The following is a 72089-nucleotide window of genomic DNA, read 5'->3' as shown; positions in this document are numbered from 1 at the left end:
GGCAGACCAAAAATGTGAAGATATTGCCTCTCTGTGCCAGCTATTGTGTTTTAAAGCAAGGGGACAAAGATTTACAATCACCACCCCAATCTGTGAAAGCTTGTCTTCCTACAGTGTCAGGATCAGATGAAATGAAACACTTCCATAACTGGTGTTTCTTCATAGACCATGAGAAACATCTGAAACCAAGTACTTGTCACTGCAATGTTTGCCATACCCTACCTTTGACTCATCCAAGACAGATCTGTATCTCCCACCACAGTAGTCACAACTATCAGCAGAGACATTTTTTAGGTTCCTTTCATTGTGTTATTTGTCAGACACAACCATTAAGGGATCATTAGCAGATAAGTGCTACTCAAAAACATGTTCTGACACACTAGAAGGGCTTACTTCAACTTTTGTCTATAAACTCGTATTTTTATGTTTACCTGAGTAACTGTGCTGTACAGATCTTACTCAGTTCCCTTGAAACTTAAAGCTAAGTTTTTCTTATAAGTTAAAGGGAGGAAAATCAGCCCAGAGATGCCTTATAAAAACCTGAGCAGAGAACTGAGAAAAGGACTGGCAAAGACCGCACATATGAGCAATCTGCAAATTCCCTTCTGTAAGTATTTTGGTATCAGGAAAAAAAAGTCCACTTCTTGTTCACACACTCACCATGTGACTCTTAAGAATGATAGCAGGTCATTTTTACCCACTCTCTATTAGACTTGATATTGGATTTGAACAACCTCTTGTTCCTCAAAGTGAAGCATATGAATTTGCATGGGATTTCAGGACAAGGTGAGCTGAGCTGTGTCACACTGACAATAAAAGCAAGCTGTACTGTGCCAGGATTAGCTCTCGTTATTTCTCTGATCAAACAACTATATAGTTGTGTGAATCTGGGGCTGGCAGAAAGTAGAATACATGGGCACAGGGTAAGGGCAGGGAGGAACCACCTCCACTGGCCTGTGTCTGGGATCCAGGCTGCAGAGGGTACTTAGAACCTTCCCAGCTGGAGCAGCTCACATGTATCTCCTTAGCAATGGAGCAGAGCCTTGGTGCGCATGAACCCTTAGTCTCTGTTGCTGCCTCTATAAACATCAAATCCCCCATCATGCAACTGCTAAGACTTATCCTCACTGATCACAGGGGTTGGTCAGGTTTTTATCAGTAAAGTTGCACTGGCATCTGAAGATTTAGTTAGTCATGCCTGCAACTGCCTAAGTCCTAGGTGGATCCACAAATGAGGTGATCCTCTGCCTACATGGGCAGAATGGCATGAACTAAGAAGCATTTTCAGAATATACTACTTGTACTGTTAAGTGTCCTCTACTTTGTGTGTAACAAATTAGATATTCACTGCCCAAAGAGAAGCACCAGGTCAGGGCGCTGCTTCCACAAATCATGGAGTTACGGCTACCACTGCCTCTACACTTATTCAGTAATTCCCATTCACAGCTTCAGCCTCACAATACACACATGTACTTGTTCTGTGCTTTGTAGGAACACGTGCTTACACATCTGTAGCTCCTGTTGCCTGGAGCTAAGTCCAGAGAGCAGATGATCTCCGTCTGTATCATTGTACACTCTGGTCTCATCCATCTTTCCCGACCTGAACTGTGCCTGTTCGAGTCGGGTATCTCAGGGTAGGCACGAGGCTGGCAGGGACTCTATGAGCCACAGAGCAGAAAAGCAGCACTGTCAACACAGGATGTAACCTATTCCCACTGAGAACCACTGCATCAGTCCTAAGCGTGGAGTTCAACATACCATTCTTCTGAAGGGGTAGGTTTGGTTATGCAGCGATCTGAAGGTGAGCTATTCTGGCCACTGTGCTATGTAAGAAACATTGTGGGAACTCTGCTGTCCCAGGCAATTGTATTCTCCTGTCAGAGGGGCTCCCTGCAGCCTCAGCTGGAAGGGAGCTTTGCATTGCTTGTCTCCATGTGAAGAGGCTGATATAATTAACGAGTCACTTATTGTTCCAATTGAGCAACCTCACTGGTGCATGCCTGATTTATGCCACTATATCTGTCGTGCCTCACACATAAAAACTATGAGTTTAAGCACTGTAGTAAGCTCTGTTAAAAATTAGGCCATAGTACCTGACATGACATTTCTGTCATTATTTTTTATATTTAGTCCTCACATGTTTTTTTGGTTTTTTGTTTTTTTGGTTTTTTTTTACTGTAATAGACTTAGGATCGATTGATTTCACAATATTTACTCTCATAGAGTGCAGTGTTTTCTCTGCTTGTAGTCAAAGAAAGAACTGCCATTACAATGCTCAGGCAGCATGTTGTGTGCCCACTAGGAATTTTGCCCGCTCTCAGAGAAGACCTGAAACAGAAACAACCCACATCATCTCTGGCTTTGATGTGGCATCACAGTGAACACAGCTTGCGACCCTCAGTTGTTCAGAAGATACTTTTGGATCACTTCTGGCCCGCTGCTGTCATAACCTGCAATCACTGCGCATCCTGCAGCCTGAGTCATTACAGCTGATTCTGTGTGAGGAACTTCCACTTTCTAAGGGGTTTGCCACTGTCAGAGCCTCAGCCCGACCCTGAGGTTTTGCAATGCTCAGTGGCTCATAATATTCCAGGCAAAAGACATCTGACCCTTTGCCCTTGGTTCAGTAGGTTTAGCCATTCCTCTATATACAGGTTCAGTAACATAAGCACTTTATTACAAGAATAGTAAAAATGTAAGGAATTATTCTTGGTAATAGCACAGAACATGTATTTATACAACTTGTATAGAAAGGTGCAGCTTCAGTTATCAATAATCATATTTGCAATTTATTTCTTTAAAATGCATTGAAAAACTGGAATTAATTTGCTTTTTGTTGTTCCCCGATGTGTTAAGATGGCGTTAAAGGAAGACTGAGAAGGAAGCAAATAACATCCCAAAACTGTGCATTATGAACCTAGAAAATGGCATTTGGGTTGTAACTTGAAATGAACTAACTTGGAATATCCTTAAAACATCCAAACATTCTTAACTCTGCCCTGCAGAGATGAAAACCCAGAGCCATCCCATCTGTCTTGAGAAGGTGCTGGCATCAGCATGCCAAGCATAGATAGGGAAGAAAATAGTGATAAAGAAATTATAATCCTGAAGAAACAACTGATTTTTTTCTCTGTCTTTTTCAGGCACAAGTGCCTACCTGCAGCCAGGAGGCACTTCTGTGGGAATGAGTTCTGCACAGCCCAGTTCTCTGGATGGGAATGACTGGTGTATGTTTCTTTCCCTGAAAGTGAGACAGAAAGAAGCCATTGTGGGTACCTTTTTCCCAGTGGCCCAGTGAAGGGAGGCTTTGTGTTAGTTCCTTCCACTGCTTAAGGTGATTTAAAGTAATTTTTCTTTTTCTTCACTAGAAAATGCCTTCAACACAGGGCAACTCAGTGAGAGGCTCAGGAGTGAAGGAGAAGAAATAAATTCTGGTGCCCCTGAGGCCAGACCATTACAGCCACAGCATTAAGGGGCAGCATCACGCCTGAGGGATTTGGATAATTTGTTGTCAACATGTGTCAGATGCTCAGCACTCCCCTAAAATCAGTCACTAAAGATTGCTTTGCTGGGGTGTACTTAACCTGTGATTACCTGCAGCTTCTTGTAGATCTGCTTCTGCTCATGCAGCTGCTGGTTTCCACCTTCCCCAGTGTGGATACAACTATTTAGGCAGAAACATAGCTCAGCTGAAAAAATAACCATTTTCTGTGATGTGTTATTTTCAGCCCAGATCAGTTCCCTGTTCATCATCTGGACTCCCAAGCGTGGTATCCTCACTTGGCAGTGAGGAGTGGGATTCACAGGAAAAGGAAAGGACAAGAGTAGCATCATTTAGTGTCCTGCATTTTCCCGTGAAAGCATGGAGACTAAGGGATGGATTCATTTGGCCAAAGCAGTGACTTAAATTCAATTTATAGCAGAGGGAAGGACACAAGCAGCTGTACCGTATGACCCATTTAATCCTAAAACAGTCAGGACACACTGTATGCTACAGGTGCACATTATCCATAAAGAGAATTGTAAGTGGCAAGTGCACGTGCAGAGATGTAAAAGCAGATGAGACTGGTCGCACTCCTATAGCCTCTCAGGACCTGAAGGCAGTACTGGATATGCTCTCGGGACCACAGGTATGTAAGGCTCGCTTAATTGATCTGAGGTGCCAGTGAATTTCAATGATGCCCTCATTTTTTTTTTTTTTTTTTTGCTTGGCAGAGTAGATTAAAAGGATTTTCACGCACCACCACACGCTGGGGGGCAACTGGATGGGAAGCAACTCTATAGAGAAAGTCCTGGAAGTGTGGACAAGAGGTTGACCATGAGCAAGCAATGTGCCCCTGTGGCAGGGAAGCCAATGGATCCTGGGCTTGTATTAGGCTTAGTGTTGCCAACAGGTCAAGGGAGATGATCCTTCCCCTCTTCTCAGCACTGGTGAGGCCCATCTGGAGCACTGTGGCCAGTGCTGGGCTCCCCAGTACAAGGGATACAAGGACATACTGGAGCAAGTCCAGAGAAAGGTCAAGATGATTAAGGGACTGGAGCACCTGTCATATAAGGAGAGGCTGAGAGAGCTGGGGATGTTCAGGATGGAGAGGAGGTGGCTCAGTGAGAGCTCTTCAGTGTGTATAAACACTTGATGAAGGATGAGCATAAAGAAGAGGAGCCAGACTCTTCTCAGTGGTGCCCAGCACAGGGACAAGAGGCAATGGGGACAACCTGAAATAAAGGAAACTCTATTTCAACATAAGAAAAAAATATTTTAAAACCAAACACTAGGTTTCTGTGACAGGCTATGAAGTCTCCATGCTTGGAGATACTAAAATCCTGACTGGGTACAGCCCTGAGCAACCTGCTGTAGCCAGCCCTGCTCTGAGCAGGAGGTTCCACTAGATGATCTCCAGGGGTGTCTGCCAGCCTCAGATATTCTTTGATTCTGTGATTTTTTTAAAGACCTCATTTTAAAATATTTTTTCTTTTGCATTGTCACTGCTGGAAGCATTAAGCTTTTCTGACTCTTTCAATGATACATGAGTAAAAGTCAACATAGTTCACTCTAAGAGTTAACTCAACTTTGAATTTTCTAGGCTCAGAATAGGTGATTTGGGGTATGTGTTTCATTTCTACCCTTATCTTCCTGATGAGCAGCTTTATCTCCATTTTAATATGTGTGTTTGTCTAGAAATATCTTTGGGCTTTAAAAGTTAGCAAAGAGTTCATAAATAAACACTCAACTTGCTATTTTTAATGTTTTGCTGTTATGGAGCCTGGTGGTAAAGCCACTCGAATTTTTTCAACTTTTAAGGACAGATTCAGAACAGACCAAAGCAGCAAAACCATGTTTGCATTGCCAGAGCAGCACAAAACCAGCCAAGCCTTACTCGTCTTTAGCTCCCAAATGTCTCATTTCCTTAACACACTCTGTTATAAAGACCAGTATTTTGTGAGGGGAGAATGGTTCTAGTTCCTCTTGTTTGTATGTCCCTGATTCATTACAGAACATACAAGCACTACAGGTCAGTGATAACAGTCAGACAAGACAAAACTCCCAGCTGCCAGCCACAATGTCATATAAAGTAATCAGTGAAACAGTCATTATTTAGGGTGAGTACAATGTAATGTTTTTCTAAACCTAGTTGACAATGACTTTAATCTCCAAGTTAAGTTTGGATGATCTGTGTTTCTGCACTACTAGGCTCATCCAAGACACATTCAAGACAAGGAAAGGATGTGATGAAGCTCTTAAAGGCTCTCAGATTGACAAAAAAAATGGATGAACTGACTCACATGGCAGTTCTTAGGAAGCTCAAGAAGAATGAGCTGGCAGAGCATGTGCACTGTTTTCCAAACATTAAGTCCTTCAAGTATTAATGCTAGGATGTGACGGTCTGAATGGATAGACAGCTAGATGGGTAAAAAACTGACTGGGTGGTCAGGCTCAGAGGGCAGTGGTTAATGGGCCATAGTCCATTTAGATGCTGGTAAGAAGTAGCGTGCTGCAGGGGTCTATCCTGAGACCTGACCGTTTTTACTGATCACCTGGGGGAGGTGGTAGAATTTGGTCTCATCAAGTTTGTATACGACACCAAACTGAGGGGTGGGAATCAGCCAATATGCTGGAGGGCTTTGCAGCCATTCAGAGACACCTACAGAGGCTGGAGAAATGAGCCCAAAGGACAAATGCAGCAAAGGCAAATGCAAAGTCCTATACCTGGGGAGGAGGACAATTCAGGTTGGAGGGGACCTCAGTGGGGGTCTAGTGCAGACTCCTTCTGAGGAAGGGCTTTGAGGGGATATGGACAGATAACGTGGTCTGGGGGCATGGACTGGGCTGGAAGGCTCTTCAGATTGACACAATACCTGTTCGAGAAACCACTCACCTTTTATTAGATTCCAGTTCTGAAGTGCAAACTGTGGTTAAATTTTAATCTACAGGATTATTGCACAAAAACTAGTTGGCATGTTTTATTGCATTTAATAGCTTGCTATAGGACCAGCTCCCAGTTTTGGCATAAAACAGGAGTATTCAAAATACTGTAGAACAGTAGGGGTTTAGTGGTGATTTATTTTGTTCTGTTTTAAAGAGGGTGCATAGCAGCCACTCCAAATAATCTGTAGACAGATAATCTGGGGTGTGCATTCTTCTTCACCAACTCCTGGTAGCAAGTGGGGAAGCACCTCAGAAGGGCATTTCGGGGGCTGCAGAAGCAGGCAGCTGCCTGGCATGGGCCGTGGCCTGGTGCAGCATGGGGCTGGGAGCTCAGGGAGCTCAGGGTGGTGGCAGGCTGCCTGCGGTGACATGGGTGCTGCCAGCCCAAACCCAGGCTGGCCTTTCAGCAGGGTTCAGCCAAGATCACAGGCTGGCAGCAGAGCTGGCAGAAGCGGCAGCCCTGAGGTCCCCAGGAGAGAAACAAGGACAGAGAAAGGACGTGGGGAGGAAGCAGGGGATCGGCGGAAGGGGAGCTGGAGGATGGCCAAAAGGAGAACTCAAGGGTGTCTGTGCTTCCAGAGCTCCACAAGAGACTGTCAGCACAGAATGACCAGAGGGGCCACATGCTTGTCTGTGCCCCATTGAGCTGGTGGGGACCGAGGAACACCGCCGGGCTCTCCAGCAGCCACAGGGAGCCCTGCAGGCAGCTCCCCGCCACCGGGCAGGTATCACTGCCCTGAGTCCTGCAGTACCACTGGGATCCAGGTCTGCCTATGCTCGCCATTAACTCAAACAGTGCAAACTGTCTTGTGCTGTAACTTTTACCCCCAGAGGGATTCACTGTAAGTTGATGGACTTGAACTGACCTCAGAGTTTCTGTCTCAGATGAATGTGGCTTTATCCACACCCTCATTTCTCGAAAATCATCGACTTGGTAGCTCATGAATGGCTGTGCTGTGCTGTCCTACCGGTTGCATGGTTGCTGGTGAAGGATCACTTAGTTATTCCCCTCTGAGTGCTGGTAGGTGGCACTCAGCATTGCTGCTCGTGCTGCAAACCCCAAGCAGGTAGCAAAATGTATGTTTGGATAAAACCTAAATCACTCTGTTCAGTAGAGCGTAAGTCAAGAGCAACATCCATGTTGACTCCGAGGACAATAAAACAGACTGAAAAGTCCTCAAAATATAAACATTTCCAGTGACAGCTGTCAATAATTTACAAATTATTCTCCATCCACATTGACAACTAGCACATGAATAATAAAATATACACTTAAGACAAAACATTTTGTACAATTACTCTTTCCTCAGATGGTCATATTGTGTTACTCAGAAATGTAGTCTATTCTGTTGCTTAACTCGGCTCTGCTGTGCTAACAGAAACGACCACTTTTGTCACCAGTTGGCTAAACTAATGCAGAGCTTGGAAAATACATTTCCTGAGCTAATGGCAGGAACAAATAGCCACAAAAGAGTGAACTATTTACACGTTTCTCCTTTGGGATACAAAGTTCAAAATAATTACCACAAACACAAAAGATGCTGTACTAGAGTTTTAATTAAAAACAAAAACAAAATAAAATACACACAATAATTTTGAGTTTGGAAAACAGAAACAAGTCCCATTCTTTTTTGCCACACAGGCTAATAGCTGGTTCTAATGTGATGCATTTGTATCACTGAAACAATTTATCATAACCTTTTTTAAGTGAAGAACTTAAACTCTGAGAGAAAATATCCACAGGCCATTTTGTGTGGTATTCCAAGTATTGGCTAGCTGTTTGAAGTAAGGGAAATAGTTAAATTAAATACTTCATATTTAGATAAACAAAATTATAATATTCTGCATAAATCATAAGTTTGCAGCTATATTAAAAATATTACTTAAGCTTGGGGTGTGGGCAGAACACATCCTGCCAAGCTGCATGGAGTTACACCTGCAAAGAGTTTTAAAATCAGTGTAGTTTTGCAATCATGTTAGGGTGAAGGATGACCAGCAAACCCTGGGGTTCACGCTGAATAACCCTGTTTTCAGATAGGACATGCAGTGGACTCTTTTGAGATCAGATACCCCAGGGAGAACAGGTCTGCCCAGCCAAATGCACCTCAAGGCACTGTCTGCACCAAGTGTTTTCACTAATGTGTATCACATTGGCATCCACCATGTATGACCAGCTGAAGACATGCTTTGCTCTTCTCATTCCTTATAACACTCTGACAAATGGAAATAAGACATTTCAGGCTATAAAAGTCTTAGGTTTCTCCTGATACACACACAGGCACACCCTGTCACTGAAACTGAAACTGAAACAAACCCCATTAAATGGAAGGATGTATGAGAAAGTGCCATCCAAGAAGAGCTGCGAAGAGTAGGTAGCTATTTTACTGACAAAAAGCCAAGTAAGTTTAAAATATACATTGAGTTATTATAGAGCTTTACATATGGGTGAGGCAAAATCCTCCAAATGATCCCTTGGGAAGCCACCTCCTCTCTCCCAGCACAAGCCCAGCTGTTGTCAGGCAAGGCAGCATGTGAGGTTTCTTTACATTATACGAAAAAGGAAAAGTGCAGCCTGGACAGGGAAAAAAAAAATTAAGAATCAAAACCCCAAGCCACCAAAACCCAAGGAAAGGAAGGAGTAACCATGATACTGAGCATGCAAGATAAAGCAGAGGAGAGGGTCACCACCCCTCCCTTCCTTCCTTTCTTTCTGCCTGTTCCATCGAGCTGTCTTGCCCCAGGACTATCTGGTCTGCCCTTCACAGCAGGTCTGCTCATTTTTTTCTTCCTAACGCACACACAAATTTAGTCTGAGAAGCACTGGCAATAATCACTAGATACTTAATCAACTGTCCATGGCTGATTTCTCAATTCCAGGATAGGTTTTGTTCTACAATTAAAAGTTAGTTGCTGCTAGACATCTGATTTGTTATTTGTATTAAAGTTAACCTATGCTAGACATTTGTTCTACTATTAGTCTCCTATTAAGTTACTAGCAGGCCTCATGATCAGGTCTTTTGGTCTATCTAGCAACAAGTGGACCAGGACTAGTGGCCAAGACTAAAGCTCTCCTTCCTGCCTGCTCCTCGAAAAGTTCTTAAAAATAGCTAGTCTAGCTTTTTCCTCTGTTCTACTAGCTTTCCAACTAGTAAATCCTTTCCCACTGTGCAGGTGGAGTTGGTGCCGGGGAGCGGAGAGGAGCTGGTAGGGTGCTGTAGTTTGGGCTTTTGGCTGGAGGCAGAGAGGGCAATATCTGTGATGTACATAACAGTTCTGACCCTGTAGCGAGTTTCAAGGAAATCTGTCCACCATGGCAGATCAGGCCTACATCATTTCACGTGGACACTGAGACAAACCCATTTTCAGCCAGGTTCTAATATATCCAGCCTGAGGAATACAGCTGCTACCCCTGCAAGGCAAATCTGTGATATGTATCCTATTTATGGTGATATTTCCAGCTGAGGTCATGAACTGCAAATGCTATTTTGATAACTGGACTAGTTTTTTGCCTTCATCTTGGATTGAAATTCCTGGAAGTGATGACACAGATGTTTGTGAAGCTCTAAAACACTTCTGGTTAAATCTCTGGGCAAGGGAATGGCCTGACCAAGAAAGCACCTGGGTTGGCTGGTAGCTAAGCAGCAGGTCTGGTGCAACCTGGCAGGGGGTTTATCTGTGGCCTCACCCTGATATGGAGGACAGAGTATACAGAAAGGAGGTTTGGGTATTTTAGAAAGGGGCAAGGACCTGAGAGACTCTGTGATTTGAAGGAAATGCCTTGTGTGTGGCATGGGGTCTCTGGGAGAGGAGTGGGGAAGCACAGAGGCATGGGATGGTGCATTTTATTGTTTTCTCTGGATATATGATTTGTTTGGGTTTCATAAAGAAAAGAATCTTTAGTTTATTAGAAATGTTAACATCGTTTGTGTGGCTATGAGAGATTGTGTGTCTTAATTGACAACTAGATTTTCTGCTTGGATGGAGGACTGGAGCTGTAGGAAAGGGTCAGTTCCAACTGCCTCGAAGTTTTACCAAAAAGAGGACAAAACAATTGACTCAAACCAATTACCTCCTGCATAAATTCCACTGATGTAAAGAACTGGGCCTTTTCTCTTGGTAGAGACACTGGAGCTGTGGCAGTTAAAAAATATAAAAAATATCTTGACTAGAGATGTGAAAGGAACTAATTGTATCTTAAGACAATGAACATGCAAAAAACTGCAGGAAATGAAGAGTTAATATATAACAGACTTCAATAGTTACTGGGCTCATTATATTGAAGCAAGATTAAAGTCTCCATGGCATTGGCATTCTGGATAAATGGGAGCAAATCAATTTGACTAAAAGCATGACAAGATTTTTTTCTTTCCTAATCTGAGCTGTACTGTCTACCTAATAGTTAAGCAACTAAGATATCAATCTTCTTAAGAAGCTTCAGTGAAACAAGAAGGATATTCACTGAATTTACTGAGAAGACTTGATTGCATTTCCTCTTACAGACATTTCACCTTGTTAATATTTAAACAACCTCCATATAAAAGATACAGAATATAGAATGAATTTTTTCAGTATAATTGTGATGACGGGGCAAAATCCATCAGGAACTGGTAAATCGGGAGAAAGGAAAAGTAATTACAGTGTATAGAGCATCTTCCTTTATTCCCGTCCAATTGACTCAAAGATTTACAGCATGCCAGAAGCAAAGAAAATGCAGTAATTCTGTCATAGCACTGATGTTTCTTTTGGGATCATTGAAAAGTACATAATAGGACATTTGTCAGCTAAGATCAAGTTTTTCAGCAGGAGTTATTGATTTTAATTATCATATGGTAGAGCTTTTAGCATATAACATAATTTACATTTCAGATTTTGATCGTATCCCAGGCTAACTTTCTTTGCAAAGTACTTTTCTACTGCAGCAAGTCCTCCCGGGGCAGGAAGCAGCCTCAGGCTCCCTCCCTCTCCTGCTTCCAGGAGGTTTGGCTGGTGCCTCCAAACAATCCTTTTTAGCATCATGGTTATTACCAAGCTCTTTCAGCACAGTATAATTCAGCACATTAGTGATTACAATTCAACACAAATGTGTCCTCAAGGCAACTACCTTTAATGTCTCTGTTAAAAACAGGTTTTAACCATATTTTCTCAGTGCTGGTATATGATCTGTATTGTTTAAATACTTGGAGAAAAACTCATGCTCTGGCTGGCTAAGTTCAGCTGGAAAGTTGCCTTCCTCAAAGCTTCCTCACACCCTTATTTTCTGTCAAATGCCCTATTATTTACGTAATCTTCCATGCTGCAACCTGTTAGCTGCTGATAAATGTAGGTTTCCCTCAGTTTTCCCATATTTACAGAATGTTTTTTCATTCTAAAGTAGTTTATCTCATCTTGAATACAATCTTTGCTTGATTGCAGGAAAAGAAATAGCTGATTAGCTGTTTTCTTCCTAACAAAGTACAAATGTTGATAAACAGTAACTGAAGGTGTGATTACTGAAGAAAGGATAATATACTGGAAGCCTTAATGTTGCTTTTGATAGGAAAGCAGAAGGAAGTAAATGTGCTAGAATAGAAACTCCTTTTCTTGGAAATCACATACTTGAACATTTAGTGATGTTTTTACCTTTCTGTTCATTAGATGTATGCTAACAGTGGTTACCTGTAACAATTTAGTAATTAATTGCTGCAATCATTGTACTAAACTTATTTCAAAACTTAGAATGAATTGACTTAAAATACCAAAAAATGATATGACCACAGAAAATTTCTTCCATTCTCCCTCAGCCAACTGGCAGTATTGTCCTGTGTTTACTATCATCAATAAGAAAAGGTTTTTCTTTTACTTTTTTACCGCACCAAATTTCTTTGAAAATGTCATACAGTGAACTGTCTGATTTTATTAGTTAATTTGGGGGGTCAAAAATCTCTGGGTGGGTCAGAAGAAAAGCAGCATCCTACCTTTTAGGTTTTATCACTGGAAGCTCATTTTTCACTGATGTTGTAACATTGTTCATAAAGAAACATTTAATTTCTCCACATTTGAGTTATCTTCTTCCTTTTTACCAGAACTGCCATGAGCTGCAACTTCCAGTTGCTAGAATGTATGCTGTCTCTCTTTGCTTGTTTCTATAAAGAATAATTTAATTTACTCCAGCTAGACAAATCAAATAAACTAACTAACTAACTAACTAACTAACTAAATATTTTAAAAGCCATTACAGAAGCTATAATGGCCTGATATGAATCTTTCACATCACACTTTGTCATCATTCTTGTTGCAGGTTAATCCCAGGATAGCTCTGCTCATATTTGTCTTCTCTCCATGCCCTTGGATGTCCTGCATCTTAGGTCCCTGCCCAAGCAGAAATGGGAGCATCATTGTGCCCATGGTGCTGTTTTTGGGTCCCCCGCCTGGTGGGTGCTCCCAAGAACCTGCCTGCAGAGGCAGATTGGCACAGGGAGAGAAGGTTACATTTTAGAACCACATATAGGCTGATCACTCCCTTTCTTGTCCTATCTATGTCTTTCTCTTTTCCTTCTTCTTCTTCCTAAAATACTACCCCTTTCTACATCCATGAAGAAGCATTAAACTTCAGCTTTTTGCCCTAATTAGCTGGAGAAACTGCTGGATAACTCAGTTCCTAAATAGTTCAGGTGCGAGTATTTGGTTTTTTTTCTTTTTTTACCTCTGAAGAGGTGAACTATGCTGTTAATTATTATATGGCTAGAGAACAGTTAATATTTTTGTAGCTGATACAGGCTGCGGCTGTGTGGAAAGATGGCATGTCTTGTAAAGTTACAGGACAAACGGGAACCCATAACACTACATATTAATGTCTAATGAAATTATAACTATTTCCATAACTCTGCAAACTTATATGAGTTGAGGTTTGGTTTATGGGTTTCATTCTGTGCCTTCCCCTTTGTTTTACCAGTTCTTCCTCAAAACACTCTAGTTCGATAGTGGTTTTAGTATCATACACTCATTGTGCACAAGGACTAACTTCATTGCACTAACCACTTCCTCCATCCTCCCCTTTTTTTTAATCTAAAGAAGCCATTCTTTATCTAAACCATGTGAGAATCAAAAAACAGAAGACAAAGAATTCAGTTTTTGGCCAGAAGTAGACAACACAAGGAATGGCTTTGGAAAGAACAGTGACAAGCATTGTCTTGTAAGCCTTAGGTTGCCTTTTTAATTTCTCTTTTTTATTTTTTTGGTCAGAAGGAACTTTCTTATTATTAACTAATGCAACCAAAACACACAAGAATGGATATTTTATTGCGAGATTGAATCAAGTTAGCAAAGTTAAAAACTCCTTCAAAGTGACTGAGGGGTAAAGACGGAAATGCCAGACTTATTTTATAGCAACATTGCCAGATGCTTTGATAGATCTATTATAAATTCTACTTACATTATTCTAAGTGAAGATTGCTATCCAGTTGCTGTTCCTTAGCTACATTATTTCTTTTCTTATCTCACTGATTCTTTTCACAGCATTCAGTAAGGAATTTATTAGTAATGTATCAGATTTCCTGGTAAGATACGGTCCAATAAATGCTGTTATTACAATTTTGTCTTTTTTCCATATAACCTTCCTTTATCACTTTGGCTGTATTTGCTCTATGGGTGCCTTCACTGGAACAGTGCTGACTTCAGTTACCTGGAATAGCATATATTGTGGAAAAATTAGATTGGAATAGTTTGGTATTTCATTACAGTGTAACTGTCTGGGCAAAACCTTTTTGTGGTGTATCTTATTTGTTTTTCATTAGCTTAGAGTCATTTAAAAGAGTCAGTTCTTTTGTTTGGCATATATTTTGCTTTAGTGAAAAAGATTATAGGGTATTGAGGGAACAATAGAGGGAAAACACAAAGGGAAAAAAAAATGAATGAAAAATCATTTATCTATGTATGAATAGCTTGAGGTTTACTTCAAGCTGATGAAAATTATCTGGAATGCACTCCTGGAAAATGTGCTTTGTGAGTATCCCCAGGTGACCCCCAGCTAAGCAGCAGCTCACACAGCACCTTCAGCCTGAGAACTTGCCTTGCTCTCCCCACCCCATCCCCATCATTATGGCTTGGCAGAGATTCCTTCGCCTCTCAGATTTTCTGGAATAACCTCTTGTGCAATCTCTAGCTAGTGTAACAGTGTCAAAATGATACCATTTGTTTTAAGTTTTTTTAATAACAGTCTTTTTCTGAAGATGAAATGTGTTAAAGCAGGAATACACAAGCACTCGGGCACGTAACTCTAAGGAGGGTGAGAATGCTCAGGCCAGAAACTCACAGGAGTCCAAAACAAGGTGCATGGCTGCACCAGGGGAAGCTCCAGCCCAAAAGAATGTGTCCAAGAATCTGCCCCACAGTTCAGACTGTGGACTGAAGGGCAGGAATCCCACAGGCAGCCACGACCCAGCAAGCATTTATTTCCAAATAAGGTTGCCGTCACATGCTCCTTAACTCAGGATCTTACATAGGCTGTGTCCTACATTTTAGTAGAGCTAGTTAGGCAGGTGAAGCTCCTCATTGTAACTGTGCAACTGCTACCAGTGCTTTTTAAAATGTTTATTTTACGCTTCATTAAAAATGCCTATTCTCTATGCAGTTGGAGGTAGCAGCTGCGGCTGGCTGCGTAATTTGTTGGGAGTGACATCTCCGACATGGAAGAGGTTATGAAACATAAACGAAGTAACTCACAACAGTGAAGAGAGGCATTTCCAGCTTTCATTAAAAGAAGTATGTGACAAATCTGTGCCTTTGGCAGTCACTTCATGATATCTGTTGGGCACTCAATCAAGACTCTGTGGAGAGGTATCAAGATCTCATTTTCCTGGGAACAATTCAGGAGCATTTATGTGGCCTTCAAGGATGATTATTCAGCTGAAAACTCCCTGTTAAACTCTTTCCTGGACACTGTGAGGAACTTCCCCCAACTTGAATTACAAGAAGAGTTCTTTATAGAAAACATGAAGTCAGTGCTTTCATAATGACTCAAACACTACCTTTATATCATACAAAGATTACCTTCAGCTGCTAGCATCAGATACAAGCTTTACCCAAGCTCAGCAGTATTTGGATCAGATTTCTCGCTGGAGCCCATCAGAAGTGAGTTTCTGCAACTCTGATTCACACTGAGAATGAGTTACTCATGGCTGTTGTGTCTCTGGCTCCAGACATACTGCTCATCCGGTGGAGCTCTGCTCCCTGTGAGTTAAATCCACTGTCATTATTTCATTTCCTCAGATATTTAGAAAAGAAAATGCAATTGTCTTATTTTAATCTGAATTTCTGCTGCAGCAGTAAAACAGAAACAGTAATTAAAATCATGACTCAAAAACAAGAGCATAAAATTTACAAATGCTGGTCTTTTTTTCTTCCCTGGCTCTCTGGAAGCCAGCTGCCAGGAAGAACTATTAGTTGCTAGCGGATCTTTCTTATGTGGAAACAGGGAGAGCAGAATATTGAGTGATTTAAATGTGACACAGTATTCACAGCTCTGAACTTTTGTTCTTGCAGCACACAGATATGTCCTAAAGACAAAGTTGAAGAAATATGCATCCAGCTTGCATCTTACAGTAGTTGAAGCACAGCATTATCAAAACTGTCTTAATCACGGCATCGTTATCAGTTGAAACGCATTAAGGAACAGATTCTGCCAGAACAGCAGAATCTTGAGCAATGATATTTTAAATATATATTTTTTTTAATGCGCAAGCAAATTTTGCTAGTCCTTCTGCAGGGATCAAGAAGAAAAATGGGAAAAGAGGTCAGAAATTCACTAATTCTGAAACCATCCTCACTTTTTTAGTGCAGACAAAAGGATCTGTACTGCACCAACAGACAGAGTGGAAGAAATTAACAACAGCTATTACTGTACTGTTGCTCAAATTAGTAAACTGTCAGTTCTTCCCATTTTACAGTGGCCAATACTGAACAGCATCCAGAGGGAAGTCCAGGGGCCAGGCAGCCCCAGCAACTGCTGTTAGCTAGCAAGAGTGTTCCCCCAAGGGAGGCTTGTGCTGTAGTTTGTGACCCAGTGGTCACCCCCAACCAGGAGTCATTCACCTTGGGCCCAGAAAACGTGGTTGATCTTTGCACTGGCACAAGAGTTTTTAAGTGTGTGCTATGAGTGGGTCACTAAAATATTCTGCTTTAAAGAACTGCCTAAAAAATCAGTGACACCAGCACACCTGACCCTCATTGCACCATATGGGTTAGGCAAGACCTGCTGAGGCTTTTCATCAGCATACTGTATCACTGAAAAGAGCCATGGTCTTAGGTAACTGAAATGTCAGGGCAATTTTCAGGCTGCAGGGTTGATTTCTGCATTGTCTGTATGTAATTGTAGGCTTATTTGTTTCTTAAGGAAACACTAGGAGCACTGCCAGTCACTCCCATGACTTGATTAAAATTAGTGAGTACGCCCACAACTCCTTGTTCTTAAAAACATAAAAGGTGGAAAAAGTCATTCCACTCAGACGACTACAAATTACATTCTTTCTCATATATAGCCCAAGCCCGTGCAAAAATTCCTTCCTCCCCACCTCCTCTTTGAGCCTGGTTCTTTGCCAAAAAGTTGCTGACCTATCCAGTATTTGGGTTATTATGAACAAACTCTTAGTCTCATAACTGGCTCCTCAGGGAAGAAAAGTCCTGTTGCACACTCCCACTGCTTGTAATGGTGCTGTGGGAGCCTTGTTTCTTCCTGGAGCCCCAAAGGGATAATGCAAAATTTCCATAGCCAAGAGATAAAACCTGTGCCTATAAATTGTTTTATTTCACTGTATAAGAAATTAGTAGGAGACAGACAGCATCCCAGGTGAGGAAAATGGTGCCTTCTACAGACTGCATGCTGAGATGAAGAAAGTCATTAGCAGATGTTGAGAAAGACTTAGATCCCTTCAGAGATCTTGGAAGAATCCCATGGGTTATGGAACAGGATAGAAAAGGGGTCCAGGAAATCTGGTTGATGTTAAAAAATCACCTGCTCCAAGCTCAAGGATTATCCATCCCAACTAAATCAAGCAAAGGCAGCAGGAAGCCAGCATGGATGAGCAAGGACCTCCTAACAAAACTTGAACATTAAAAAAGAAGCATAGAGAAGGTGGAAGCATGGACAGAGTGCCCAGAAGGAACATAGAGACCGATTGCATAAGGACAGGGTTGGGAAAGCCAAAGCCCACCTGGAGCTGAATCAGGTGAGGCAGGCAAAGGGCAGCACAAAGGGCTTCTACAGGTCCATTAGCAGCAAAAGAAGTCATGGGCAAATGCGAGACCACTGCTAAGTGGAGTAGGAGTACTGGTGACAAAGGATGTGGAAAAGCCCAAGGTACTCAACGCAACTTTCAATTCTGCCTTTACTAGAAAGACCAGCCTTCAGGAATCCCAAGCCTCTGAGACTAGAGGGCAAGTGTGGAGCAAGAAAGACTTACCCAAGAAAGGCTTACCCTTGGTGGATGAGGAACATTTAAATATGGGACCTGATGGGAAGCATCCATGGGTACTGAAAGTGGTGGCTGATGTCACTGTGAGGCCACTCTTTATTATCTCTGAAAGGACTTGGTGCCTGGGAGAGGCTCCTGAAAAGTGAGAGAAAGCAACTGTCACTCCCAACTTCAAGAAGAGCAAGGAGAGGGATCCAGGATGCTATAGTTTGGTCAGACTCATCTTGATCCCTAGTAAGGTGATAGAGCAACTAATCCTGGACACCATTTTCAGTGAGTTTTCAACATGGATTTACAAAGAGAAAGCCATATCTAGTCAACCTGACAACCTACAATGAGGTGACTGGCTTGGTGAATGACAGAAGAGCTGTGGATGCCATTTACCTTGACTTCAGAAAGGTTTTTAACACTGTCTCCGATAACTTCCTCATAGACAAGCTGACAAACTATGGATTAGATAAATGGATAATGAGGTGGATTGAAAACTGGATGAACTGCCAGGCTCAGGGGGTTTTGATCGGCAATGCAAAGTCCACCTCGACAATGTTCACTAGCGATGTGTCCCAAGGGTCGATACTGGGGGCAATACGGTATGACATCTTCAGTAATAACCTGGAAAGTATGAACCCTCAGCAAATTTTCAGATGGTACAAACTGGAAGGAGTGCCTGATACACCAGATGGTTGTGGTATCATTCAGAGTGGCCTCAGAGATGGGAGAAATGGACGAACAGGAATCTCACCTGTCACAGAACCACAGGATGGCTGAGGTTGGAAGGGAGGCACTGTCATGGTCTAACCTGACCTAACAATTCAAAACCACAACAGCCTCTCACTTATTGCCCTCTTCATCCCCAAACAGGGGAGAGAATTGAACGGGAAGGTAGCAACTCATGGATTAAGATAAACAGTTTAATAAAATAACAAAATAACACTAATATACCACTACACCTACTAATACATATAAAAAATGGAAAACAGAATATAAAATTAAAGATACTCAATGCAATTCCTCACAGACTCTGTCCGTCCTGAGGAGCCAGTCCCAGGAAGCAGCATCCTGATCCTGAACAGCAGCATCCTGATCCTGAAGAGAGAAGAGAGAAAAAGGCAGAAAGGCCCAGAGGCCTCTGCAAATTGGCAGGATGGCAAAAAACCAAACTAAAAGAACTCCTGAAGAGAACTCCACCAAAAATGAAGCAGAACCGGAATGGGTCTTTGTCTACCCAGCTGGAAAAACTGACTCCCCTTAAATATGAAGAATGACACTAAAGGCATGCAATATTCTTATTGATCAGTTTAGATGTCAGTCAAGGTCTGCCCCATCCATGCCTGCCTTCCTAGCTGCCTCACACTTGGATGCAGAGAGCTCAGAAAAGTCCTTGGCTCTCAGACAACAACAAGAAAGATAACTGCAAGCTCTTATATTCTTTTTGTTCCAGCTCAAAGACACTGGAAAGCTACTTGATGAAAAACATTAACTCTGTCCTGGGGTGTTTTCTTCTTCTCAGATTAAATCCAGATAACAACCGTGGAACTAGGGGGGGTGGGGGTGGGGGTGGAAAGGGTTACTAACTCCATGAAGAAAATTAAGTTGTTTTCAGTCAAACCAGCACAGAGACCTCCAGAGGTCATCTGGTCAAACTCCCCCACACTCAAGCAGGGTCATCTAGACCATGTCCAGCTGACCCATATGTGATTCTGAAAACAGCTGCCACATTCTGCTACCAAGGCTGAGATGCTGGGCTCAATGGAGACTTGGTCTGACTTAGTATGCACTTACCTGGATCACTTTACAGAATTTTCCCCTATGAAGGATATGTTCTGCTAAAAGAACATTTAATTCATTCACCGTATAATGAACAGAGACTTTCTCCAGTTATAAATGGTCCACCGTATCTAATTATACCATTACATTATGCATAATTTAGACTCTATGAACATTATACCATGTTCATCTTGCTGCCTGCCAGCTTTTGGAACTTGTTCAGTAACTTCTTTTGAAACAGCTGCTCTGTGGAGGGGAAACCTGGTCTTATGGTGAGCCAGTGAGACCTGCCACTTCAGTGCTACCAGTACCTGCTGGAAAAACAGCTGTCTGGAAAATTACATGCAGGGACATTTCAACCAAGGGCAAATGGATAATGTTCATGCTGCTGATGGCATTGGATTCTAGAAAGAGACCAAGGACAGAACAGAGCCTGGTGTACAGCCCTGGATGTCTGAAATTGGAGTTTAAATGACAGTCAGTCTCCAGTTCCATAGGTGTAGTAGGTAGCATCTCAGCAATGGACCTAACCACCTATGACATTTCTGAGAAAAGTAATGGATATATTTTATTTCAAAAATGGACCTTAAAGTTTAAACATAAACCGTAAAACCAAGTTAGTTCTGAAGGTGGTTGTAAGAGACAGTGTGTGGAGGATGTTAGTGGAAGGGTATCACAGGTGCTTAGTAGGTTGTGTGTAAGTGTCCTCTTATTCTTTCTATTGCTGTTGTCCTTGTAAAGCAGTGTACCAGTCTTTGGTTTCCTTTAAAGTAAATCTATAGTCCTCTTTATCAAATGGTCCTGATAACAACTGAATGAGAGGTCTGACTGGTTCAATGGATCAATCCAATAACTGGTAAGATCCAGTGTCCAGAGGATAAGTGTCCAGAATTATCATCTTTCTCTCCCATACGCACAATATGCATAGAGACCATAGTGTCTGCACACCGACTGTTTATTTCAAGTAAAATTTTAAGTGCCAAAGATAAAGCAAAGTAAGATTCTTAAGTATTTTCCAGAAAGTTGTAAGAAATATGATGTTATCTGTCTACTGAATGAATTAGAAGTTATTAAAAGACTTCACTGTGTGTTGTGTTCTCATATACTGTGATGATGAAATCTCTCCCATATTTCCAACTCTGTTCGTGTTTGAACACAAATTAGCACTTATCACCATTTTTTTTCTCAGTACCATGAGTAAGAAGCAAATCCAGTTGCCACATTCAGTAAATGAACTTTTAATTTCTCTGCAGGAAAACTACTGTCTTGCAAAAATAAGAGATCGTATGTCTGCTTATTCATGTTACAAAAGCTGTGGGGTATTTAAGATGCCAACATTAATCCCTAAGTTACTGTTAGGTCCTTTACGCATATAAACTCCTGGCAGGCAGGCTGCTTTCACCCATTCTTTAGGACCTCAAAACTACTAAATAATAATATTTTATTTTGGATTTTTTTTAATTACCGAGGTAGAATGATAGGTGTGCAATATTCATTCACCTTTCGATAGGTGTGTAATATTCATTAAACTTATCTAAAGCAAATGTAGAATATGAACACAGCACATATACATAGTACTTGCCAGTAGAGATCAGAGGCAAGTTTGAATGCATTTGATATCTCAGTCTTCACTGGAAAGGCATCTGGTGAAGAATAAAATCATTTAAGTTGGAAGAGACTCCTGGAAGCCATCTAGTTAAATTCCCCACTCAAAGCAGGTCCAGCTAGATCACATTGCTCTATTGCACTGGGATTTCTTGGCTGGACACAGCACTCCACATGGTCTCATCAGTGCTCAGTCACAGTCGCTTTCCCTGACTCGCCGGCAAGGCTCTTGCTGATAAGCTCAGGATGCCATTGGCCGCCTTTGTCACAAGGGCGCGTTGCTGGCTTATGTTCAACTTGTTTTCCGCAAAGAGGTCCCGATCTTTTTCAGCAAAGCTGCCTACCAGCCGTTCAGCTCCAGCCCGTACTGGTGTCTGGAGTTCTTCCTCCTCAGGGGAAGGACTTTGCATTTTCCTCTGGTGAACTTCATGAGGTTCTTGCCAGTTCATTTCTCCAGTCTGTCAAATTCCTCTGAACATCATCTCCACTCTCCTGTATATAAATTATCTTTATTAACCAATTACTTGTTGTACATAATTTAAGTTTCTTTGTTGGATATTTAAGGTGGGTACCACTTGAAGGGCCATATTCTGACAGATTCTTTACAGAAATATTTACACAGATCTAAATAGGAACACTAGTTAAAATTATTAGAGTTTCAAAGTTATTTGGGCACTGAATTGCTGCTGCTTGCAACGGGAAGCACCAAAATAGCTTAGATGTTCTAGACCTAAGGTATTATCCAAGATAAAATTATGTCTTTGAAATCTGGGCCCAGAACTTATTTGCTGATATCAATTACTCTGACAGAAAAAAAAGGTGGAAAGTGGCACTTGCAAATCATATACTATTTTGGTTTTTTGTGTATGTTACTTCCTCATGAATCTTTGTTGAAAACAGAAACATTTCAAAATTGTATCGTGCCTGACTCATTGAGGGAGGGTATGGGAAACAAATTACTCATGTGAAGTTTTTTACTAGTGCCCATCTTGATTCCTCATAAAAATCAAGAGACTCACCGCACCGTGAAGATCCTTCATGAGCTTTACAGGAGGGCCTGTAAGTAATGCTTTAGGGTTAATATCAAGGAAATGTGGATAGCAGTCACTGACTGAGTTAGCTGTTCTAAGGTAAAAGAACTCGCTTTAAGTTAATTGTTGCCACATTACTAATTAGAAAGTATATTCCTGAAATTCATGAATCAGTTTAGTCCTCAGCTCTCTCAAAACTGTGTATAGTGGTATTATGTGTAAGACTATGTAACCTCTCATGTTCCCTTCTGTCCCTTATACTGGAATTTTCTGTGTTTTGTGGAGTTGTTTTTGTGAATAAGAAAACTACCATTTGGGTTTCCCAGACTGTGCCTCCATTCCTGCCTGCGCTTTAAGGGAATTGTCTGTCTGTGGGTCTCCTGCATCAGTGCTTCCAAATGCAACACAGCCCATAACAGTATAAGTGAGAAAACTTGATTTCTTGTTCCATGTTCCTTCCATAGGTCTCCAGCTGCCCACAACACCTTTTCTGTGCCCTGCTCTGAGTGCCCAGCTTAGTCAAATAAAACCTGAGCTTGCAATGGAGAAACATAGGGAGAAGTTCATCTCACTTGACTTTGGAAAGCTTTGTCTGAGTAATCCAGGCTCTTCATAGTCAAGACAAATAGAGAAAAAACTCTGATAGGATGCAATGCATCCCATGCAAGCGTGAACTTCTAAAACAGGTCTGAAGTATAACTCTGGGTAACTGCCCTTTTCTCTTAATTGACATAAAGACAGATAGCTCAGATGTGGACATTAAGCCATAAACATCTGATGTTAGATGACATTTAGCCAATTTGTGGCATCCTAAAGGCTTGATAATATTTTGCAGTGTTCAGAATTTTCCTGAGCCACATATTTTAAACACATGAAAAAAAAAAAAAAAGAGATCAGTTATTATTTTTCTTTGTTTGGTTTTGCATGTATATAAACTGTTGTTTTATTTACATAGCTGTGTTTTTCAGTATTTCAAGTTCCCATTTGCACACACTTAATTAGGTATTTCAGTCCTTGCCTGTGTTTGTTGTGTTTAGTACCATTTATTCTCCTTCCCCTTGCAATTTATAGCAAAGAACGTGAACATGAGAAATGACAGTTGGTCTCAACAAAGCCCTGGGGATAGTTATAGTAACATTGCTGAATTTTTGATTGAGCTTTTATTTCTTTCCTCAATGCCCTGTATTTACCAAAGGACATAATGTGGGACTCCTTCCTTTATTTTTGCCTCTTACTAAACCTCTTACTAAACCATAGTTCACCATTGTATTTTTTGATGGTATCCGAAAAAGGGAAGTAATTCTCTTACATTTCAATGCAACTGATCCAGGCTTGGAAAGAAGGCTGCTGAAACTGCCAAAAAAGGAAATATTTGTGTTTATATTCTTATGGCATGCTTTCTCTCCCTTAATTCCTGTACAAAATCCAAGCAGGATTTATGAGGCAAAGATCACTGTGTAGCTGAAGCTTTAGCATCAAAAGGATATAAGTTTCCCATTTAACCTAATGTCTCTCTTAATAAGACTTTATTTTTATGTATGAGGATCCTGTGCACTGCACAGAGTGAAGTGGCTGCCAACCTGCCATGCTCCTCCTGAGATCAATTCAAACAATGGTGCTGCACAGAGAAAAGTTGTGTCAGACTTTTTGTGAGGCTGGGAAAATCAGGTGGCACTAATCAGTCCTAACTCAAGGGAACTGGTAGTCACCAGGCTTTGTCTGAGTTAGGTCTGTGTCAAAACAGAAACTAGACTTAAAGATCTGTGTCTCTACTAGAAAAACTAATTATTTAGTAAATCCCATTATTGTTTTTTCTGTTATATTAAAAATTGGCAAAGATTTTGCAAAAGTGGTTAAACCATATACCAGAAATGTAGGCCTGGTGATCACCTCTAAGCAAGCAATAGCCTGGGTAGAGAAGGTTTTAGAAACACTGCCTGTAAATGGAAGGAGTTCCAATCTATCACAGTTGAACTATATGATCATTGTAGGTTACTTCTAACTGAAATATCCTCTCCTCTAATTCTAACTGTAGCAGGCTATCGTCAGATAGGGAGTGAGCAAGGGACTAGGAAAGGACCAAATTGGTAGTGAAGGTGGCCACAACTTGTCAGACAATTAATGTGGAGGAGTCTTGTAGCAGGCAGGGAAGAAATCACACACAGTGTAAAAAGTTACTTAATAAAAATTATATAGTTCTAGTACAGGACTCATGGTTGAGCTGGAAAGACATTTTCCAGGCGCACTTGATGTCATGTACTTATACTCTGCTTACTTAAAAACTGTGGCCAGTAACTGAAATATGACAAGCAGGATCTTAAAAACTCTTTTAAATTTTCCTCTTTTATTTTAAAATGAAACTAGAATAATACCCCTTAATTATATTGAATTAATTTCAGTACATCACAAGCCTTAAGAAGTATGTCTCAAACTCTTTGCTGGAGAGGTTCATTTTGAGAATTTGTTCTTATAATTACTCCTACCAGCATGCCATATGGTAGATGATTATCACACTTCCAGATCTGAGCAAGTATTTCTTAGAGAGGGGAACTAAGGCATAGACTGGTTCCCCTTGAACTCTACAGAAAAATCAGGTTCAAAGGCAGAACTAGAGCATAAGAGTTTCCACCTCCCCTCTGTGGCATTCACCATGACAAAGAAATTGGCACTTAAGGGCAAGAAAATGTTTTTCCAAAAATAATTCTTTCCTTATGTTACATAAATAATGGTAGCAGCCCCCACATTAGGACAGAAGCAAAAATACTTTGCTTCCGGCTGCAGTCGAAATGAAGGTTTTGTTCTTGTCAGCCTCCTGTTAGAGTTTATATCTGCACCTAAAAATTTCAGGGGAGTTTTTGTGATTTATGTTTTTAAGAGGGATCATTCCAGAAAGATCTCAAGGTTTACTATTTCTTTAAGCACTGAATTAGCCTCAATTTATTTCTGCCTCTGAAACAGAATGCTATTTTCCCTTCCCAAGCATTCACAGCTGTTTAAGTGCCTGCTGATGCAAGAATTTTCAGCCTCCACATTTTTTTAATAAGAAGTTAAGAGTTTTCATCCTTTGCATGATTCTCCTGTGCTGATTATCTATATCTGTTGCTTGTGTTTCATGGGGGAAAATGGAAGTGTCAGACAAGCCACGGAGATACAAACTGTGAGCCTGACCGAGCCGCTGGTGGCTGAGCTCAGCGACAGGCTCTGCAGGGGACAGGGATGCTCCTTTTCCAACCTTCAGTGATCATGGAGAGACATCTGAGCATCTGTGACACAGGCTCCAAAATTCAGTGGCTCTTTACCATGTCTTTCCTGCCTTAGAACTCCGGGCTCATGGAGGTTAGGGACAAACCTGCCATGTATCTGCTGAGTAGTGCAATCATCTCATGTCATGGCATTAAATCTGCCCACTAAAGGAGACTTTTTTATTATTTTCAAGTTCTGTCCGCATTTTGCAAGTCTTCAGCCTCGTGGTCCAGAAATACGGCTTTTGTTAGTTCTAAGGCTTCATTCCTGACTCCCTCTCCAATACTTAGATGCAGTCATGCCAAACTCCCAGTCACATATTGCAGCCATTTACCGAACGCTTGTAAACATTAACAGGAATGCACCATACCCATGCATACAAACACACAAAACCATGCAGAAACTACACTTGAGAACAGCTGTGAAGTTAACACTGCAAAAGAAAACTCAAAATGTGTTATTTTCTCACACTGATGGTTTTGTGTGATATTACATAAATGCTAGCTTTTTTGCATTTGATTTTTTATGGCTTCTTAAATCAAAAGCAGAACTCCAGATCTATTCACTGTACATAGTATTTTTTCTTAGATCTACAATGAAGCTGTGGCAGCACGTACTGTTTAAGGATCCGATCTAGGAAGTTCAGAATTCAGTGCAGGGTTTGCTGATTGTTAGGTCTGCTTCTGCTTGGCTCCAGGAGTCTGAATATTTCATTTTTAATTACATTTCCTAAAAACGCCTTGTTAATTTCTAGTTCAGTAGGAAAAGGGTAAAGCAGACTGTCCACCTCAGCAGAAGACTGCTCTGCTCATGGCAAAGCTGAGCTCCAGTGGCCCGTGTGCTTCCTCCCCTCCCAATTTCTCTTCCACCACTTTCCCAAACAGGTGGTGACTTCTACATAGTTTGGGGACATTAATTAACTAATTTTATTCCTGTAAAGGAGCTGCTAATTGCTGTTATACACTGTTTACAGCTGACTTCCCTGAGGCACTGGAGGAAAGCAACTCCCAAGCAGAATGATGGTGTCAGGGGCTGAGCCCACCCGGAGAGCTGTTGCCCACCCTTAACCACTGCTGAAGCACTTAAGCACCCAAAAAACTCAGCATCCTTCAGGATAGTCCTCAGCACTAGAAAGGATCAGGCCTAAGTGAGATGGAGGAAAAGCAGCACACCAAGTACAACAGTCCAAGAAGGTCCCAGCTGGGGGCAGATGCCTGCTCTCATCACCCTCAGCTCCTGTCTCATGAAAAGCTAATAACAACGTAACTGATAACTAATGATGAGAGGAAGCGGAAAATGGTGCAGTGAATGCTAGCAGCATTCATAAAGTCAAATGCCAGTAAGATACAGTATGTGTACAAAAGAACAGTTTAGTTCCTGGCTACCTGCTGTGTTCAAGCTAAACTAAAGACAAAGTAATATCTTCAGGATGTATTTGCGAAGAAAACTGTTCCGTATTATAAGATAAAATTGCAACAATTTATTTTATTTAATTAGTATCTAATTTGTTCCAGTATGTTAAAAGGCTAATATGCATATAAATTGATCTTCCATCTTTGGACAAGTTGCAGTATGAATATTATATTGTAAAAGAAGAAGGAAAGATGAGATCACTGGAATGTCTCACATCAAACTGAATCGAATCTCACAGAAATACTCTGTAATTTACAGTACGGTCATGCTGGTAGGCAGGAGAGATGGTGACCAGTACAAGCAATTAGGATTAAGAGTGTATATGGTCCAGTTTGTAGCTGTGCTATCCCAGGAGAGACCCAAAGAAGGACTGATGCCTCTGAGACACACTTTCTTACTTTCATACTGACCTACCTCCAGCGAGGCTGTGACAGTTGGGGCTGTTCAGTCTGGAGAAGAGAAGGCTCCAGGGAGACCTTATTGTGGCGTTTTAGTACTTAAAGGGGGCTTATAAGAAAGATGGGGACAGACTTTTTAGCAGGGCCTGTTACAATAGGATAAGGGGTAATGGTTTTAAACTAATTGAGGGGAGATTCAGGTTAAACATGAGGAAGACATTTTGTACCATGAGGGTGGTGAAACACTGGCAGAGGTTGCCCAGAGAAGTGGTAGATGCCCCATCCCTGGAGACATTCAAGGCCAGGCTGGACGGGACTCTGAGCAACCTGATCTAGTTGCAGGTGTCCCTGCTCATTGCAGGGTCCTGGACTAGACAACCTTTAAATGTCCCTTCCAACCCAAACTATTCTATGATTCTGTGAAGAAGGAGAGCTTTGTTCCCCATCCCAGGGCAGCACACACAAGCAGATCCACCCGTTCCTCCCTTCCTAACAGCTGCTCTCCACGGGTCGAGCTGCCCTCCCCTGCATCAGGGCGCTGATGGGAAGTTTACATGCTCCCCTTTTTCTGTTCCTGGTGCCCTTGTAAGGCAAAGCTGACATCTGTGGGGAAGCACTGGGTGCTCAGGGAGGCTTGCATCCCTCTCATTCTCTCCTCATATATACACACATATATGTACATACGAACCATTCTTTCTATATAGCAAATGAGAAATCAAAGTGCACAAAAAGTAGGAGGACAAAAATCCTTGAAAAAAAGATAGAACACCTTTTAGAGTCATGCCTTGCATGTTTACATATGTGATATTGGGGATGACGCTTTGGGTCTCATGTGGTGCAGTGCAGACCCCATGTGAGTCAGACCTGCTTATTTTGCAATGTGAAGAGGTATTTAAAAGCACACCATTGTCGATAGTATGAGCCTGTAACTAACAGTATTTATGTTTTCTTTTCCTTTTAGTTTGAGCTATCACAGTGTCAGCAGCACTCAGAAGAAAATGCAAACATTTGTCTCAGTAGCCCAGAATGCTTGGGAAACGTTTATATCCGAAAGGAAGCCTGGGTGGAAGAATCGGATGCAGCTTTTTGCAGTTTGCTCTGCAGTTGGCTTCCTCTCAAGCTTTCTCTTATTCCTTGGCATGCACTTCTCACTGGTAGACCATCCCTTGGGTCCCTTACTGATTTCTGGATTCATCTGGATCTCACTTTCTATTGCGCTCTCCTGTTTCAAGCATCTGCGCTGTTTTTCTGTCCTGTTCCTTCTTTCTTGTGGACTTCAAAATGGCAGGAATGCTCTTATTACAGCTGGCACAGGTATCGTTGTGGCCGGACACATCCAAAATATTTTTCACAACCTAAAGGTTCTGGCAGACAGTATAACCTGTCATTTAGAGTTTGAGCAATTTGCCTTGATAAAATATTATGTTGAAGCAGTAAAATGGATTTATGAGAAGGTCAAGGTTTCCACTGAGCTATCTGAACATGTTGTGTTCCTAAGACATGAATTCACACCATCTTATTCCATTTCAGATGATGCATTAAAACAAGAGCTAAATGACACAAAGCTAGAGATCCAGAGAGTTGCTAACCAAATCTCTTTTATGCTGACTATATTGCCCTATATAGGGCAGAAAGTATTGCCTATTGTGGGGATTTTTCTAGCTTCTTTTGGAACTGGCCTCTTTATGAAAAGATTTGTGGGCTCCCGCAGTAACAAATTTAAGAACACTTATATCACAAAACAGTTCATCGCATTTGATGAGCACCAAAAGCAACAGCAAAGACCCTGTCTTCTGCCACTTAACAGAAAAGAAAGAAAATATTATGTGACAATTCCATCTTTCTGCCTCACAAAGAAGGACAGAAAAAACATGCAGTATTTTTTTCTCCCTGTATTTATTCATCTTTTCATCTGGCTTCTGTTTGCTGCAGTAGATTATTTGTTTTATTGGTTAATTATTTCTGTGAATAAACATTTCCAAGAAGTACCAGATCCAGAGATTCAACTCAGCCTCGTTCAGCAAGTAAGTACTTATCAGTACTTTACAGTTCTTAATTTACTGTTGAAAAAAATTCCCCTCATCTTCAGCACCTGCCGACGTACAGCCAATGATCCATCAGTTCTATCATGACATTACCACAGAATCACAGAATGGTTAGGGGTGGAAGGAACCTCTGGAGATCATCTAGTCCAAGCCACCTGCTAAAGCAGGTTCACCTGGAGCAGATTGCACAGGAATGTGTCCAGGTGGGTTTTGAATGTCTCCAGAGAAGGAGACTCCACAACCTTTCTGGGCAGCCTGTTCCAGTGCTCTGGCACCCTCAAGGTAAAGAAGTTTTTCAACATATTCAGATGGAACCTCTTATGCTTCAGACTGTGCCCATTGCCCCATCTCCTATCATTGAGCACCACTGAAAGGAGACTGGTCCCATCCTCTTGACATCCACCCTTGAGATATTTATAAACATTGATAAGATCACACTTTGTCCATGGAAAAAAAAGCCATTGCCTTTACAGCTATATATGTTGAATGGAACCAGACAGTTCTCTGCATTTTTCAAAGTGTCATCATAGTTCTAGAGAATGGTGAATATAGGAAGAAGTACTTTTATTCCTCCATTTATATATGTGGAGAAGACCAGAAGCCTAAAATTGGAATGTCACAATGCTGACATTTGTGAAGCACCACTTTTATAGTCAAAATGGCACTGTGACATTGACGTGAGAGATGCCCACCTTTCTTTGGCTGAGGCAGCAGGCGAAGTCCATACAGCAGCCATTGTTAACGGTAGCTGCCCAGGTTGGAGGGACCTGTGCAACACAATTCTTCTCCTCAGACCTCTCTCCAAGTCATTGACCATCTCTTCTTTCTGTCAGGGCTTCAGTTCTCCTAGTCCCTGATGACTATGTTTCAGGCAAGTACTGTTCCATCTTCAGATCGACTCTTACAACAGTCTACCAAGAGAAATGGTGAAAATACAGTCAGAAATATTTATAAATAGCCAAGAAATATATTGTTATGAGTACAGCATATATAGACACTGGATAGACTACATGACTTACGGCCCTTTGTAAATCTGAATGTCCAATGGAAGAAATATTCAGAAAGGAGGGAATCAGTACTATAATCAGCTCTCTTTTTCCCATTTTCTTGTGCAGAAGAATGAGAAGATCTTTATCTTTGGTACGAAAGACCATATTGCAAAGACTGATGTTTTCAAGATCTCTTTGTTTAAGCATGACTGCATCCCTCAGCCAGAGCTCACTCTCTCCACAACATGGATCCAGCTTGGAGTCATCATCTTCTTCTTAATCATTTTTGGGTTCTTCTCTGGCCTCCTGACCCAACTTAAGATACTTGTGTCAACTTCATTTTATCCTGACACTGAGATGAAACGGATACGTTACTTGCATGCAAAATTACTCAAGAAAAGAGCAAAGCTGCAAGCAAAAACTGTGAAGAACACGTTTGCTAGAACGGTAAGCTGTCAGCTGTAGAGAACAAAAAATCTCCCTCTCTCAGGGTGGCAGTCAGACCCAGGAAATGCTTAAGAACTTCTTAACTTCAATTACGTGCTAATAGACTTCCCCCAGTGCTCTCCTGCACAGGAGCCAGAGACGAGCTGCCTGTTGGTGAGATTAGATCATAAAATGGTTTTGTTCTGTCCTTCAACACATGTGCACCAGACATGACATGACTACACCCAAATGACTATGTGCTGGCAAGAAAATACCCTTCAATCTTAGAGCTCTCCAGAGAAGAAACTTGGTTTTCACAAACGTATGAAAAGCACCTTCAGCACAAACAGTACTCCTACAATCTAGACAGCAAATATTGGACATTTGTGAGCAGCCTCTCTCTTGTTGAGAAGGATGTTCAGTGTTCAGTTGTTGCTTAGCAAAATGGAAGGTGATATATTTCTGTTTTAAAACACAGTGGTAGTGAAACTGCTAATACCATTAGGAAACATCTTTTTGCTTGCAAAAATATTCATCCTGTATATATGTATATATACGCTAATGGAAATAACAAACACACATGCATATATTTATGGTGAATCCAGACAGATAGCAGCAGACACATATAGTTTGTTTTGGTTTGTGTTTTTTTTAAGTAGCCTTCAATACTGATTGTACAGTATGTTAGTGTCTGCATGATCTCTACCTCAGTCATATTATGATCAGAGCATCATATTTCTGTCTTTTCAGGTCAGCTTTTGGTTTCCAATACTCAAGGCAAGAGAGGCAGTGAGGAAGAAAGAAAGGGGTGTGGCAAATGACAACATGGTGTGACAGAGACTAAATGAATCTTTGGATAAAGCTGAGGTGCTCCTTCTCCACAGGGACCTGTGTTTTGCACTCATCTTTCCTATGGAATTCCAATTTTAAAATGCAAAAAAATAGGATCAAAGGCTGATGATCAGTATTTCAGAAAGTGCAGAAAAGAAGCCATGGGAGATAGTATGCTATCCACTACAGAGAACTCTGGGTTGCATTAATACTTGTTTTTCAACTTGGGGTGTGCATCATCTGGTATGTTAGAAATCTGTGTAAGAGCAATCAAACAGCTTGGATCTTTTAGGACTATAGCACAAACCTCTTTGGGCTGAGCTAACAGAGGACATAATGGCAGGATCCTTTATGTCCATCTGGCAGGATGTGTCTTCTTCACATTTGCCAGACACATAAGATAGAAGACACAGCAGAAGCTGTCCATTGGCTTCTGGATTGTCCAAGAACCTAATTAGAGGGCTTAGAGGTTTCTAGATATTTATGTCTATTTTTCAGCCTTCAACTGCCCCAAACACTTCAGCCTGGTTCTTTCTCATCCCTAGATTCATATACCTCCTCCTGCCTCTGTAGCCATCTCTTCTGCAGGGTCAGTGCTCTATCTCCCCTGTCAATCTTCTAGCCCAGCCGAATTCTCCCTCCCACCATGGCTCTACCACTTACTTTTGCTGATTTGTCTTTCAGACGTTTCTAACCCTGGAATTCCTTACTTGGTCTTAGTCTCCCACTGTCACATGTCCATAGACTGTACAGCTGGTGCAGATTGTCCCATGTCTTTGACGATCATGAGAGAGGTAATGTAGCACATGCAAAAGTAAGAATGCTCACAAGAGCTAGAATACAGAGGAATCAGGTGTTCTAGGTGCAAACACAGTAAATTGGTTTTGAGGTGAAGAGACACAAGAGCAGTGAACAGTGCTTCAAATCTTGCAGTCCAAGGGAGCTTGCAGGAGTGGCAAAAATCGGCTTAATTCTGTTGCTAGAGCTACCACTGACTTCAATGAAACAAAGCTGAGCCATTACTAAGTGTTTCACCTATACAACTAACATGGTTGATGTGACCTTCATATGACACAAGAAAAAGTGCCAAGATCAGAATGACATAGGAGTGGCTTGAATGGCGTGGCAGTAGTGTAGAGTAAAAATCACCCAACAGGCAGTGTATTCTTGTTTTTCAGCCACAGCCAACTTCTTTCTTTAGGTTGCATAATAACAGTGAACTCTACTCTGTTCCTCAATCACATGTGCATGGTCCCAGGAGAGCCATTGATCAATGTCTCTGTTATGTGAATGAATAAAGACTTATTTAAAACCTTCCATTAGCAAGTGTCAGAAGTAATTTTCTACCCAAACCACTGAAAAACACAAAGCCTTTTTTTCTCTGGGTCTTCCAAACGAAGCCTCACTCCTCTATGGACCAAGGTGGTTCAGGTTGCTGGTGTGCCAACAATTTATCTCTAGAAAATGGGGCGCTAGATTAATACCACGCAGTATTGAGAGTTGTGCTGAAAGTCTGAGTGGCCTGGTTATGTCCTCTTTTTTTAAAGTGGGGCAGCTTTAGATCATAGCAGAACATAATTTACATCCCAGGTACTGCTTTCAAGGACCAGTAGCAAAAAGCTTTCCGGTGAAAAGAAGCAAAATGAAGGGTCCTATAAAAATTTTGTTTTCACAAAACAGATTAGATGTCCAGTACTACTGACAATAGGATATTTTCCTTCACTCTGGTTTTTATTGCAGATGAAAGGGGAAAATGAGTTAAATGTCAGCAAGAACTGAGCATTTTTGGATGAGTTCTGACAAGTTCGTTTCTGGTAGGATTCATTGCTAGTAGGAGTTGAATGTGCTCCTTTCAGTCCCAAAGGACAAGGTGATGAGAAGTCCTGATCTCCTGCTGATTACAGTACCCAAAGGCGGGGTTAGGTCTGATTGACAACACTACAACTAAACATTGTGCGCTTCACTTGGCATCAGGAGGCAAAATTTACTTGGAACACATCCCGCCCTCCTTCTTCTCTGACCTTGGTGTCTACAGGGCTGTTTCTCTCACATATTCTCACTCTGCTTTCTGACTTCAGGTTGATGTGCAGTTTTTTCCCCGCTTCTCAAATACGTTATCCTGGAGGTGCTATCACCATTGCTGATGGGCTCGGCCTTGGCCAGAGTTGGGTCCATCTTGGAGCCAGCTGGCACTGGCTCTGTCAGACATGTGGGAAGCTTCTAGCAGCTTCTCACAGAAGCCACCCCGTAGCCCCCCCCACTATCAAAACCTTGCCATGCAAACCCAAGACGTAGTGAAAATAGGCAATCTTGTACAAACTGCTCAGCTCTGGTAAACATTTTACCTAAATACTTGACCCCATTCCTGGTTGCAAAGGTCATGGAAAAGCCCAAGGTACTTTTTTGCCTTGGTAAGACTGACCTTCAGCCATATGAGGTCCCTCAGATCAAAGAGAAAATCTAGAGCAAGAAAGACTTACCCCTCATGAAGTATTACATGTTTAGAGAGCATTTAAACACATTGGACACACATCCATACGACATGATGGGAGGCACCCATGGGTGCTGAGGGTGCTGAGTAGTATCATTGTGAGACAACTCTTGATTATCTTTGAAAGGTCATGGTAGTCAGGAGAGGTTTCTGAGGATGGGAAGAAAGTGAAAGCCACTCCCATCTTCAAGAAAGGCAAGAAGGTGGATCTGTGAAACTACAGGTTTGTCAGCCTCACCTCAGTCTGTGGGAAGGTGATGGTGCAATTTCTCCTGGAAGCCATTTCCAAACACAGAGACCAGGAATCTGACTGGCATATCAGCTAAACATAAGAAAATCTCTTTTAATTTTTACTTGTGAGGTTGGTCAAACACTGGAACAGGATACCTGAGGGGTTATGGAGTCTCCATCCTTGGTGATACTCAAAACCCAACTCAAGTGGGCTAATACACTGTTTGCTTCTGTGACCATACATACACACACCCGTGTGCTGGAGGTGAGCTGGAGGACAGGCAAAGGAGATAAGTTTGCTCTTCCCTGTCTCCCTAAACCTGGGATACCAGGAAAAATGGCATATTGTGGAATTTTATTTATTTATTTCTTTAATTATAAAACAAATTCACTTTCAGTGCCTCAAAGACTGTGAGGTTTATCTCAGCGGCAGAACAGCTCTTACCCCCATCTACAGCATTAGCCCTATTCCTTCAACTGACCTGTGGCTGAGAAAAGAGCAGAAGAAATACCCACTAAACTGTCCTTTTTAGTTGTACAGATGAAAATGCAGGTCTGTCTCTCACCTGGCTTTACACAGGGACACACATCTCATTCTCTGCAGGCCGTACTTGGTTTGTTTTCTCCGTTTTTTTTCTGTCCTGTGAGCTGGGGAAGTCTGGGGGTTTGTTTATCTTCAGCTGTCTCCTCTGCAAGTTGTTGAGCGATTCCCTTGGCCAGTCTGTTTACCATAACACTCAACCACACGATTACATTGTTCTCCTTTTTTTTTTTTCTTAAAGCCTACAAGTACAATTTAAAAAAGTATTCCGTCCACAATTACTTCTGTTCCTCATCTTGCCAACCCTCTTCTCACATTTCCTACATTTTATTCTGGCTCTTTTCCCTAGTCCTTGCCATTCGAATTCTTCTTTCCTCTTTTGGTATGTTTTCTTCTGCTCAAATAGATCATTCTTCCCCATACATAAAAGCATGCATATTTTCTTTCTGCTGAGCACAAATGAACTACAGGTACAGTTAAAATTACAGGGTTTCTTATTCATTTATTGGCCTAGTGGAAATTTTTGATCTTTCATTGTCTCTAACTTCCCCTCTAGGGCTTGTCAGAGATGTATTCATATACCACCAGCACACAGAACAAGAGTCTGAGGAGAAGTCTGTCTTTGGCCTTTGTCTCATTCATCCCTTTCCTTGCCCCAGCTCACAGCAGAGCTCAACTTCCTTTTTAAACATCCTTCACTAGTGTAGAAGCTGTTTGATTTACTGTGAAAAATCTCCCAATTTGTTCCAATCTGGTTTGCAAAATTAATGAAAGGGTGACTTCATTGTCTGGTGAGGATAATGTAGGGATATGCTAAGTGCTCCTGACCCTCCTGAAGCTCAATACAAATTAGGCCACTTCCTTTCAATATTTGTGTTTATAGACTTCTCTTCATCACCACCCATACCCCAGAACTTGGCTTGCTTCATAGCTAACCTAAAGGCTTTTTTTTTTTTTTTAAATCTGTGCTAGTTCCACTGCAGCATTTCATATTGGTAGCTGGGTGTGCAAAGTCAGAGGACCCTGGGTTTGCAAATGCTTTCACCCTGATCCCTGCTCTGTCAATATTGTCACATTGACTCACTGTGTTTTCATCACAGGTTAAATAGCCCAGATATGCTTGCAATTGAAGAAGAAATGAACAGGCAAAGCCTTTCCTCTCATTCCGTGGAAAGTGGAAACTGAAGATCAAAGGATCACTCTCTGCTGCTGATGAAATAAAGTCTGAAAATGTTATTGTCAACTTTATGGGCACAGAATTCAAAATACACGAACGTGCTCTGCGGTTGCTGCTGCACAGGAGAGTAACTTCCTTCTCCTCTCACTCCTGATCCGCAATAGCAGCCCTGCCCTCCAGTGGCCCAGCGAAGCTGCATGTCCCAGGATCGCTGCCCTGCACAGGTCCCCTGGTACTTGAGGCTGGAGAGATGCAGGTGCAGGTGTTTGCACCACAGCCATGAGCTCTTTCTTCACAGGCAGCGCAATGACATCCAACACACAACCGGGCAATTAGCACACGCTGCCCATACGAGGATTTCTCTGGCAAATGATGGGGATGAAGGCAATGTTAGGTATGCCAGGATCAGATCTCCCAAATTCCTACTCTGCTCCTGCTCCTGGAATCCACCTCCCCAGGGAAAATGGGGAACTAAAGATCCCAAATATCCATCTGGCTGGGGAGAGCAATAAAAATATGGTTAACAGAGGTTTTTCCTTCCTGTAAAAATGTATTTGAGTCTTCATGTTTCCATACAAGAGCAGAGCGGAAACCAGCCAAATTCCAATGAGAAGTGCAAAGCAAGGAAAGTCTGTTCTGTGTTTCACCCTTGACAAAAGAGATCCTCAGATCCTCTGTACTGAGATACATTGCTTCAGAGAAATAGGCTTTTAATGCAGCGATGCCACCTCTCAATCAGAGATAGTCATCTCTTACTGAGTGACCGGCAGGCAGAAGGAAGAATCAAATAAAGCAGACATTTTTCTCAGTAGGCACAGGGGAAGCTGGAGTAGTGTGGCTAACTTAGGTAGGATTCAAACAGCGTGTGTAACCTCATCTAGGTGTTCCTGCTCCAGCAGGGGGATTGGACTAGATGATCTTTCGAGGTCCCTTCCAATCCCTAGCATTCTGTGATTTTGTGATTTGGGAAAATAATTATTGTCTTACCTCCCTGTGAAAGGCTCAAGGAAACTGTGCTGCAAACGTCATCTCTAAACCAGCTTTCCAACCTAGTGTGGGGCATCTGTTGTTTTAGGACAATACTTAGAGTACAACATCAACAACAACTTTGTGAGAATGTAATAAGCAAGTAAAAGCAGAGATGACATGGTAGGATGAATTCAGAAGCCTTGTCAGGGTCTAGAAACTGAGGCAAGACTGAGAGACCCCTCAGCGCTCCTTCCAGTGCTCCAGTTCAGGACCTGCACTCACATAAATGTGTTTTGTAATCCCATTTAATCCCAAATTAACTACATGTCTACTAGAAAAAACATCCCACTGTATTTGGCTCATTGCTGGTGTTTTGGAATAGGGACTGGGCAGTTCCACAATTATATCCCTGTGAAGATCCCACCACTATAGTCTGCTCCACCTAAGTGGAAAAAGAACAAGAACTTCAGGGATTTGGAGCTTGACAGTCTCAGCTTTAGTAGTAGTGCCTGAATAGCACAGCTGAAATGTTTTTGATGTCACATGGTTTCTCAAGGGCTATTACTTGGCACCTTGTGGCTAGAGGCAAGATTCAGGTTCTAGGGCCTGCATGAGTCATGGCAAAAGAAATTTCGCAAACCTAGCAGGCTCAATAACTTGTTGCACTCAAGGATATAAAAATACAGCAGATGCTTTGGTGTAAATCGCAGTTCACAGTATGCAGGTAGTTTTTTCCATGACATCGGTACACAACAGTTAAAACAGTAATTGGAAATAGAAAGTAAGCATTTGTTAAGAACAAAATCCAAATAATATCCCCTGTGAGGAGTATAATTAATGGTACAGAGCAGTAAATACCAACAGAGGGATCAGAAAATCTTCATTAATTGTGCAGGGAGAAGCTTCCTCATTTCCAATCTAATAAAAATTTGTAGGAAACCTAAAGAGATTATACATTTTTTCCCCAGATAATACACTTCCATGGTTTGGAGAGCTCGGTTCACAAAATGGCTGTTTATATAACTCATAAAACTACTTGCTGTTATCACCCTGTGAAAACATTTGTTTTTAGAAAAATCGCTAACTTTGTTCCTTTGGGCTTTCATGGTCTGCAGTCTTCTCTATCATTTTGATCTCGGTAGGTGTCCCAAGAGCCCAAAGGACATTTGAAAGTCCTGGGCACGTCCACAGTATCCAAAGGACTGGCAGCCTTTACTCCTGGGCTTCATTTCTGTCATAATTGAGTCATTTTGGCCTTGAGCAACTCGCTTAAGCCAACACTGGATGTTAAACACCAGGGAACTACATATATTCTGTTACTTCAGTGATTTCAGAGCTTTGAGCATCCATAGTTCTAACAAATGTAAACTTATTCTAATTATATTTACTTGTCTCACCAGCATATCATGCAATTGCAGGGCTCTTAAAACCTGAAGCCTCAGATGAAAGACTCCACACAAATATAAGTTATTATTAAAAGTAGAAATAAGTCCTTTATCCCCATTGATTTTTCCCTTATTCTTCCCAAATTTCTGCTCCTCTTCCAAGACCGCAAAAGATTAATTAAAAATAATAGATTAATGGTTGACATGCACTCTTACTGAGACAAAACATAAGAAAAGACAGGCATTCCTCATACCAGAAAGTTCCAGGTCTGAAAGGCAAAGATGGGCTAGATGGAAGGTGGCTGCAGAGAAGACATCTGCACCATAGTTAATCACACGGTGTTCCCTTTGTAGTCGATGGAGACAAACTGACATTGCAAGAAAATTACTCATCCCAAAGGAGAACAGCTCTGGACAGGTTCATCTAGCCTGTTTAACTCTTGATGCCGAGATGAAGAGTGTTCCAGAAGCATCCTTTTCTCTTTTGATTACAGAGGGAGACTAGACAACAAACTCATATGCAGACCATTTCAGTATAGAAATCTACACTGAACAGTGAACCCTGTTCCCTTGTAACAGTCATTGTAATAGTACTGAATGCCTGGTTCTGTTGTTTTGTCACCGCAAAGACAACCTGAAAAATGTGAACCCGTGCTAGCTCTTCATGAACATCCCCACATTATCTTCCATCACCTTACAGAGAAAATTATCCTTTAATATTTAGAGACACAAGAATAACAGATCTAGTAGCCTGCATGCTCATACATCACTGTATGCCTATGAATAGAGCAGGAACTACAAGTCTGCCTTCCACTAACAAATTAAAAGTAGCAGTAACTATTCTATGCTTTCTGTGCCTGTCTTAAAATATGAATCTCTTTCTGTGTCTGTTTGGCCCATGGGTTGCACAGAAGTACGGGTTATACTGTTTCTACATATAGGACAATAAACTCACTGTACAGGTCTTTTTGTGTTAGCCTCGTTTCTCTCTTAAATATTCCTCAGTGAAAGTTGTTTAAAATGATGGGCTATCACAAGTAAAAATGCAACCCTAAACAACATTCTAGGTTTCCAAAGCAAAACCTGTCTAGACAGAGTAACAGAGTCGTGCTTCTAAGAATACAATTACCTCTCAAATGGGAAATCAGAGAAATTGAGGAAATCAGTTGTTTTTTTGTGGTTTGTTTTGTTTTGTTTTGTTTTGTTTTGTTTTTTGGGGGGTTTGTTTGTTTTTGTTTTTGTTTTGTTTTTTTTTTAATTAGGAATCCTATCCTACCAAAAAAACCCTCAAGGCATTAGTTACATCAGGAAAAAAATTGCATTTTCAGTAAATTTTTTTTTTTTTTCAATAAGCACGTTATGCTCTTACTCTGGTGATCCCAATTCATAAGCCTTCAAATTGTGGGAATATGTGCCTCCATAAAGCAAGAACACAAAACAGTATTGTAGGTGACTTTATCAGTATGGTTCATCATAGGATTGCCCATGATGTAACAGAGGAAACACTTGAACACACCAATAAATGCTTGGCTGTGCAGCTGGCAGGGACAAAATGTATAAACTCCTTTAAAGACAGGGACAGGGAGGTGTAGCAGCAGATCTAAAATAGTGACAGTTCCCTTGAACAAGCATTTTTCTGTACCTGACCCCTTCCAGGCAGGGAAACACAAAACATCAAATTCAGCATCTGCAATCAGAATTCTCTGCATTGCTAAGCACAGCAGAGATTTCCCTAGCACATGAAATTAGAGAATTAGGGTTCACCTCCTGTGACCTAAAAGAGCAAGAATGTAGAAAATGTGCTTAAGGGCCATCACTCATTGCTTTTACTTTATAAGTTAGTTGATACCTTCTAAAGATAAATATTAAGAAATACCATCCCCAAACTTACCTATTCTTAAACACCTACAGAGCTGCTGCCACATTCTAACTGTAGTTATTATTTGATTACTACTCCATTTTCTAAAAAGAATTTTCTAGTTCTTATTAAAAAATCCTTTTTAAAGAGAAATTGCAATGACAACATTCATGCAGGAAGCACAGTGTAATGTTTATTGGCTACTGTTGTTCCATGTTGGCACTTGAGAAGCTTATTGTGGATTGATTGTTGGATCCAGAATGCACTGCTTTGACAGGAACAGCAGGGTCATTTTCATTTGCTTTTATCTACAGAGAAGAAAAAGACAATATGATATAATCTTTCAAAAAGAAAATCTCAGCTTTGCAATTTGTCACTCAGAGAGGTAATAATGGGGAAAGAGTGCTAGGAGCTAGAAAAAATGGTTATTGCTCCCTCAGTCTATTGCAGCTTTAGCCTTTAGTCTTTATTACAAAAGCTTTCTCCCTTATGACAGAGGAAAACAAATAGCATCCTGCCCTTCGTTGCTGCTACTGATGCCCTGCATGAGGTTCACTGTGAGGAAACTTTAAAAGAATGATACAATAAAATGTGGAAAATCTAACTTCACCCTCCCACCGTTGTAGGTTTGTTCTTGTCCTCATATTAATTAGCACTAAGAACAGACCCATTCTATGTGAGGTGTGAACTGCAGCTTTACATCCATCTATTGGGAAATCATTTCTCAAACTAGCTGATCTCATTGTTGGTACATATATACACCCAAAAGCTCACCCTCGGTTTTCTCATGCTTACTGCCTCCCACTGTGCCTTCAACCCGTAGTAATCAACTCCCTTGCTCTAGCAGACAACATTTTAGCTGCAGTTGGCATAAAACGGCACTATGTTTCAATTGTGCTTGCTGAAGGTCTTACCTTACATTTTCCTGAGGCATTTCTTCTGCTTGTTAAACAATTAAAGAGTGAGGTGTTGTCTCCCAGTCCTTCTCCCCAGCTGCCCTATCCCACCCATATGTTGCATTGCACTCATCCTGGCTAGGTTCTTCTGAGGGACAGTTCAGCTCACTAAGCCAACAGTAAACTAGCCTAGAAAAAGGAAGCTCAATGTTTTCTGCAGGCTTAGTAAGTCAGAGAGCTCAGGGAGATCTATTGAGCACCAGGGTGTACACAGGTGAGGGAGTGCCAATAACCAAGCTGTGCACTGTGGACACTGGAGTGATGGGAAGGGGAGATATCAGGTGTTATTTCCCTTTCAGCAGGACTGAGCCTTACCGCAGCTCAACCATCCATTAGACCACTGCTGGCATTGACTGCAGCACATCTATTGCATCAAGGTAGCTGTTGTCCTTGCAAAACATACATACCAGTTTAACCCAAACAGCACAGCTGGTGGACAGATATTGTCTGTAATACAGGGACACTGGAGAATTTAATTTTTCACATCAAGCTTTTTTGTTGTTGTTGTTTCTGTAAATTTACAAGTTAAGTATTTAAGCTTTGTTCGTACTTTTGGTGCTAAGCGAAGTTGGGTTTACCATAGACCTTAACACTCGTGTCTCAGTCTAGCAGTTAAAATCCATTTGCTTCTCTCAACTGAACTTTTTAAATGAGGCTCCAATCAGTTTCTCCATACCTGGGCTGCCAAATATTTTCATCAGATTTAAAGATGACAAGACAGCTCAGCTTCCAAGAGGGCTTATTTCAGACAAGCCTGTCACAAGCTGCGCTTCTGGTTTCTTGGAGTTTCAGAGAATCATTAAGTAATTTTCACTAATCAAAAAGCTAGTTACCTGCAAGGGCCAAAACTGAGGGGTGAGCTTATTATTCTGGTACGATGGATGTTGCTGAGACCAGATCTGTATATGGTGCTCTCTTAACAGGAACAGGCTGACAGACCTGCAACAAAATATTTAAAATCTTTCATTATTATTTGTCTTCTCCTTGCAACTGCTAATTAGACACAATGAAAAAAAACCAAACCAGTCCTATGATAACCCAGCTTTGTATGTTATGAATCTCAACACTTTCATCAAGCCTCTCTTTTGAAAAGATCTGTCACACTGGGATTAAAGAGTCTGGTTCTTAGTTTTACTAAGGAGCTGAGTTGCTCTATCTGTTCAGCACTGTAACAAATCAAGTCTAAACCTGTTTTTTATAGAAGCAACTGACTATGTTCCATCTCGTTGTATTGATGCTTCTCCCCTCCTTAGTCCAAACAGATATTGGAGTGGCAAGACCCCAGAGTGAATGGCACATAAATAATTAGGATATACTAAAACATGATCATGAATCAATTAATCTGGTTGTTAATATATACTTTTTAAATCTTGGTTCCACTACTTCAGGATACCCAGGAACAAACAGGTACAGGCAACACACACCTGAGGTGCTCTCCAGAACAGCTGACTCACTGTGTATTCAAGCTATAAGCTTGTTCTTAACTAATCACATTTTCCAGTGATGCTCTTAATACAGGTAAGAGAGGTTAATGAATATCAGTGAAACAAAGCGAATCGTGCCTTGTGCGGGTATTATCTACCATCCACCATACCAGCTTCTGGCTACAGGAGGCTGAGGTGGTTGAAAAATCACATCTGAAAACATTTTGTACTTGATGTTTTGGTTAATGGAAAATTATGGCTTTGATGGGAAATTGAAACCACCACATTCACAGAAGTCTTTCAGAATTCTATAATTATCAAATTTCTCCCAAACTTCAGTTTAGTTTTGATACTCATCTTCTTTTAATGTGGGATTTAAGGCTTTAGCAGAGATGCCAGGATCTAGAGTCACTAAAACTCAGCTATGCTTGAGGAAGAACCTAATTATAATTTAATAACTGCAGCATGTTCTCTTACATTAAAAGTAATGCCACAAGTTTTGCTGGTATAATGCCAGTACAAATCTGGTTTCAATAGCTAGTTTCTGTTGCGATTACGTGGCATTTAATTTGCATTAAAAATCAAAGGGATCAATACTACACAACAAAGAAAATGCTATAATAATAAGCAGCCCTCATTAGCAAAATACCAAATATCTTCAATGTCCAGTGGATTAAATAGAGTCACAGGCACATACAACTTTGTGCCTTTGATACATACCCCACTGAAGATCCAAGGGACTGTGATTTCTAAGAGGAACACTGCAAAGAAAATCTATCTAGATTAAAAATGCAGAATGAGTCTATTGCAGGTGAGCAGTTCTCACTCTTTAGCCTGTGAGACAATCGTATTTGCATTTGGCCATGGAATTGCATGACCTTTGGAACAATTGTTTCAATTCAGTTAAGTGTTCAGTGGAAAGGGGAAATCCTTTCTCTGAACAAATGCACAGTTAGGACTACTGGTTCACTTATCTACTAGGTTTGGGAAGTGCAGGCACAGACTATTTTCTTTGCCCTTCCTTTCCCCCAGAAACATTGACCTTCATTCATACTGGAAAGTTTAACAGAATAGATAAAATTTGCAGACAGATTTAAACGAGGAATCTGGTTATAAAATAAAAAGTAGAAACATCATAGTTAGTTGCTAATATAACGCAACTGAAAATATCTCTAGTTTATCTAATTTACACCAACTCGTACTGGTACAAAAAAAAAAAAAAAAAAAAAAAAAGAGGTCCTTTATGTCCTTTATGTTCGGAAAAACCAAAAATGCATTAATCTGTTTTCTCTTCTTAGTTCCCAGGGAAAAACTGTGGGCTCATGATGGGACTTCCCTGCCTATCCACTGTGTTGCGTGTATCAACTTGCAGACAGCCCACCGGATCATGTAAAAGTGTGGTCTTTGGAGGAAAGACTCACTCACCCACTTTTACATGCCTTTCTCAGTCCATCAAGACAACAGCAGCAAGAAATATACAGAATTATCTTGGAAGCATTTCAATGGGCTCTGTCTCATATGGATGCTAGTTCGATTCATCTTTTAGATCCTGCAGTGAATCCCACTGATTCAGGTTGTGATTTTTCAAATATATAGAGTCTGAGTGTTTTGAAAATCCTACCCACAGCAAGTAACACTAAGGACTCAAAATCATTCTTCATAAATGCTTGCATGGTAAATGGACACTGAAAATTCAATCTTCATTTATTTTGCAATATTTCTCTTTTAAAAAAAATATAGAAGAGCTTGAACAGAGCTATCTTGTGTGGTCCAGGAGTGCACTTTGCATATGTTCAGCTTTTAACACGTTCTTACTGGAACAGAGCCAAGTGTTCACCACTCTGCAGGGTTTAGCTCCAAATATCTGATCCACAAAAGTGCTACAAAATTATTTACCTCTTCCACGGTGCAAGATTTCTACCTGCATATGGTGTTAGGCCTTTCTGATTTTCAGTGAAATCAGTGAGGAAATCTGTCAGTTAGTCAGATTACCCATGAACAAAACTCTCCATTTTTATTGCAGGTGGGACATGTTCTTTTTAAAAAGTACCCAGACTTAACCTAAGAGCTATACAGACTACTCTAAGAGCAGGAACTAGTCTATGACATTTTTCTATAAGATAAAGAACAATAAAAATTGAGTCCTTAGTTTCATTTCCTCCCACCTTGGCAGATTTTGATTAGTAAGTGAAATTACCACTGAATCCCCAAACCTCTCTTCCCAAGAGCTAGTTATCCTCATGTTGTACAAAGCATTACAGAGATTTATTAGTTTAATTAACCTGCTCCCGCTGCCTGACTCGTTTGTAGACATATGGAGGGAATGGTGGACGGGAGACATATTTGCCTTCTCCTGCTGTGACATTGAAAGCTCCACCTTCATAAACCACTTTGCCTCTTGAAACTGTCGCAACTGGGACTCCATGGCAGACCATTCCTTCAAATATATTGAAGTCATTGGCCTGGTGATGTGTCTTTGCAGATATCGTCCTGTGTTTAGGAAACAAAATAACACCGAAAATTACAATGATCCTTGCATTTTTCTTCATTATAATATTCTGAGAAATTTATAAAGGAAGAAAGTTTAGCAGCATTATTAAACTACGACATTGTACAGTACATCATGGAACAGCTGTAAAAATAGGATAGAGCATTAACATTTCATTGAACAGTAATTGCATTTCAAAAGAATGAAGGGAGAGTCAAAAGGACAGAACTTTGCAGCCTTGAAACAAAATTTTCCACTAGAAAGAGATTAGTGGGAAAAAATCAGGTTGTAATATTTTATTTTGGATAACATGATTTCATTCTGCCTTGTCAAGCAAATATCTGTGTACGATAAGGTCAGAAAAAGCTCTGACCTTTTAGCTAAAATGACTTGCAATTTCAAGTTTGAAAAGTATGGCTGTAATGTTTCAAAGACTGAGGCCCGTGAATAACACAAAGACTATTTCACTGGAAAGTCAGTGGATGGTAATGAATTTTGGTAACTCTTAATGTGAGTTGGATAGATCCAGTGACTGACAGCCCAAATATCTCGATGCTGCTAAGTAGTAATGACAACATCACACTTCTACATACCTTTCCTCCAAGGATATTACACAAATTATAATTGAGACGTCAACAGTACTCATTTGAGCTATGCTTTTCTTATGCACAAACCTCATGCTTTATGATCACCATTTTTCTAGCTGATGTCTCTAGTCCTACCTGGCTACAGTAAACGCAGAGCTCATGCTAGAACTGACATTAGCATTTGGAAGTGTGGGATGTGTATACTTTATTGTCTGTTTTCCCTTTTGAGCTACTTACTCTTTACTGTGTCTACAATAGGTCACAATATTTTGAATTTTAGTTCATGATTTTATCTTTCTGTTAAACTTTCTGTTTCCAATCTACAGATTTTTTCTAACAATTTGGAGAGTTTATATTTTCATTATCATCTGTAATTTCTTAAAGGAAGGAAGCTTCATGCTTTTGGCTAGCAGTCAGCGTTTTCCAGAATGGATCCTCACACAATTAAAACCTATTATGCATATATAGCATGAACATTATTCCAGAGACTACATCTTTTGTGAAAGAATTATCAATTAATAGATATTAATAGATTTAAATATTGATCTATCTGGAGAAGAATTTTCTAAAATTTTAGTTAACATCCTTATCAAAATGAGAAAACAACAACAAAATCTCTATCTTTCATGAAGTATAGCTATTTTCAAAAATAATGACATATAAAATATTTCAAGTAATTACTGATACAGAGGAAAAAGCAATTTGTTGAAGGATACCTAGTTTTCCTTTCATATTGTTCTGTTGAACTAGGAGAAATTGGTTCTTCTAAGGGCTACATTTAAATCTTGGTGGCAACTGAGCTTTCAAAGGCTGTATATGTAGAAGTACTGCCTATGGCAAATCTGCCCATAGGAATAAAAACTCTTCCTTATTCAGCACATCTTGGACAGAAAGCTTACGCATGCCTGCTCACCAGTATCAGCATCGTCTTGTAGATTCACAGTGGAAAGAGCGAGCAATAGAAGTCAGACGTCTCTTAAATTCACTGGTTCTATGAATACTGTCGAACAGCTTAACCCATGAGTGTTCTAATAGCCCTACAAAGAGTTTGTGAAAATACTCCTCTAGCTTATTGCATTACCCTTATGAGTCCAATTGCTAGAATATTAAGTAAAAACAATTGTGATATAATTATCTTTAGCATTCTCTGGGTATACATCATATCTATTTGTGCAATAGCACTGGGAGACCAAAAGAAAAATAGAAAAGGTAATTTGAGCAAATGAACAGAAAAATGAGCATGGTCCTTCAACTCAACATGTGAGCTGTTTAAATGTGCTGGAGCAGGATCATTAGAGTTAACACGCCTCAGAGGTAAGTACATCTTTCATAAAAACATACAAAATTATTGGGAGTTTGCACATTTAAAAGAAATATCCACTTATACACATAAACATTATAGTACAAAAAACCACTTCTCCCAGAACTTGTCTCAACAACAAACTGTATAGAACTCATTTATAATTCTTCTTTTGAAACAAGCTTTAAATCACGCTGCCCTTTCTGAAGGTGAAGCACATTCTCCTTGATGGAGATCACCAAAATTTGTCTGTGATTTAACTCTTTGACATTATCAACGGCAGTGAAAGTTTCAGGTAGCAAGTGAGCAACCAAGTAAAACAGAACTAGACGGTATGCTCAGGTCTGAAGCTCACAACTCAGCAACCTTGTGCAACAGACTGTTTACTGCTGTACCAGCCATTTCAGTAGCAGGCAGCTTGCTGGGAATCTTAGTCAAACTCCAATGTTCACTTGAAATGACTGAACACTATTGACCAGTCAATTAATGGCAAAACCAGCTGTAAACTACTTGTAATCCAAGGAACCAAGACTGCCACCATAATGAAGTATAATGTAACAGCTGTCTCCAGCATCCTAAGGGTTTTCAGACATAAGGGATTACTCAACATGACAAAGCAGATTCTGACTCCAGCCTTCAAAACCTGAATTGGAATTTTTAAATGGAATTTGTAAAATTCCCTAATTCTGTTTATAAATTACAGTGGCTCTTTTTTTTTATTATTATTTTTTTTCAGGCAACCCTTTCTCAAATGGAGACTGAGATCAGAATGATAATTTCAACACTTGAAAGAACATTGTCCTCTGCAAAGACCATACTGCAAAGACATCAGGCCCTGTTTTACTCCTAATTTATCAGTGTTTCCACGTAATTCACTTCAGTTGCTTTTGATGCACCTATCTTGCAGAGAGATTTTAGGCTATCGATATAAAAATGTATATTTCTCTAGTACCAAAGAGGAAGGCATGATTCTGAAATTGTCTTTTCTCAATCCAGTGCATCTGTCCAACTAATTTACAGGCAAATAGCAATTATATTAGTTCAAGAAAAACTACCGGATTTTCTCTAACTGTGTGAGGATTCAGTGACTAATAATCTGTATTTATTTATGCTTTATGTGAGAAAGGGCTTTACTGCCAGTCCTATAATATTATATCTAAATAAACTACAAACTGAATTTTGAAATTAAGAAAAAAGCATCAGATCAGACTAACACAGCAAGCTGCAGGGTGAAATTCAAAACTCTACAGGTGGCCAGCTCACAAGTTATGCCCTCAAGTTTTGTTAAGAAGTTACAGATACCAGTTTTCATTTCAAGTCAAACACAACCCAGGAGCATCATGAACACGTCTGCGCCTCAGTCAGAGCCTGAAATACTAAATAGTGAGTTACGGTCAGGCAGGAGGGGGAACTGGATGAAGGGAAAACATTAGACCTTAATCTTCTACCCCTCATATCATGTAGGACATGAAGCTACATCAGCACAGTGAAGGTGGATCTGTCAGACTAAAGTGAGCTCTAGAACCTAAACTTTGACTTCTGTGAAGATTATCACATTAATTTTCAAGGCAGGCATAAGAAATTGAGAATTTAATCACTTTTAATGGAAATTTCATGCATACCTCACGCAGTTTTCTTAAAAAAAATAGGTACAGGAATATGAAGGAATTCTGTAATCCACAGCCCTTAGGCGAGAACAGCTGCTCAACATCTCAGTAAAGGAGGGGGGTCACCTATTTTAAAATTACTTAATTAATTTAAAACATTGTAATAATGGCAGCTAAAATGACCCAAGTCCATTGTTGAAGATAAAAGAACGGCCTTGTTGACAGCTGCCATAGAAAACCAACTTATGTAAGAGTGAGTATGTCTGCTGTAAGCAACTTCTCCCGGTGCTTACAATGCAGTATCTCTAAGCTTTTTAGAGCTGGGGGTAGGTGAGAAATGCCAGGTTTGTCTTTGTTGGTTGCCTCTTCACATAATTTTCAGATGCCTTTGAACTCGCCGTATTGTTAACCTGCTTTTCTAAAATCTAGAAAAAAAAAAACTAGCTCGTTCACTTTTCTGTGTTGTCCTGACCCATCACTATTTATAATGATGATTAAATTGAACTTTGTTGATGTTAAAGAGTCAGTTTTATTAAAAAGGAAAAACTAAGAAGGAGAAAAAAGAGAGGAAAAAGAAGAGAAAGTCTTAAAATCTACGTGCAAAAATGGTACCTATATGCCTATAATGTAGATTTAAAACCCCATTGCCTATTTTATACTAAGGAATTACAATAGCTGCACATGAAAATACATGCAGGCAACTATTTATGAAGTTGTATTCCTAGCCTCTGAAAAAAAACTCTAAATAAACATTGCATTTGAATAGCCATATGACATGAGGAGATTTGTGGATAAATTAACACATGTAAGAAGAGGCAGGAAGTTGGGAGCTCCAAGTCAAAGAGACCTATGTAAGGGATAGTACATTCATTTCATGCAATCGTATCTCCCAAAAGTCATCATTTTAAGATAGGTAGAGAAGGACAACAAGATTATTTTTCTAATTATGGTAACTCATTTGTCAACAATACCATCAGTCTGGTCCTATCAGGCACTCCAAGATGATACAGGACAGAAGTGAAAATTGTCTAACGGCATAATGGGCATAAGGGAAACTGTAATAAGAAATTAAGCTTGCAGAAAAGTATAAAAAGAGAGGAAAATATAATTAGTCTATTCAATGACTAAAGAAGATCTGGAAGTGATTACCAGGGAGAAAAAGGCAATGTTACAAAAGAAGAAAATAAGGTAGATGCTTTTTGTAAGATTTCTAAGATTCAGGTCTCTAAAGTGAGCAGCTGACATTTTGCGAGAGCAAGTTACTAGGGAAACGTACATCATGCTTTCTCACAGAAGCTTATTTTGTTACAGTTCATGGAACCACAGAGTCATGGAGGTTGGAAAGCATCTCTGGACATCATCTATTCTCAGCCCTCTGCTTTGATCAAAGTAGGTTTCTCAGGGCCATGTCCAGTTGGGTTTTAAGTACCTCCAAAGAAGCTCCACAATTTCTTTGGGCAACCTGTGCCAGTGTTTGATCACCTTCACAGCAAAAAAAAAAAAAAGATATGTTTTATGTTTAAATGGAATTTCCTGTATTTTAATTTGTGCCTATGGTTTCTTCCTCTGTGTTCCCTTAATTTGAGATAACAGGCCTTTGACAGGAAGTCTGATTCTAGTGAATTAGTGCACATTCATGCATGCACAAGTTTGCACTTGTTCAAGAGAGTACGAGGCTATTGAAAATGTCAGAACATACTTGTCCTATGCATATATATCTGTATGCCACATTATTTCATTTTGCCTCATTGTGTCTAGATGCAGTTATCCATATACTCAGTATTCAAAATTATCCTCATTCATCAAAAGAATAAGACAGTTGCAGCATTATTTATTCTAATCATCTGCTAACATTATGGTTTCTTCCTCTTTCATGTCATGAAAAATTACAGGCAGTTGCTTGGCAAAGAGTGCTTAAATGTTGTAACTTGTCCCCACTTAAGACTCTGAGGCTGAAGACTTGACTGCAAATGAGAAAGACATAGGTTTCAGATTTTGGTTCTAACAAATGCAAAAGATTTATCCATGTACATATTTACATGCAAGCAAAGTCATTGAGGGAACATACATCAGCAGACTGGGGCACTCTGACTTCTCAATGATTTGTTTCCAGTGACAGTCTCCCCTAACATGCATAAACAAACAGGGACTAGAAACCATGTCTTTCCTAGTCACGTCATAGCAGGTAGATTACAAAGAAACATGTCCTCCTCCTCAACTCAGTTCTTCTGCATTCCCCGCTAATCTGGGATGCCACTGTAGCATCTGTGCAGCTGGGGGTGCAGCCATCCCTGATGCGCGCAAGGCTGAGCCCAGCTCCATTGGCACGCATGAAGCACAGGCTAGGCCTGCCAAAGCGGAGCCCAAAGAGGATGGGGTGAGAGACCACTACCTGCACAGCCAGCTCTGCCTCTGCATTCAGTAGCAGCTAACTTTTAGGCTATATTTGGTGAGAGGAAAATACTCATGAGTGAAGCTTCTCAGACTGCATGCTGCTACAATGAAGTGGCTGGACTTGGAAAATAAAATTCCATTTGAAATGGTTTTTTTATCCCTACAGGTGTTTGATCTTGCCTTTGGGGCCTGATCCAGTACTCATTTGCAAGACTTCGACAGGCTACAGTGAGTTTATTGAGCCCTAATATCTCCCATGAGCTGAATGTCTCTTATGAGATCTTTAGCACCTTATGCCCCTACTTTAAAATAAATGCTCAGCTCTTTCCAGGCCTGAATTGCATAGTGCAGTATTTAGATTCCTTGCTGAGCATTTCTGAAACAAGCCCTGGAGATTTAGTATTTTGCTTGCTTTAAAATAGCTAAAGGCATCAGCTATAGAGGACACTGGCTTGATGACAGGTGACATTCCCTTTTCCTTGTTTACTCTGCCCTCTCCTTCTGGAACAGTCTTTACAGTTGCTTTTGTTTCACAGACTTGGGGCTGTTATATTATTTGTGTGCAGCTGAAAGAAGTCAGTGAACATTCTTTGTCAAAGCACAGCTTAAAATGAGATGGTACAGTGAGCACACATTTGCTGCCTACCTGTGTTTTTCCAAGGAGTTCTCACAAACCAGTCCTGTGTGCACAGGCTGTGCTTGGAATGCTGAGGGTGTTGAGGTTTGCAAGATGGTGTTTGGTAGCACATGGCTGCAACAAACCAACATCTCCCTTTGGTAGTTGTGTGTTCTTTTATAAATGCGTGATGAGTGTAAGGAAGCTAAGAAATAGACCTAATCTAGCAGAATTCACAACTCATCTTTTCTGATGCAGTTTCTACATTTACACAGTTAACATATTTCTTCCCAATGCTGCTTGCTTTCATGCAGGCCCGCTAAAACCAATATTTGGAAGCCTTTAAATACAGTAGAAAATCTAATTACTCTTCAGATAATATTTTCTGCAGAAATTACCAGAAAGTGCTACAGAAAGAGGACAGTCAATGAAGCTGACCTGTAGAAAGAAAGCTTGAGCTTAAGTGACAGAGTGCTGCAAGTGGGACCTTGAATTGCGATTGCTCCCAGCCTGCAGAGATGTCATGTTGGATTCACTAGGTTTTTGCAACCTAGAAAGAGAAAATCCCAAATACCCAGATACCACACAACATTTTGCTATTGTGTAATGATGTGGGAGAGGAAATGCAGTTGATTTTGTAGGGACATAGGTTTTTGTATTTTGAAGAGCTTCACTAACTTTCAGAACGACTTCAGAGTCTTCACTATAGAATTCCTCTGACAGGTTGTAATAATCAGTTCTTCACAGCAATACTTCAGCAACTGTCTAACTCTGCAGGCTAGTATCAGCCAGTATTTTAAGACTACAGCAATGCAGCATCGAATCAGAACTGGAAAACTGTGTTTTCCTCTCTTACAAGATTAAGATTTACAAACAAGAAAAAAGTCATGCTCAAAAGAGGAAGGACTTAGAAAGAGGAACAAGCCTATTGTGAAACTGATAATCATTCCCCAGAATCAACAAAGCAAATGAGCTGCACCTTGTGTAATATCTTAAATGGCTGAAGTCCATCAGCTAGATCCCTTTTTTCTGCTGGGCTCTTTGTGCCCTCTTCAGGATTTATAGTGAAATGAATAGACAAGCACTAAGGCTATTTTTTTATACTTACTTATGTAGTTCACACAACAGTACCTGCAGAGAGGCTTGTTCCCAGCAAAGCCAAGGGGATAAACAATGGGAACACGACCAGATGAGGAAAAAAAAAAAAAGTACCAGCTGAACTTAAAATCAGCTTGCTCAGTAAGAAAATACAGTTTAATGTTTCAAAAAAATATTTGAAGAAAAACTGTACTTCCACAGCAGCAGTGAGCAAAAAGGCAATTAGAACTCCCAGGAGAGAGGGAAGGGAGGCAGAAGGAATGTTTGGGAGGCAAAAAAGATAAATAATTTCAGAAGCTGACAAGGCACCTTGAGAACAATGTCAGAACTTTGCTGTCCTTCTAGATTCATTTGTCCCCAGGCAGAGCAGAAGTGAGCTCAGAAAAGAATCCTTCATGTTTTGTTTTTTTTTTTTAAATCAGAGTTCATAACTCCACTGTCCTGAAATAGCTCATTGCTAAGTATCTCAGAAGATGCTTGCTCAACATGCCAGAAGGCATAATGCACATGAAAATGTCTCTGACCCAGCACTGGGCAGGCCTCTATGTTTATTGGGGTTGACACTCCTGAAACTTCTTTTGCTGGTGCTGCCAGTTTTTGTGGGACTTCTGAATAGCAACCTCGTGTCCTCAGGCTTTGCAGCCTAAGTTGGAGAATGCTTTTCCTCTCTCACATATTTTTGGTACTCATTAATATGCTGAAATGAGTGTAAGAACTGCATTAACAAAAATTTGAAAAACAGAAGATTGGTCAAAAAATGTTTTTTGTGTAAGGTAAATGTATTATTAGGGCATTTTTCCTCAATTTGGCTTTCAAAATCAGATTTTCCCAGTTAAGTTTCAAAACTTTCCTTTACCATCAGGGGAGTCTTAAGTGAAGGCTGAAAATCTAATGCCATCTATGAGTTACAACAGCTCGAGCTTCAGGAACACCAAACTCTGTGAAAGCTAACCATACTATCATCACATGTAACAACCCACAAAGCTCATCAGCAGTTAGTGATTGCCATATTCGGTGGATTTGCTGACTATTTGGATGGCATTGATTTCAAGAGGGAGGGTCAGTGTGTGCCTTCAGGGCAGTCATATGCTCACACTGCTCATAGGAGCTGAGCCCAAGACAAAAGCAGCATCTGAGCTCACCTGACCTGCTGCTATGTGCAGGGCTGGTTGTGCTCACATGCAAGAATTGACTGTTAAAGTGCCTGAAGAGTTAAGCTAACCTGCTCAGGAGCTGACAGCAGAGATACACTCACACGGCCCATGGGCATCTCAGCTGGGAGAGACACCTCCCTGGTGGGCTGGCTTTGTGGCAACCTGCTGCCAGACCATTGCCAAGCAGATTAGACGAGACCAGGTGGGGCACAAGAGCCAGAGCAAGGTTTATAATTCTTGGGATGTTAATAGTGAACTGAGTGTGGAGCCGGTTGGTGGAGTGAATATACCTGAAGACAGGAATCAGCTGTAATGAGGCTCACAGAAAGGCGCTGAATGTCCTTTGTAGCAAAAATGCAGCAGGGCATCATGTCATTAAGGGTCATTAAGATATCAGCACACCTTTTGTGCATACGTTGTCAGTGCAACAAGCTCTATTCTAGCAGACTTACTGCACACAAAATTAGAAAATTCCTTAAATAAAAGCATAAACGTGAACAGCTTGAGCTTCAGAACTATGTTCACTCCTGATGCTACCACTATATTTGTTCTATCAACTGTGGGAAAGACATTAAGAGGGTAAGACCCCATGCTTTCACCATCCATCTTGAGCACCCTTAAAGATGTTAGAAGTATCTGCAAGTTCAAAACACAAGCTTGCAACGGGTCATCCTGCAGGAACACAGGCTCCTGTCCTTGCTCTTTGCAGTAGGAGGAAAGCTAAACATACTCGAGCACTTAAGAAAGCTACTCTAACATCCCCAAGTGGTTATTTTTACTCCTAGGATACAAAGCCCTGGTAGCATAATGTACAGACCTTTCTATTTTTGCATTTGGTCAGCAATCCAGGAGAATTTTTTCAAGCCCATCTAGAGATCAGAGATCTCTGTTTACATACACTATTGTAGGAGACACATAATCTGTAAATAATACATGAGAAGTGCTGCTGAAAAATGCCATAACCTCACTCCAGTGGCTTATAGCTGCACAGAGGCTTTGTGAGATTTTTTCTTGCAGAGAGGCTGGCTGAGAGGAAATAATTGCCCACACGTACCTTGTAGCACTGGGATCCCAAATTACGATGTCAGCATCAGAACCCACAGCAATTCTCCCCTTCTTCGGGTAAAGATTAAAGATTTTTGCTGCATTTGTGCTGGTAACAGCTACAAATCTGTTTTCATCCATTTTTCCACTGTACTGCAGAAGAGTACACAAAAGAAAACTCATTACTTTTTTAAACAAGGAATGAAAAAGATGTTCTTGTTTTTGAAAGGGTAGGATGAGCAACAGCTCTCTGCCAACATCCCATCAATATTTTTTTTTAAAGTCATACCGAAGAGTTTAAAAGAAATAAAAATAGCTGTCTCAGATGCATATACTGCAATGTTCATTCACTGAACACAATAACTTTATCTTACTTTATCCCACATCAAAAGGAAAAAGAAGACAACTTTAAAAACAAATGCTCTGTGGACCTAGTCCCAAGTCAACTGAAATCTAATTTTTTAGCTGACTTTGAATCTGCATTCTTGCTCAACAGTTTCCTCAGTAGATATAGCATCTCTCAAGTATCTAGGTTTTAGAAAATGGTGAGAGACAGTATTAAGGAGATGTGGACATCAGACAGTTGTAGTGGACATGAAAGCCTAGAAGATGACAAAGGAGAGGCAAGACACAATGTGTAATAAAGGAAAGGTGATTTGCCAATCTCTTCAGCAATAACACAGAGGATAGTACTTTCAATAAATATTTGAGGACAAGTAGTATAAAAAACAGATTTGCCGATGTGACACATTAGCAAAATGATAAACAATAATGGATACATGTGTCTTGGGACTGTCTGCTGCTACATAACTAATCTAATCCAGCCTCCACGACTGTTTGCTCAGAAAGCCAGCTACACTGGCAGTAACATTGTGCATTGGTCATTCTAGGAATCAGAATGTCTTAACAAACATGTTTATGTGGTGGTCTGTGAGCAATCATCTGAGAAGAAATGCATAATGAAAGTGGTGAATTCTAAATAATGGTGTGTGGGAAGTGAGAGAAGCTTTCCAGACAAACACTCACAGTTTTGTAATATTTTACAAATAAGAAAAGGGAATATTGAAGAACTTTTTGAAAAACTATCTTGCCCAACAGGATATAATGTTCAAAAGCAACACTGATGCACATATTCATGTCTCACTTTCATACTGACCACAAGCTATGTTATATTCCAGTTTAGACCGCAAATAATCACACTAGAGTTACCCTGTTTGCCCGAAAATAAGACAGGCTCTTATATTAGTTTTTGCTCCAAAACTTATTACTTTTTTATATGTATAGTTGCCTGAACAGTATTTAAATTGACTTTATTTTATGAACTGTAACTAGGGCTTATTTTTGGAGTGGGGCTTATATTTCAAGCAACCTCAAAAATCCTGAAAAAATCATGCTAGGACTTTTATTTTCAGGGTAGGTCTTCTTTTCAGGGAAATAGAGTATGAATATAGGTGGAAATCTGCTTTGTACAGACCAGCTGGAGCTGACTCCCAAATGCAGATAAAGAAGACGGATTCTGAACCACATCCTTACCAAGTGTGTGAGGTAGATAATTCTATTTTAACAAATAAATATGTTTCAGAGTGCATTATCAACAAGACTTCACTACTGTAAGAGAACTTAATTAGAAAGTTGACTGGATCCTCTGGAACTTAACTGTATTAGCAGCAGATCCCTCACCAGATCGCCTCACTGATCCCTCATCAGACTATCTCATGAGGAAGAAATTTTTTACAATGAGGGTGGTGAAACACTGGAACAAGTTGCCCAGAGAGGTGTTAGATGCCCCATCCCTGGAGACATTCAAGGCCAGGCTGGACAGGGCTCTGACCAACCTGATCTGGTCGAAGATGTCCTTGCTCATTGGAGGGGAGTTGGAGTAGATGACCTTTGAAAGTCCCTTCTAACCCAATCTATTCTATGATTCTGTTCTATAATATCCAAAAAGCCTGGCCACTAGTTATCATATTTATTTGTTTAGAGGCTGAAGGACATTGTCCCAAGAAGCACTGAGCATTCTGGTAGTGGCACTGAGAATCTGAAGTCAATGGGACTTAAAGGTGCTCACCTCATCACATCACAGGACTGAGCCATACATTAGAGAAGCATTTCTTATCTCTAGCTTGTTTCATTTGGCTGAAAACACAGAACAGAAGTCGACAGGCACACACCCAGTGCAGAAGCTCCTCCAACAGTTAAGTTTGACAGAGCAAAGAGGAAAAAATACAGAACTGACCAAGTTGAAACTGTGGGTTCCTCTTTCCTTCTACATTCCTTTAATCGTTTCAAAAAAATGCTTCAACTAAATGTACTATGCACTACTGCTGAAGAAATAGCAGTCCTTTGCTTCTAAATGATGAAAATTATTCTCTAGTGCTATTTCTTAAACACTAAGAATCCTTTCTATCTTCCAGGGCCATGAGGTAAGGACTCTGTTATGGTATTCGATCAAAGAGTTAACCTATGATAAATACACTGGATAAAAGTGGAGAATTGATAGTGCTCAGAGATTAAATTTTGTTGGAGAAATCAACTACCTCCATGTTCAGACACGTTGACATACTTACAACTCCTTTTTCCCATATGACTGACATCCTGTCTTCCACACCATTCACTCCATTAGGGATCTTTGTGAAATCATCCTTCCCCAGAGCTTTCTGGCATATGTCAAAGGTGCAATTGTCAGTCCCTGTCACAGATAAGTCATCACTATGGAGAAACAAAGTTCATTATGAATCAAAGCACGTATCAAGCAATGCCACATACAAAAATCTGTTGGAAGACTGGGTATATCCAGATATTCATCCTGCAAGGAGAAACTGATATGCCCTGCCAACCTGTCTTCAGTCCCATCCTCCAAGAGTAGCTCCACAGTAACAGCCAGTTCCCTGTGAAACAGTTTCCTCTTCAGAAACCCCTCAGAAGAAACCAAGCACCAAAATAACACTTTTACTTTGGATGTGTCAAAGATGTCTCACAAATGGAGGAACGTCCCGCTTTCTCCAGAGCAAGGGGCTTGGAGGATCCTCACTTAGATCGATTTTAGACTGTATGACTCCATATACCCTGTGAAATTACTATGGATCTGCACAACCATCAGCCAGTGTTCAGTCATACCTTTGCATACTCTTCAGTCAAATTCAGCCCTTTTGTGGAGTTAAGCTTTATTGGTAATGAAATACCAGCAAACCATACCTTTTTTTTTTAACTGCAAGTATCTGAAGGATACTTTTGTTCCTACTTCCTTCTCAAGGAGATGTTATACATCTGCCTTCAGAACTCAGCAAGCTCAGTTTTTATGCAGCATCCAAATTTAAAGTGTAAAAGTCAGCTGACAAGAAAATCCAGAACCTATAGCTGTGACCCCACTTTTCACACATTTCCCATTCTCTTATAGCCTTAGTGTCCCCCCGGTTATGTTTCAGTTTTTGCTGCAGCATTAGCAAGGCAAAGCTTATTGATTAAAATAAAATGGGAACAGAAGGCCACAAGAGTTCAGAGACACAAAATCTGAACACTTTCTAATTTCTATTACAAAAAATGTTTTTCATCTAAGGTTTCACCTTCTGTTTTTCCTTTCTGATAATGTAACATTCTGTACTTAGAAAATCTCCAGGGCATCAGCCTGTTATTATATACTCCAGATAGAATTTGCTGTGTATTTGAGCATCAGCTGTCACTCTTTGTTCATTTGCTTACTTAGCCAGTAAGTTCATGAGGAAACCAGGAGTAGATGGATCTGGTCTCAGTGGAGGTCCCATGACATGTGCTGCAGCATGACCCCAGTCCTTATTCCAGTAGTTGGTGCCATCGGTGCCAAGACCAGCAGCAATAGGCTCCCCATAAACCACCTTTCCTGAAAAACGTAAAGCAATGGTATCATCATCAAACAACATAAAAATGCATATCTTGTATTTTCTCTGTTCCAGATCTCTTTGCTGGCAATGGATTCAAATTTGAATGAGTGTTTCAAATTAAACACCAGGTATGCGAGGACATAATAAACTAAGCTGTAACACAACGTCTCTGTTCTGAATATTCTGCTGGTGATCTCCCAATATATTTCCTCCTAAGAACATAACTTGGGCAAGTTTTTAATTAAATTTTTGACAGATATATTATAATGGGTTTTATACTTTGTTTACCAGGCATGTGATTGAGATTTCAAAAGGAACACAGTCTTCTGTTGCATTAATTATGTTCAAGATGCATATATTTCTTGGTAGCACCTGTTTGGTGCTCTGAAATTATTAACTATGTAACAATGTAAGTTAAAACATACAGCATATAGAGTTTACAAGGTGGTACTTTTAGCTGTCAGGCTATAATTGTTTCAGGAAGAATATGGCACCAGACATAATTTTAAAGAGTGTAAAAACATTTCACAAATCAGAAACTATAAATAATTTAATTTTAAAAGTTATCTTCCAAATTTTTATCTTTTATTCTCTGCTGCACAGTATTCTAGATTCCTCAGAAAAAGACACCAACCCAGACCGGTTGTTAGCCTTGGATAGAGATTACATTTTTAAACTATTTTTCCTCCTAGGAGACACAGGTTTGAAACTCATCAGAACAAGATGGTGGCCCAGCCACTTTGCAGTTCTGTAGGTGACATGGTAATGCCCCTGAGTGACCACAGAACCAGAGCAAGCTGGGATCTCACACACTCACCCATAGGCTGCTTGGTGCTGGCTAAAGGCAGCCTCTGCTGCATCCCAGTGAGGGCTTTCTCCCTCCTCTTTCCCTACAGACTGTGGGTATCTTGCTATGGATCCCAGATCTCACTCCAGGCACAATTTTTATTAGAACTACCACTGCATTACCCCAGCAAAGGCTCAGCTGGTAATTGCTCAGTGATAAAAGACAGTTACCTGTTTCTGGCTTTCTGTGTGTAAATCACGCATTCACTGCACTGTCAGAGAATAGCAAGACAAAACTTTGTAGATATTTCTGTACATTAGATTCTGGCACTTCCACGAGCTACTGGATTGTAAGTGCTACGCTACCATAAGTAGCTACTCAGGAGCTCAATTTTTCAAACTATGTTTCTCACTGCATGGCACCATTCCTTAAATATTATGTGCTACACTTGCAAAAAGACCTCATATCATTTAAAACCCATAGTCCTACAGTTATTTCTACAAGGTTTCAAGACCTGCTCTGACATTACTGTACTGTACATTTACTCAAAGTACTACATAGTGTAACTTCTTCCACAAACTAAAAACTCCCCTTTAGCACTATCAATCTGCCATAACCACCTGGGCATGCTCCGACTTGCTGAACATGCTTGTCTCATATCGATGCTTTGGCTTGGAGCATTCTAAGCTCGCCATCCCACTTATCTGTATTTATTGACACTTGTGCTCTGAGGGAGACCATCACCATTTTTTTTTTCCCTGAAATTATGATATAATAAGCTGTTTCCTGCTTTTTGCATCTTATTTTCAAAACTTAAAGCACTGAATATGATGCCATCCGTGGAAGTGATATGAACACTCAGTGAATGAGGAGATTTGAGTCAGATTAGTCTTTTCTTAATTCAGAGATGCTGCAAGAGTCAGGGGGGATCTTCGTCTTCCCCAGGCAACTCCAAACACAGTATTTGAGGGTAAGCTGCCACAAACCTAGATATATATAAAAAAAATCCTGCATATATAAGCTATCATCTCCTATACTTGCTTATTAGGCTTTTCACAGATTTTTCACAAGAAACGTCAGTAGAAAGTGGGAGGGGGGGAAGTATGTTGTGTTCTGTGTCTTTCCTACTGTATCTAAACAAGCTAAAGAAACTTCCATCCAAAGGACACCTGAACTATAGGTCATTAGGACATAACTATAAATGATAAAAGTTAAAATGGTAGGAAAGGAGTAAATGTTTGGCTTCCATAATTTTCTTATCTCAGTTACACAACATAAAAATGAAAAGAAGCTTCCAAGTTTACAGCTGTATATGCTGAATTGATTCTAATTCATGTACCATAGCTGATGACAGCATTTCCACAATCAGAATTTGACCTGAACAACTCGCCTTGTTCCCATGGGTGGTAAGGAGTACAAGCCATTTCTTCAAGTGATTTTGAATCTGAACACTGCAGCTTCAACGGACATCCGAACACTTCTGCTGGCTGTGCAATTTCTTGCACTTCATTTGGTTTGTGACTACCCAGACTGAAGGGTGCAATAACATCAAGATTCTGCTTTAATCTAAATAACAAGGAAATTCTGAATTAAGGCTCTTTTAGCTGAATTGGCAACAAGGAAATTCTGCTTTAAGGTTCTTCTAAGGTTCTTCTGCCTATATGCATTAAAGTGGAGTAATACAGTAATAAATCAGGTCTTTCTATTCGTTATGTTTTCCTGCATTCAATAAAAATAGTAAGCAGAAAGTGTTCTGCTGCTTGGTCTTTTTGACATCTCTGAGCTGCTGGGAAATAGCTGTGGATTTGGTGACTTCTTCATCAGATGCCCAAACTGGCTGGCAAGAGCTATTTTCACATAAATTGCTTTGTAACAAAGAACAATACACAACTGCAATTTATTTTACCACCTATCAGAACTCAAGAAGAATTATAATCTTGAGAAACATGAACTGACATTTACAGGCTTGAAAAACTGGTACCTGTGTGCTTATTCTAGTAAAAGTTTTAGAGGCACTTAAGGTCATAGGAGGCAAAGATACTGACCAGCTGTGATCTGAAAGAAGCAGAACTGCAAGGCAGGGTTATTGGCTCAGGCCCAACATTGCATCAGTTATGTTATCTATAGTCTGGACTTGATCTGTCCTGCATCAGTCAGCTAACAAGTTGGCATTTTTAGTTGCACTCTTGTGCTCAGAATCAGTTTGAGTCTGTGTGTCCACAGCTATGGACATGCCCTTCCTCTCACTAAGAGCAGACCTAACCTATGACTGATGGTAGGAGGTACCAACTTTATAAGTCTAAGTAAGCTTCTTGTAATCTGACCAAATACATATATTTTGTATGCATTTTTTTTTAAAGGAGGAAACCTTTTAAAAACTGACTTTTTAGTAAGATGATGCTTTGTAGTTCTGATCTGCACTAGAAAAAGTCCTATTTCCTCAGCTGTAACAGCGCAGTTAAATGGGCAAAGGAATGTGATCTCTAGTCTTTTGTACACTTGGAAAGAAAACATTTTTAAGTGGGAGGCAGTATTAGTCATATATCTCTACATCATATTTCATTAGCCTTGCTTTCCTGTAAGTTTTAACTGGCCAAAGGAGTGGATGACAGGGTCATATTTGTTTTCCCCAGGAAGTTCACATCAGGTAATCCTGACAAGGAGAGGGAGCTGCATTGCCTGCCCCCAGTGCTCCACAGCTTTGTCTTTTCATTGCAGGGAAAACTTTACACAATAGCAGAAAGAGGGTTCTCAGGGGAATGAGACTGAGCACACAGAGATATCAGACTGCCCTTCTGTGGAAGCAGACAGTTCCTCTGCCCTTCTTCCTATTCTAGCAAGATTCAAGATCTTGTTCTGCATGGGGATGAAGAAAGAGCCCACTGAGATGAATAAGAACAGTTCTAACAGAGAGGTGCTGTCTTTGACCCTCTCGGATGGAGAAATGGTGAACTTTTACTTTTGGCAAACAGGCCTAAAAGAACAGGATAGTGGCATGAATTGACCTCTCCCTCCCCAACACAGTCACAATGTGGAAATCTTGGATTTTCTGTTGAATATTCTCCAGCACTGTAGCTGTTGCTGATGTACATGAAAAACATCCTGCTACAATCTGGAGATTTCCTGTGGTGACTGGAGTTGCTGGAGATCAGAGCAGACATAGATGGTGGACTTTGGCATGGAGGGGAGAAGAGAAGATGGTCACTCATGTGATTCCCCTCAAAGTATCCCTTTACAGCCTGTATGACTGATTTCAGTCATCAAGATTTGAGACATAGCTCACTGAAGATAACAGAATTACACCTACTGTCTTCAGCAAACTGGATCAGGCCTTTGGTCTCTAGCTCTAATAGTATTGTTCACTTTGTATAACTAAATGAGGGACAAAGAAGAACTGGGCTCTGACAAATTTTTTATCAGGTAAAACACCACCCCATAGAATCTCATGCAGTGCTTACACTCTGGCATCACAATGTCACCCATAAAATGGATTATGCTCAATGAAGACCAGTCACTCCCCTTTTGAGGTCAGTGATGGAATAGGAAGGGATATTAATCTTCCTCTGACACGGGCAGGGAGGAATATGCACTCACACACTTTACTTCATGCTAAGTGCTTGGAAAATAACATGAAAAATACAGAATTATAAATAGCAGGAATCTATCATCATAAGATGGAGAAATAATCTTGAAGAGATGAATAAGCCACACTACAGTGAATATCTCAAATGCTTGAGAGCCACTATTAAAGAGCTCACACAGCTTTCACGTTAGAATAGTTTTAACCTCTCCAAGTTGAATACGTTTCAGCAACATACTTGGGCTTTAGTTATGGCATTCATACAATACTTTAAGAGCTTGGTTCTTTTGCCTGGAACTCCTTGTTTTGCATTACTACTTTTAACTGAAAAACAGAAAGAAACTTTTACTGAAACTAAAAACAATGAATTTCTAATTGCCAGAATTTATACAGATCTGTCTCATTAAAAACTAGAATTGTTGTACCTATCTTAGTGGTATTCTAGCTATCTTTTGAAATTTCTTAATCAAACCTAGATTTCTGTTTCCTAAACAGCGTACTTTCATGCAAATAGAAATTAATTATGGAGAGATGTTATACGTTGCTGTGCACAAAGATAAGCATTGGTTCTGACTGCATGAACTCAGGAAGCTACGCAATCCAGTTTGCACCACAATAAGCATAAGTTGTAACAATTTCTTCTTTTTACACATCAAAGAAGAATAGTGTTATCAAATCAGTTATAATACTAGCACTGCAGACTATTTTTACAACGCCATATGCCTAACAATATTTTACAGTATTTACTATCAGCATAGAACTGTGCACTTGAACAGCATGTTATAAAACACCACCTCCTATCTTAGCTCTTTTATGTTCAGACGCAGTTTTTCATCTTTAAATTGGGTATTTTAACTGTTGTTACAGCTTCTTGTATTTAATGTTGACACACCTGTGAATGTACAAATAACCATACACTGATGGAAATAGTCCATATTATCAGCAGCACTGTCATCTAGTGGAGGAATCTAACATAGCACAGTACCAAAAGATGTGCTAGTAGAAAATATTCTGTTAGATTCTTTTATAAACTTGAATTCTTGCTAAATCTTACTAGAACTCATAATCAGTATTTATTCCACATAAACACATCCATCTGTATTAGCACAATAGTATCACACTGGGTTTGATTGCACTCTGCTCTGCACTGGTGCGGCCTCACCTGGAGCACTGTGTGCAGGTCTGGGCGCCACAGGATAAAAAGGATATAAAGGTACTGGAGAGTGTCCAGAAGAGGGCTACCAAGTTGGTGAAGGGTTTGGAGGGGAAGCCATATGAAGGATGGCTAAAGTCACTTGGTTTGTTCAGCCTGGAGAAGAGGAGACTAAGAGGAGACCTCATCACAGCTACAGCTTCCTCACAAGGGGAGGAAAAGGGATCTCTTCTCTCTGGTGACCAGTGACAGAATCCAAGGGAAAGGCAGGAAGATGTGCCAGGGGAGGTTTAGGTTGGACATTAGGAAAAGGTTCTTCACCCAGAGGGTGCTGGAGCACTGGAACAGGCTCCCAGGGAGGTGTCACAGCCCCAAGCCTGACAGTGTTCAAGAGGAGACTGGACAACAACCTCAGACACATGGTGTGAACTGTGGGGTTGTCATATGCAGGGACAGGAGATGGCCTCTATGATCCTTGTGGGTCCCTTCCAACTCAGGACATTGTACCATTCTGTGATTCATGCTAGGTCAGATGAACACAGGCTGAGATGATATTCCATAGAGTTTTAGGCCCTCCAAATCACAGACCTCTGACCTGCTCCTTCCACCCATATAATGTCTTCTCATAGCACTGTGATTCCATAGACTGCTCTGGACAAACTTACAGACCTCTGCAACCTCCAGGCTACTTCTAGTCTGCTCAAAAGATGGTCAGGAGGGTCAGTTTCCCTTGGCTGACCAGAACTATGAACCCTACAGTGCATGACCTGAGAAAGGTTTCCCTGGAGGGAATCAAGGCTTTCAGACATTGCCATCATCACCGTGATGTGTTCAGTGAATAGAAGTCCTTGACATGTCATGGCACTGGCTGTAAAAACATGGTGTGGTCACTGCTGTAGTATTTCTCATCTAAATAGCTGGTGGAGGCTTGCAGGCTATAACTCAATGGAGGGGAATAGCAGAGAATGTATTGTCTTACTGGTCTCATAATTTTAATGCAATAATACTGTCCCAGCCACGGCTTTGACTTTGGAGGTACAGTATGAAGGAGAAAAAAGTTTGCTCTGAGGAGAAGGGAAAGTCTCAATCCCAGCTGCTGTTCTTCCACAGTGCTTAGCTCTCCTTGCACTCCACAGTACACACACACACACACAGTTCAGACATCCCACTCCAAGAAATTCACCCATGCTCTGAGGGTTATGGCACTCATGACAAGCAGGACATTGACGCTATGTTTGATTTTCCATGACCCTTCCTCCGATGCCACTGTAGAAGCATAAAAGAATTAGGATTTTACCTTCTCTTCGTGCATTACTTATCACCCTTGCTGCAGATTTACTCATTACATGGACTACAAAAAGGGGGCAGTTTACAGCATTTGCTATGGTAATTGCTCTCTGCGTAGCTTCAGCTTCCACTTCTTCAGGACGACACATCTCATGCCCCTCAGGGCCAGTTATTCCCATTGCCAGCATCTTCTTTGCACCCTGAACACCACACAGAAACATGTAAGAGTCAGTTAAAGTGCAACCATGGTGTCACGAACATGCTGCCAGCCAAATGGATCCTAAACCAGACACTGCAGATACTTTGAGGGAAAAAAAAAAAAAAAAAGGTATGATATTTTTTTCAAGAGAAGTTATTGTTGTGTTGTCTGAAATCCAGTCTCTCTCTCAATAAACACAGGTCTCAGAATATCTAAGTGACTTCAGAGAACATGCTCCACTGGCTTGCAGGGATAAATCACCACTTTTGAAAACCCTGCTGCTTTCTCAATACATACTCTGAAATTATTGCAGCCAGTAACTGAGATGACAATACTAACCCCTCATTGGAAAAAATAATTCAAAGATCCTTACTAAGGACAAATATATACATCCAGAGCCCTGAATGAGGCTCCAGGTTTTCAAGAAGCATAAGATTTTGTCCCTACTAAATTTGGGGACTTTTGTGTTGCTGATTTGAGGTTCTTTAGCAATAAATTCATTTCTGTTATGGGACCTAAGACAGACTCCAAGCACTATTGACTAGAATAGCTGAAGAAACTCAAAGACATTGGTGCAGTTACACTCCCAGTGCCTCCGCACAGCGCTAAGATGGCTGAGGTAAGTGCGAATTGAGGTGAACTATGCACAGATGGACACTGAGACTTTTGTGCCCGGTCATTGAAGCTTTCTCTGTACTTCTGAATGCATTCCTGTTACATGATCTAGCTATGTTTGGAGATCTAGGGTTAGGCATCATACACCTGACATCTAAAAACCTGGCCAAGAGTTCCCCCTTTAACTTGGTTGACTGTCAGGCTCTGATTGATGGTTTCTGTGTCAAGGATACATATTACACTGCAAGTAAGTGTATTATACTGCAAGTATAGCTTTCATGATCACAGGATCATTTGCCTCCTGTCTACCCTGAACCCAGGACTCCAGGTCACAATTTCTTAGCCCACTACAAGCATCCTTTAGGATCTTAGACAAGATGTTTGTCTTCAGTTCCCTGGAAGTAAAATAGGGTAGAAAAGACTTTCACAATAATACAATGGTGGCACTAATACATCTATTGAAGTGCTTGGATAACAGTATCATTTATATTCCTGACTTTGATGTACAAAATGTCAAATGCTCACCAGTGCAATTAGATCCCCATTCTCTGCATGGACTTGAGCAACTGCTCCAAGTTCCTTACAGCAGGAAAAGGCTTCATATAACTCCTCATCATTGACCATGTATAGATCTTTATAGGCCATAAACATCTTGAAAGAGTTTACACCTTTGTTTTCAACAAGACTTTTCATTTCTTCCTTCACCTGAAACACAGTCAGCAATTTTCAAAAACCAGCAATTCATATTTTACTTGTTAATAATTTTGTATAAAAAAATTAGTAGCATAAAGGGTGATCCCTTCCTCACCCATCAAACATATTTTCAGTCCAAAGACATATTTAAAGACTGACTTACTTATACTAATCTTCTTTTACCAAATTGATTCTCAAACTATATAGACCAGTACCACTACAGTGCAAATATAGGAAGCACAAGCTAATTGCAGGAAGGGAATGCTTTTTGCAAAAGATAGTGAAGCAGAATTTTATTCCAAATAAACCTCCTGATGTTGAAAACACCCTGTTAAATATTAAAAATAATCTTCCAAACTTATATAGAGATTATTGCAAAATTTATTTTCAAAATTAGGTCATAATAGGTTTCAGCTTTGGGCAAATAACAAAGTGACAGAAAAGATCTCCTGGAGCTTTGTCCTGACTCCAAACAACACAAAGGCTTTTGAAATATTTTGTGGTCAAACAAAGTTACTCTAAAACTCTAGATGCAAGCCCAAGCTTGTGTGGCTTTTTCTTTTCTTATATGCGCTCCTTGATAGGATTCCTTGCTTCTGCTAAAGCCTGTGAAGCCCAGCAAAACATTAAGTCCCAAAGAAAGAAAGAAAGATGCAGATTTTAGCCCAAAGGTTTCTTGCACAGCTAGTTAGCTAGGACTATCCATTCCCTAACCTTGGCTCTCCCTTCCCAGCAAAATGGTGACAGTAATTGATGTTTATCTGTGATGCTCTTACAATTATTAAACAAATAAAAACCTGACATAAGGCCCTGTGCTGGCACAAATAAAGAGGCATGTCTTATTTACTTCTTCACTAATTACTGTGACCAACGGAAGGCATTGGAAAGAGTGCATGTTTTTAATCCATACTTTAAATCCGGAGGAGATTATAGCGAGGTAGAAAGGCATGAAATATCAAAGTATTCTTTACCCAAGTCTTTTACAGATACAAATATCAGACCTTTCTATTTCTTTCAAACCTGGCCTTTAAAAACAGTTAACTTCTTAACATAAAGCAGAACATTCCATTGATTTATGCCTCCCTAGTTTTATTGGATTTTTCAGTGCAATTCCACTGTTCTCTACTAAGGCTGTTTCAAGTGCACATTTCTCAAACTTTACTGGAGAATTTATTTCATATATTTGCTTTGAGCTAGAAGTTGGGCTCAGTCTATTTAGTGTTCAGTGCATGGAATACCAAAGATTAGGTGTTTGCAGAGTGAAGGCTTTTGTTTATATATTTTGAAAGCTAAAAATTAGAGGAAGTACTCATATTTCATATTTAAACATTGAATTTACTTATTATATCTATGCACTTATGCAAGTTCTCAGAGGATCCAAAGTGGTATTGTAAAACACAGGTTAGGTTCAGATAAATGTCAAGCACCTGAAAGGTTAAATTATTCAGTAAAGCCTTCAGGTTATCAGCAAACATTCACGCATTAAGGATGATTGTCCCATTTGTAAATTCCAAAAAGGATTTTCAGATAATCTCACATTCAAGTAATTATTGACTGCAGTGCTGCTTTTCTTTAAGAAGATGTTACTGCAGTCACTCAGGAATAAAACTCTTCCTTTACAAATGAAGTTAAATCCCATATTTTTCACATATACCCTTATTAAAAAGAACAAACAAACAAAACCAAAAAACCAAGCCAGCAAACAAAACCAAAAAAAACCACCCTAAAAATCTAAAAAACAAACCAAACCAGAAAAACAACCAATCAACCAAAACCACACATACACACACACACACACACACACACACAAACCAAACCAAACCCCCAAAAAACCCCACAAAAATCAAAAAGAGCATAGGTAAGGAACTGGTGAAGTAGCAAAAGGCAAAATTTAGGCAAATACATCTTGCACCCTATGGTCTGCCTGGTCTCGGTCTTGCAAAATTGCTTCTTTTTCCTCTAAATTTGTGCAATATTATCCAAAGATGTAGGTTATCTCCAGGCTTTTATTATTTTGTGAAATACATATACTTTCAGAAGGATGTGTATTATTTGAAATGTAGTTTTTACACACAAAAATGTATCAACTATAACACTGCCAGCAAGATACATTTAGCAAGTGAGAACTAATTCAAAGCAGGTGCGGTACCAGTTCATGGAATGGAAAATCAGCTTTTGTGTCTACCTGGTTGCTCCACCATGTAACTGCCACATGCAGTGCATAATCACAGCAGACTTTAGGGTCTGCCCAGCTTTTCCATGTATCAAAGGCTTCAATAAGAGAGCAGCCTTTCCGAGGAATGGCGAAGTCAATGATCATAGTGGTTCCTCCTGCTAGAGCAGCCTGAAAGCAAGAAAGTTAATATTTAGCAATCAGAGACAATGCACATTTCCTCCCACCATCTCTGATTCCCAGTGCAACAATTAATCTACACACACTGAAAAGCCAAAAGCTACTGAAGGGTTTCCCTAAGTAAAGTATGAACTTGCAAAATGATTGCAGAAATTCATTTCACCTCCTTTGAGAAGGATATTCTCAAACAGGTATGCTGAAGAATCATAGGGAAATTCTCAGGAGAAGTTTGCACACATATACAAAATCTTATCAAAGATTTGGAGCTGAATCTGCAGCATTCATGCACCAGTGAGTTTCCTTAAGCAGGCGGGATCACCCAGAAAGAAGAGCACCAGAAGATCAGTCACCTTGAGAAATGCTTCCCCCGAGTCTAGGTAGCTGAAAATACAATCCTGTGTGACAGGAATGTATCAAGGTGCAGATACACAATGAAAGAAACAGACTTGTTTGAAAATCCAGTGTGAAAATCCCCAAATTCTTGCCTAATACCAAAAGGATTTTTAGAGTTTAAAAATTATTTTTGTTACTGACAGGATATAATTTAGTAAAACTGCATAGCAGGTTTTTAAATAGAATGAGATATTTACAGCCTCCATATAAATATTTGCAAGTAAGGAAATAAAAAATCTTATTTCATGTATGTCATGCAGATAAAAAATTGGGGTTTTATTCAATAATTTTCATTTTCCTTTATGGACAATTGAATTACTGCTTAATTTTTTTCCTTTGAATGATCTTTTTAGTCACTCCCAGAAAACATACCCTCAACTAACAGAAACTGATCCGATACAGAAATTATGTTGCTGTAGTTGTTGCAGTCTCCCAAATTCATCAGAGGAATCCTCTCTATTGCTCTGAATGCGAACCCTTTGCACAACAGTTACAACGAATTCAGATCAAAATATACACAGTTCAAGTTCATGCTCTATTACTCTTCCTGTTCCTAGATCAGTCTCATTCTTCTCTTCACTTAGCAATCAGAAGCAAAATTGTAAATATGTCAATATATTTTGCAAAAAGAAGAAGTTTGGAGAGTGATGTAGACATTTGTGAATCTGTGATGAATTCAGTAAAACATTTTCTTCAAGAGAAATTGTTCAAACTGTCAATACTTTTTTTTTTTTTTTTTATCAAGATGGATGGACTTCCTATCTGTTAAAAAGGATTTAGAATTAAATAAAATCTATAAATCTCAAGGAAAAAAAAAAGTCATGAGTTCCACAACTCCACACAAAGTCTCTTTCTTCCTCTAATATCTTTTTTAACCCTCTCTTTGTCAAGAGAGGTATTTCAGTGCCTTTATTTATTAAACTGAAAGGATAAACCTTAGCTAATCATTGAAGCATATTTTGCAACAGTTAGAACAAAACTGTGTCCTTGATTCTCTTGCCAAAATATTTGTAGGACGATGACCTTGAGTAAATATCTCTGAACACGTTTCACACTTTGACTGTGGTTAAACAGGTCCATAATACCTAACTCTTGGACATCTGATACTAGGCTGGATCTAGAGTCTTCCTTTCAGCTCACCAAAGTGACTATCTGGACATCCTGGTCTGTGAGAGAAATTAGATACTTTTAGGAAGTATATTTGAACTGGACTTTCACGGAGAGACACAGTTAAGGACTGAAGTGAATGGCAAAATAAAAGCTTGCATCCCCCCATGCTAACACAGGGAAAAGATCAGACGACCACAGAAGTGCTCCCAGCACACTGGGGAGTTGAACTGTTGCTTTAGTTAACCTTTGCTCAGAAAAGCAGGAAGCTTGTTGCATTTACCAATGCAAGTTTGTAGTCAGCATGGGGACAGCCAAGGCAAATAACTGCACCAGCACTTCCCACCCCCAGCCAGAAAAGTCTCTGAAGGAACCCACATAACATGCTCGTTGAAGGCGGACTTCTGAATACCCTAACTGCTTATTACAGTGTCCCAGCCAAGGTACAGTAACAGTTGCTGGTGTTTGTTTCACTCTTTTCTCTCTTTTAGAAGTAATATTGAATAACCAGCAGACATCCCCCTCTGAGAAACCTCAGGTGGACACACAGACATGCATATGTGCACTCACCTTTGTTCCTGTATAGAAGTCATCTTTTGACCTGCTGCCCATAAAAGGGAACTGCATGTGTGTATGAGTATCGATGCCTCCAGGGATCACCAGTTTGTTGGTCGCATCCAGCACAACGAGGCCAGTGGCTGGCTGAGGGTTTAGGTTGGGTCCCATCTGCCGCACCACTCCATCTTCCACATACACATCAGCCACCACAGAGTGGTCGTCGTTCACAACCTTTCCCCCCTTGATCAAAAGTCTCTGCCGAGCCAGGGTTTGGGGCGGCATGGGGTGAGAGTGAGGCCTCAGCTTGGAAAGTTGCTCTTGCCTGAGTGTTTCACTGCCCACCCTTCTCTCAGAGTAGCAGCTATCTCTGAACGGCTCTGAACACACCGCACAGTGCTCTTTAAACAGACCCAGAGCAATTGTCCCCTCTGCCCTCAGCAGCTCCACCTCCCACATCCAATGGAGCGCCAGTGCCTAGTGGTGCAGTGGCCGGCGCCGGGACTGGCGGCAGAGCTGGCCACAGGCCCGTCCTGCTCCAGGCTCTTTGCCTGGAGAACGCAGGCCA

The 72089-nt window shown here is 40.4% G+C and overlaps 2 protein-coding genes across 2 annotated transcripts; one reads left to right on the top strand and one right to left on the bottom strand.

Annotated features, from left to right (window-relative positions):
• Positions 1-28329: 28329 nt before the first annotated feature.
• DCSTAMP (dendrocyte expressed seven transmembrane protein) lies at positions 28330-31625 on the top strand (the record flags this gene model as incomplete). Its single annotated transcript, XM_080339987.1, has 3 exons — positions 28330-29355; positions 30492-30812; positions 31542-31625. The coding sequence occupies 3 exons, from the start codon at positions 28330-28332 to the stop codon at positions 31623-31625; spliced, it is 1431 nt and encodes a 476-aa protein (XP_080196113.1).
• Positions 31626-40474: 8849 nt separating this feature from the next.
• On the bottom strand, positions 40475-71806 carry DPYS (dihydropyrimidinase; the record flags this gene model as incomplete). Its single annotated transcript, XM_080339639.1, has 9 exons — positions 40475-40582; positions 44937-45144; positions 54953-55095; positions 57510-57651; positions 58642-58798; positions 65617-65806; positions 66946-67125; positions 69299-69457; positions 71537-71806. 9 exons carry the CDS (start codon positions 71804-71806, stop codon positions 40475-40477), a joined length of 1557 nt encoding a protein of 518 aa, XP_080195765.1.
• Positions 71807-72089: the final 283 nt, after the last annotated feature.

This window comes from Nesoenas mayeri (genome assembly GCF_963082525.1).
Source record: "Nesoenas mayeri genome assembly, chromosome: 2".
NCBI classification, from domain to species: domain Eukaryota; kingdom Metazoa; phylum Chordata; class Aves; order Columbiformes; family Columbidae; genus Nesoenas; species Nesoenas mayeri.
This window is presented reverse-complemented; position numbering and strand designations above follow the sequence as displayed.